Source organism: Labrus bergylta, chromosome 20 (assembly GCF_963930695.1).
Source record: "Labrus bergylta chromosome 20, fLabBer1.1, whole genome shotgun sequence".
NCBI classification, from domain to species: Eukaryota; Metazoa; Chordata; class Actinopteri; order Labriformes; family Labridae; genus Labrus; species Labrus bergylta.
Genome location: NC_089214.1, coordinates 23,892,775 through 23,943,676, shown reverse-complemented (window position 1 = coordinate 23,943,676; position 50,902 = coordinate 23,892,775). Strand labels below are relative to the sequence as shown.

The following is a 50,902-nucleotide window of genomic DNA, read 5'->3' as shown; positions in this document are numbered from 1 at the left end:
TATCATCGGTGAAAAAAACTTTTTTATGAATTACCTTGATCTACAGTAACATATATCCCTGCTGTTCCCTCGTTTACTTCATCCTGGTTTAATGACACACACACACACACACACACACACACACACACATCCATCTTCTTAATACTTCTATCGCTGTCTTCATCATGTCGTCGTTTTCCTTCTGTTCCCTCTGACCTCTGATTTGTTGTCCCCCTACAGGACGGAGACACTCAGCTGTAGGTATGATCAGATGTTTGTCTTTATAAAGAAGGTTCACAGTTTTTATCACCCTGTGTTTCTGCAGACACATGGATAGCCAGTAATCACTCTGTGTTTGTGCTGCAGCCTCTTTAACCCAATCATCTGCAGAGCAAAGACCAGAAATGCTTATCCCTCCATCGTTTGTTTACTGCCAGCCGTAAATATTGATCACAGGTTCAAACCAATCAGAATAATGGAACAGAGAGCTGGCAGCCAAACAGGCCTGGCTCTTGATTCAGTTTTTAGAATAAAGACGGTGGAAAGCTTACAGAGTTAAAGAGCTCCAGTGTCTGACCGCAATAAGCCTTTAATACATCTTACGGAAGATAAGTACATTATACACCACCAGCTACACCCTGAGCATGGAAATCTGCTGCCAACTCCCAACAGAAGATCTGTTGCCAACGCTCTACAGAAGATCTGCTGCCAACGCCCTACAGAAGATCTGCTGCCAACGCTCTACAGAAGATCTGCTGCCAATGCTCTACAGAAGATCTGCTGCCAACGCCCTACAGAAGATCTGCTGCCAACGCTCGACAGAGGATCTGCTGCCAACGCCCTACAGAAGATCGGCTGCCAACGCACTACAGAAGATCTGCTGCCAACGCCCTACAGAAGATCTGCTGCCAACGCCCTACAGAAAATCTGCTGCCAACGCTCTACAGAAGATCTGCTGCCAACGCTCTACAGAAGATCTACTGCCAACGCTCTACAGAAGATCTGCTGCCAACGCCCTACAGAAGATCAACATTTGCCTCTATACATGGGGCGCAGGATCTTCCCACCAGGTTGTTGATAAATTAAAAGAGTAAGGTCTTTTACCTGCTTTTTGTAAAGTGTCTCGAGATGACCAGAAATATTTTGCTACTTAACTCAGACGAGACTGAAGTTATTGTGCTAGGTCCTAAAAACCTCAGAGAGACTTTTTCTAGTGATTTGACTGTCCTTAATGACATCAGCCTGGCATCTAGCACCACTGTAAGGAATCTAGGAGTTCTATTTGATCAGGATATGTCCTTTAGCTCTCACATCAGGCAAATTTCAGGAACAGCCTAGTTTCACCTTTGTAATATATCCAAGATCAGGAATATCCTGTCGCAAAATGATACAGAAAAACTAGTTCATGCATTTGTCAACTCCAGATTGGATTATTGTAATTCTGTTTTGTCGGGGTGCTATGGTGGGTCTCTAAAGACTCTTCAACTGGTCCAGAACGCTGCAGCTCGTGTACTGACTAGAACTAGGAAAAGGGACCACATCACTCCTGTCTTGGCTTCTCTGCACTGGCTCCCTATACAGTCTAGAATAGAATTCAAGATTCTTCTTCTCACTTACAAAGCTTTACGTAAAGCCTTCAGTTATCAGGCTCCTCTCCTCTGGAATCGTCTTCCAGCCGGGGTCCGGGAGGCAGACACAGTCTGTATCTTTAACAATAGACTTAAAACTTTCCTTTTTGATAAATCTTAAAGTTAGGGCTGGTGCTGGTGTAGACCAGCTCCTAGTTATGCTGCTATAGGCTTAGACTACCGGGGGAACTGGCACCCTGAGCTCCTCTCTCTCTCTCTCTCTCTCGCTCTCTCTCTCTCTCTCTCTCTGTGCATATACAGTACATCATATTACTGCATGTATCTATCTGTAAATCTCAGTCACTAACCACCTACTTTCCTGGGAGCTCTTGAGCTCTCTTAGGCTCCTCCCGATCGTTGGTTGACGGCCTGCCAGAACAACCCCCCCTCCCCACCGGATTGTTGATGGATGGCTTGCCTCCCCCCACCCCCTTGCTCCCTATCCTTCTTCCTGCATCTTATCCCATCTCTCCCCCTATCCCTTTCCAAGCCCGGCGCAGTCTAGGCCTGTGAAGGCTGTTTCGTTATGAGCCGGGGGATCCAGCCGAAGATTTCTGCCTTTTAATAAGGCAGTTTTTTCTTACCAATGTAACTTTTGCTGCTTTGTTAAAGTGCTCATGATGGATAGGCCGGATCTTTGTAATATAGCAATAAGTATAGTCTTTTACCTGCTCTTTTGTAATGTTAAAAGACAAAGAGTAAGGTATTTTACCTGCTTTTTGTAAAGTGTCTCGAGATAACACTTGTTATGAGTTGATGCTATACAAATAAAAATTGATTGATTGATTGAACACTTGTTATGAGTTGACACTATACAAATAAAAATTGATTGATTGATTGATTGATATCTCAGAGAGCAGTTTGGCTTCAGCATGCTGGGGGCGTGTCCAGGGAAGAGCCTGCATCTGATTGGCTCTTTCAGGTGTTGAGTGTAGAGGAGGAGGAGCATGTTTGGAGGAACAGATGACAGGTGTGTACACTGTGACTCCTGCAGAAACGTAAAGAACTAAAAGAGATATGCTGATTATTTCAGGAGGAAAAGAAGGAGAGAGAGAGACGAGACGATGAGGGTCATCTGATCAGGCCCCCCCCCCTCAACCAACACACACACACATCCACACATACCTCCGCTATGCCTGATGAGTCAGGGTCAGAGCAGAAGGTGGACTTCCTGTGATGTCATTGTGTGTGTGTGTGTGTGTGTGTGTGTGTGTGTGTGTGTGTGTGTGTGTGTGTGTGTGTTTCTTTGAGGACCATCTGTCTCTTTAAACAGATTCTCTTTATAATAAGCAATTGTGATTAATGAATTCATCTTTATTTTCTGAACTCTGACAGAATTGTTTTGATTTGTTTTTATTTTTTAAGACACATGATGGAGACAGGTCTGAGCTACAGGTGAGTCCTACCTGCTGACTCTGATTCTGGTTATTTAGGAATCAGTTGACATGCAAAGAACAAACTGTCATGTTCAGCTGTCACTAAGGTTACAGGTGAGACTGAGCTGCAGGTAACTCTGAGCTGCAGGTGAGTGTAACCTACAGGTGAGTCTGAGCTGCACGTGAGTGTGAGCTACAGTTGAACCTGAGCTACAGGTGAGTGTGACCTACAATTCTACAATTCACTTAGCAGACGCTTTTATCCAAAGCGACGTACATCAGAGAGTAAGTACAACACAAGAAAGGATCTAGAAAAAAGGGAACAATGTCAGTAAGTGAGTCTGATTGGACACACAGGTGCTGACAGGAAGTGACCAGAGGCAAAGCACAACATTGACGGCAGTTCTTGAGACAGCTCTAATCAGTATAGAAACCATCTTATAAGTCGTCATTATCAAACAAAAACCATCGTCATTACCATCATCATCAACAATAATATCGAGACCATCATCATTAAGTTAGTGGGTATTCATGAAAGAGCTGGGTCTTTAGCTTTTTTCTTAAAGATGCAGAGGGACTCTGCAGATCGAATGGAGTTTGGAAGTTCATTCCACCACCGGGTGGCGACAGAGGAGAAGAGTCTAGTCAGAGTCTAGTTAGAGCCATTTTTGTCACTGTTTTGTAAGCGAGCAGCAGAGTTTTAAATTTGATGCGAGCAGTAACTGGGAGCCAGTGTAAGGAGATGAACAGCGGAGTGACATGTGCTCTTTTAGGAAGGTTGAAGACCAGTTGTGCTGCTGCATTTTGTATCATTTGCAGAGGTTTGATAGTGCATGTAGGAAGACCTGCCAGTAGAGAGTTGCAATAGTCAATGTGTGATATCACAAGAACCTGTACCAGGAGCTGTGTAGCATGTTCTGACAGGTAAGGTCTGATCTTCCTGATGTTGTACAGGGCAAATCGACATGACCAGGCAATCGAGGCTACTTGAACCTTAAAAATTAGCTGGTCATCAATCATGACACCCAGGTTCCGGGCAGACTTTGTTTGCATGAGTTTGGTTGTTCCAAGCTGGATATTGATCTGTGGTTGCATAGAGGGACTGGCTGGGATGACAAGGAGCTCAGTCTTTGAAAGATTGAGTTGAAGGTGGCATTCATTCATCCATTTGGAGATATCAGCAAGGCATGACAAGATTCTTGCAGAGACTGTAACATCGTCTGGCGGGAATGACAGGAAGAGCTGGGTATCGTCAGCATAGCAGTGGTATGAGAAGCCATGAGAGCGGATTATTAAACCAAGTGAGCTTGTGTATATGGAGAAGAGAAGGGGACCAAGTACTGACCCTTGATGTACCCCTGTGGATAAGCTGTGCGCTTTGGACACTTCTCCCTTCCACGACACTCCAAAGGATCTCCCAGAGAGGTCGGACACGAACCAGCAGAGGGCAGATCCTGATATGCCAAGTTCAGAGAGTGTGGAAAGGAGGATTTGATGGTTGACTGTGTCAAAGGCAGCAGACAGGTCTAGCAGTGATAGAACTGAGGACTGACCCGCAGCTCTGGCAGCTCGTAGCGATTCTGTTACTGACAGTAGTGCAGTTTCAGTAGAGTGGCCCTGCTTAAAGCCTGACTGATTTGGGTCAAACAGATTGTTTCTGGACAGGAACTCAGAGACTTGCTTAAAGACTGTGCGCTCAAGTACTTTTGACAGAAAGGGCAGAAGAGAAACCGGTCTGTAGTTTTCAACCTGGGCTGGGTATAGTGTGGGCTTTTTGAGCAGAGGGAGCTTGCTGGAATGCGGTGAGGAACACACCCGTTGACAGAGAGGAGTTGATGATATGCTTAAGTGCAGCATTAAGTCACATACAGGTGCGTCTGAGCTGCAGGTGAGTGTGAGCTACAGGTATGTGTGAGCTACAGGTGAGTGTGAGCTACAGATGAGTGTGAGCTGCAGGTGAGTGTCAGTTGCAGTTGAGTGTGAGCTACAAGTGAGTGTGAGCTGCTCTCTCTCCCTCTCTCTCTCACACCCTCTCTCTCCCTCTCCCTCTCTTTTCTCTCTCTCTGTTTTTATGAAGATAATTGAGATTAATCTGTGTGTTCAGCTGATTTATCTGACAGATCATTTCAATCTTAGAATCAGTTTTTTATACTGCGGGTGTGTGTGTGTGTGTGTGTGTGTGTGTGTAGGTGTGAGTGCGTGTGTGTGTGTGTGCGTGTGTGTGTGTGTGTGCGTGTGTGTGTAGGTGTGAGTGCGTGTGTGTGTGAGTGTGTGTGTGTGTGTGTGCGTGTGTGTGTGTGTGTGTGTGTGTGTAGGTGTGAGTGCGTGTGTGTGTGTGTGTGTGTGTGTGTGTGTGTGCGTGTGTGTGTGTGTGTGTCATCATCATCTACAGGAAACGGAGATTTCTGGGTAATACAACAAACACCGAGCTCGTTGTCGCCCTCTGTTGGACAACAAAGAATCACAAGTAGAAAACAAACAGAGCTTAAGTGACGCAGATTTCTATCATCATAAATAATATGAAAATAATATGATAGTATAAATATAAAGAAGGTTGAAGTCAATATGAGGACACGGTGTGATCTAAAGAGTGTTTAGAGACTCAGTCTGTCACCTCTGACATATAAATATACAAATATAATATGTCATATAATAAGTGTTTAAAGATCAACATGATGACATATGACTCGCTCTCCCTCGGTCTGTTTGTAGGTCAAAGGTTAATGTTTATGTGAGGCTATTTATACATTATATTTATTTCATTTGACAGAATATTCAAATAAAGCGCAAGCCCCGCCCCCTCTCTGTCTGTCTCTGCTCCTATTGGTCAGTTTGTTGTTTCTTAGTTTATTATTGTTTATTGATTATTTTATAGTATATTCAAATCAAATAAAAACACTCAGTTTTTAAGGGACATGCCCCGCCCCCTCCATGTCTGTCTCTGCTCTTATTGGTCAGTTTGCATAAAGAAGGACGGGGCGCTCTTGCCAGTCCGCACATGCGCACTTAGTGGGAAACACGATAGAAAACGGGCAGCTATGCCGCGCGCTGCAGAACTCGAGCTGGATGTGACTAACGGCCGGAGTATCGGAGGACCGACACGCGGACCGGGAGGCTGCTGAGAGCCGTTAACGGACACTTTCTTCCCGGGGATCGACTCCTCCTTAGGCCGACGAGCCGCTCCTCCTACTCCTCTTCCTCCTCCTCAGAGAGACTCCTCACAGTGCCATGGACACCGTGTAGGATCTGTCCGGTGTCCGTTAGTCGGTGGAGACTGAATCAGTGAGCGGGGGCCGCGGAGGGGGGGGTCAGGATGGTGGTGTTGTGGCCCCGTAGAGGAGGCTCGGCCCCGGACAGCTGTTTGCTTCGGACCGCCTGTCTGCAGCTGCTCCTCTGGATCTTATGTTCCGTTAACGGAGAGGAGCAACCGTTCAGTGTGGAGGTAAGAACCGGAGCACGACGACGGTCTGCACCGGAGGAGACCGAGCGGAGTCTGCTCACAGCGGCTTTATAATGATCTGTTGTGGGTTGTTACCGTGTTTAACCAGGGTTTAACCCGGGTTTAACCTGGGTCAGACTGTGTTCATAACAACAGAGTCTTTGTGAGCGCAGCTGCAGCTCCATCCTCCTCCTCCTCCTCCTCAGTGTTTAAAGAAACACGGTCATCTTGTGGTTTAGTTGGAACATTTAATGTGATTTCTGGAGTTAAGTTTGGAGCTGTGGGCTCAGAATGAGAAACAAAAGACTCTGAATGTTGATAAAGAGAAAAATTAAACTGTATGTATGTTTGTAAACTCTGACGCTTTAGTTCGAGGCTCGTCGGGATCCTAGAAGGATTATGGTTTTATTCAGTCTGTAAAAAAGGGGTCGGTTATATTCACATTTATTAAAGGGGACATATTCTGAAAAGTCCTTTTTTTCAGTGTTTTTGAATATATATTTAGGTAACCTGAGTGTCCCACAAAATGTGAAATCAACTCATCCAGTCCTTTGTTTGTGGTCTGCATAAGTCTTACAACAGAGAGACAAATGCTCTGTTTCAAATGTGCTCTCCTTGTGATGTCACGGTGGGATTCTGGTAAAAAAAAAAATCACCTCCCCTGGTATCTCCACCCATGGACTCCACCCAAGCGTATAACAAAACCTGTGCACGTGTCCACCATTTTTATTCTCCCTACAGAGGAGTGATGTCTACGGGGAAAACTCAGGGGGGGCTCATTACATTTAAAGAGACACACACACCAAAACGGAGTGTTCTGAGAGAGCTGGTTTATACAGGGTCACAAACCTCCTTTGGTGCTAGATTCATGTTATATTTTGACCAAAGCACAGCACAGATGTTTCATTTAGACCACAGGGGACTGTTTGAAAAGGTGGAAAAGGAGGATGATATGTCCTCTTTAGTGTGTGTTCTTAGGAGTTAATGATTCACCATGATTAGGTTCCTGAATGATCTGGATTTATTTGGACCAGAGAAGGTAGGCGGTTTTAAGGCACACCCCCACACGGCCATTTTGGACGCCCCTCGGTTTGTCAGATATGAGAGCAGTTATCAGGTCAAACCAACAGGTCCTCAGCAATGGAAGCGGTCAAGAGAAGTGGTTCAGATAGAAGTGATTGTACCCGACCTAAAAAGCCTTTGCATGTTTCTAATAAGCTCCACAAGCAGAAACGTGCTCAAACTAGGATCAATATTGGAGATGCTTTTGAGAAATGGAGAGGTTAGAACACAGAAAGGTTTACAGACCCATGCAGAGCTGGATAAACACTGAGTCCACCACTTGGCAACCTTTTGTGAGCATCGACTCTAGAGAGGTGGGGGGGGGGGACAGCAGGTCTAGCAGGTCATCTTTGAGCAGCACTATCTACAATTCTACAATTCACTTAGCAGACGCTTTTATCCAAAGTGACGTACATCAGAGAGTAAGTACAACACAAGCAAGGATCTAGAAAAAAGGGAACAATGTCAGTAAGAGCAAACGATCAGCTTTGAGTCTGATTGGACACGCAGGTGCTGACAGGAAGTGACCAGAGGCAAAGCACAACATTGACAGCAGTTCTTGAGACAGCTCTCTACAATGTTTTAAATTTGGACTGCAGTACCCATTTTAAACACTAGGGGTCAGAGTTACATATTGCTCCTTTAAAATCAACAACTGTGAATACATAGAATACTTTGTGGTCCCAGAGAACAACAACAAACAACACAACTACAATCACAACAGCAACAAACAACACGACAACAACAAACAACATGACAACAAAAACGACAACACAACAACAAACACGACAACAGCAACAAACACAACAACAACACAACTACAAACACAACAACAACCATGACAACAAACACGACAACAGCAACAAACACAACAACAACACAACTACAAACACAACAACAACCATGACAACAAACACGACAACATCAACAAACACAACAACAACAACAACAAACAACACAGCAACAAACACGACAACAAAAACAAACAACACAAAAACAACAACAAACACAACAACAACAAACACAACAGCAACAACAACCACAGCATCACAGGGTGATGAGCGTCGCCATAGTTACACTCATTGATCAGTCATCATGTCCTGTCTCATCAGCCAATCAGATGATGGAAGCTGTGTCAGCTGGTGTACAGACGTACCTGTGTCAGCAGGTGATGTCAGAGTGTGTCTCACATTATTGGACAGATTGTGACCTCAGGTCATCTTCCTATTAAAGGTCAGCTCTACCTGGACAGGTAATCTGATAACAAACACTCTGATCTCACCTGTGTGAGAACCCCTCTGATCATAATGAGTCCTTGTTCCCAGAGACCAGAGCAGTGTGTGTCTGTGTGTGTGTCCACTCGTTTTCATGTCGTTTTTCTCTCCATTTACACTAAGTAATCATATGGAATACACACACACACACAGTGGTCCTGACGTCAGTTGGCGGTGTGTTCAGAGAGCAGATTTCTGAGGCAGCAGGGTTTCTGTGTCAGTGTCATCCGATCCTACACAAACAAACAACAACACTTCAACTACATGACACACACACACACACACACACACACACACACACACACACACACACACACACACACACACACACACACACACACACACACACACACACACACACACTGACATCAAGCTGTGACACTCAGAGACGTGTGTGTGTGTGTTAGGGCTCTCACTTTATTCGAGGTTCAAACTTTCATTCAAATCAGGTCAATTTGAAAATGTACAAAGTTTCCAGTTTGATCCAGCAGAGACAAGAGAGACTTGTCTCTCTGCATGCAGCAGCGCACTGATTGGTGGGGGGACTCAGGGTCACTACACACCTGCAACTCTCCAAAGGTCAGGGACACACACACACATACACACACAAACGATGTTGGCTGCTGTGTGTGTGTCTGAGCCAGGATGGCCTTGGTTGCTGTGGTGACTCTGCAGACTCACCTGTGGTGACCCTGCAGACTCACCTGTGGTTCAGTGTTTATGATGAATAATGGAGGTGGGTCAGAGGCAGCCGTTCATCCAGGTGAAGCGATCATGTTCCCATGATGCACCTGATATAAATTTAAAGAGACAGTACAAGTGTTTTGTGCTCTTCATGACAGGGTTTTGTAGCCTCAGTAACCCCTGAGTAATGCACAGTTTTCCTTCATTGAAATGTTTAGTCAGAACAAGTCGGTCTGATTGTGAAACTTAAAAGGGGGGGGGGGGGTAGACTATCCCTGTCGGGGGGGACGGACGATGTAATTCTCAGACTGTTTTTGATGAAGCATGGCTAGCGTCCTTTCAGTCTCTCACCTCTCAGAAGGTTTGTTACATACAGCTGCTTGCAGCCATTAAGGACTCTAGTGGTGTCAGCTCTTTGATTGTAGAAGGAGAATGCATCATTAGGGCTCTGCCCCTGTTCTGGGGACTTTTTGAAGAGGAACTATCCACTAGGGACGACTCAACATGGGGGCTTTTTTATGTCAGACAGAACAGACAGAAACCTGGATCAGAACCAGAATCATGTTGAACAGACAGAAACCTGGAGCAGAACCAGACTCATGATGAACAGACAGAAACCTGGAGCAGAACCAGAATCATGTTGAACAGACAGAAACCTGGATCAGAACCAGACTCATGTTGAACAGACAGAAACCTGGAACAGAACCAGACTCATGATGAACAGACAGAAACCTGGAGCAGAACCAGACTCATGTTGAACAGACAGAAACCTGGAACAGAACCAGACTCATGTTGAACAGACAAAAACCTGGAGCAGAACCAGACTCATGATGAACAGACAGAAACCTGGAGCAGAACCAGACTCATGTTGAACAGACAGAAACCTGGTACAGAACCAGACTCATGATGAACAGACAGAAACCTGGATCAGAACCATACTCATGTTGAACAGACAGAAACCTGGAGCAGAACCAGAATCATGTTGAACAGATAGAAACCTGGATCAGAACCAGACTCATGTTGAACAGACAGAAACCTGGAACAGAACCAGACTCATGATGAACAGACAGAAACCTGGAGCAGAACCAGACTCATGTTGAACAGACAGAAACCTGGAACAGAACCAGAGTCATGTTGAACAGACAGAAACCTGGAGCAGAACCAGAATCATGATGAACAGACAGAAACCTGGAGCAGAACCAGACTCATGTTGAACAGACAGAAACCTGGAGCTTGTGTGTTTTATTAGCAGTAATAAGAAAATATGATACAAAATTAATCATTCTAATAAACATTAATACATTTTAGACTTTATGGTAATTATAGCAGTTAAAGTGTATCCTCTCTTTTGACTTAAGCTCTCATGTACAGTGATGCTCATGTAACCTGAGGTGACCCCATCAGCTGTTCAGCCTCAAAAAGTAACATCAGCATGTCATGTAAGCGTTGCCATGGCAACAGCCTCTTCTCATCAATAATAGTGAGTGATTCACCGTCCTACAGGCTGGCCTTTTGAAGGAGGCTGCAACCAATTAAACCACCGTCTGCTTCTCAGGAAGCACCTGAGAGGGTTGTGGAAAGGTAGTTCTGCAGGTAGATGGCTGAGAGGTGTTCTAAGGACATGGAGAGGTGGTCCTAGCTCACACAGTGGTGGTGGTCTGAGGACATGGAGAGGTGGTCTGAGGAAACAGAGGGGTGGTCTGAGGACATGGAGAGGTGGTCTGAGGACATGAAGAGGTGGTCTGAGGACATATCTTTTAGAAAGAACCTTTGCGGTCACCATCGGTAACTACTCCTCCTCTACCTCTAACATTACCTGTGGTGTACCGCAAGGTTTAGTTTTAGGTCCCATTTTATTCTCCATTTATATGCTGCCTTTTGGCCAAATAATTGAACGCCACAAAGTCTCCTTTCACTGCTATGCAGATGACACACAGATATACCTTCCTCCGCCAGAAATCTAGGAATAACATTTGATTGCAATCTCACCTTTGAATCCCACATTAAAACAGTTGTCTGATCATAGTTCTTCCATCTACGCACCATTTCCAAAATTAAAACAATACTAACCCAACCAGACCTTGAAAAGATCCTCCACCCCTATCATTTTCTCCCGACTTGACTACTGTAACTCCCTTTTTTCCGGAATCACAAATAAGTCACTGTCTCACCTCCAGCTAGTCCAAAATGCAGTAGCTAGGCTTCTTACTGGTTGTAACAGACGACATCACATCACTCCAATTTTAGCTTCATTACATTGGCTTCCTGTAAGTTTTAGAATCGATTTTAAGATTTTACTCATTACTTTACTTTTAAAGCACGGACAGGGCTGGCTCCAAGCTAACAGAGCTACTGACACCATATTAGCCCGCAGTCTTAGATCCTCAGGTGGGGACCGGGCCTTTTCAGTCAGGGCCCCTCGACTTTGGAATGACCTCCCTGAGGAGATAAGACTGGCAGATTCCCTCAATTCTTTTAAATCCTTTTTTAAAACGTACTTTTATAGACTTGCTTGCTTTATGTGATGTCGTCTTCTTAATTTCTTTTCTTACTGGTTTTACTATTTTTATCTTCTTTTACTTCTTACTGTCCTTTTATTTATGCTCTTTATTTATGCTCTTATCTCGTATTTATGCTCTTATCTTAACTCCTTATGTTTTAACTTGGTAATTTCTTATCTTACCTACTTTGTCTATTTATGTTTTATATTTATATTTACTTTTTATTTTTATTAATATTATAGTTTTTGTTTTTTTGATCCTTTAACCACTTGTTTCTATTTCTTTTACTGCTCTTACCTTCTTATTGCTGTTATCTTTTTATTTTGCTTTTAGCTCTTTTACTTTCTTACATCTTTTTAAATCTTTGGTCCTCTTGGTCTCAGCTCGTGTTGTTGGGTTCTTGTTTTGCCTGGGTTCTTATGATGGTTCTTGTGATGGTCGGGTTATGTCTGTTGGGTATCGTGAACTTTGGGTTCTTTTCTGTTGAATTGTATTTAATTATTTTTAGTATTTTGCATTTGTTATGTTCTTGCTGTTGTTTATGTTCTTATGTGTTTAGTTTAGTTTGCTTTGTTCTTGTTTTTGATGTTTGTCAAATCACTTTGTAAACCTGTGTTTTTAAAAGGTGCTATATAAATAAAGTTATTATTATTATGGAGAGAGAAAGAGAGGTGGTCTGAGGCAACAGAGGGGTGGTCTGAGGACACAGAGAGGTCGTCTGAGGATGCTGGAGATGTGGTTCTACAATGTGGCCGTATTGGTCCAGAGACATGGATTGTTGATTTGGTGTGATGTCATGGAAAATTAAGGTGTGGAATAAGGACACAGACGGATTAACTTAGTGAAGAGGTACCTCGATGGAGAGCTAGTGGTCACTAATATCACCCGCTTCTGCAGTGCCCAAGTGTTTTGACAGTTGGGGGACAGTGATGCTGTGGTACTGATTTGAGGGTGTGGATGAAGGATTGCAGGTTGGGGGACAGTGATGCTGTGGTACTGATTTGAGGCTGTGGATGAAGGATTGTAGGTTGGGGGACAGGGATGCTGTGGATCTGATTTGAGGGTGTGGATGAAGGATTGTAGGTTGGGGGAAAGGGATGCTGTGGATCTGATCTGAGGGTGCGGATAAGGATTGTAGGTTGGGGGACAGGGATGCTGTGGATCTGATTTGAGGGTGTGGATAAAGGATTGTAGGTTGGGGGACATGGATGCTGTGGATCTGATTTGAGGGTGTGGATGTTAGAGAGTAGGTTGGGGGACATGGATGTTATTATGGATGTGGATGATTGAAGTGGTCCAGAGACAGTGATGATGGACTGCTCGTCAAAGGACACAGAGGATGGAGAGCTCATTCAAGGTCATACAAACTGTCAGAAGATTAAAGAAGTTCAAACAAACTATATTTTATCAGCTTTGATTTTTTGTTTATTAGAGGTATAGAGAGACTGCTTTTACATGGTGAAGAGTTAAAGTCCCTGTAAACCAAAAAAAAAAAAAAAATTTATACAAAGGAAGAATGTATTATTAACCACCAGGCCAAATTTCAGCAATGAAAAAAACCTATAAGTTTATAAAATTAAGCTTCAAAATCATGAAAAATGTAGCTGTTCTCTCTCCTCTGGGAGGCTGTGGGCGTGTCCATGGAATGTGCCGAAGCCACGTCCACTCGCGGAGAGACGTTCCCTTCTTAACTGTCAAAAATGTAAATGACCTGACTATGGAGGCCTCAGCTCCTCTAACAGACCTGTCTGTCACAGAATGGTATTCTTTTTTCTCCATCATTTTGGTTTAGTCTATCAATGTGTAATGGAAGCCTGTTTCTCAATAGCATAGCTAGCCAAATGAAATAAGTTTAGCTAACCACTACAAAAAAAAATATGTAACTTTACCACTTTTTGCTTTGCATTTATTTATTAACCAGGCAGCCATCCTCACACTATAATTGCCTTTGATTTTTATTACTATTTGGTCAAGTTTAACATTTTTGTGATCAATAATAAGGGAAAACTAGTGCTCCATTTACAGCCTTCTGTACACAATAAAGGTAAAATAACCCCACTGTTATCAATATCACCTAGCTAAAAATTCTATTGTCAGTTTTATCTACATACTGTACCTGCAGGTCCTCAAGCTTGATGTGTGAACCGCTGATTTTCATAATTACAACACAAAAGCTACGCAACAGGATATACTCAGTAGTATTGAGATAAATGTAGTTTAACACATAATATTTCCGATATCTTAGTCACTGTTAATTAAACCATATTTGAACAGGTGCACCTGTGGAGAGTGCAGGATGATGCCCACAGAGATGGAAAGTGTGTGCTGCAAGCAGCTTAATGCCGTATGTAAAGAAAATTTATATATAGTTTCCCTATACAAAATGATCATTCAAAATATGAATACACAAGATGAATACTGGACCGTCAGAACTGAAACACCTAACACATACTCCAACAGGTTCAGAATAAATGTCTGGAGCCTCCAGAGGAGCCACACTGCATGACTCTTCATCCAGGCCTTGAGCCTGTCTGCCTGAACCCCTACTCCCTGCAGAATGCTCTGAATATTTATCAGACAGACCATGGACCACTGGAGATGAAAGAGAGAGCTGTGTAAGTCTGAAAAAAACATTTTTATTTAGGAATGTCAAAATAACAGTTATGTTAGTCAAATTGAATGCATTTCTTAAAGTTTTAGAGCTTTAGGAAATACAGAATTGGTTTAGTGTTAGTTTAACTCAGGTTTGGTATTGTCAGGATCAATGCACAGCCAAACAATTAGAATGTAAAGTGTCTCTGAGCTATAAATAAAAAGCCTGCACTCATGTGGTGCCTACAGACAAATGTAAATAATCAAAAATAATGTTTTACATTAACAAAAGTTCTAGACAGTACAAACACAAGTTAGTGAACATCCAAAAATGACTAGAGAATATACTCAGTAGAGAGCAGTCATCCACCTAGGCCAAATAAATCAGAAAAAAGTGGTGTCCCCCCCCCCAGTATGACATCTCATCATCCCGAGCTACAGCTCCACTCATGTTAAAAATGAAGTCCAGCTGATGCTGATGCTTAATTTAGACCTGATAATATCCACACATCATGTATTAAAATCATTTGACTTTAACATTTTGTGATAACGCTTCACTACAACTGGATTATTAGTCAAAACTAAACATGTATGGTTGTGGATAATTAATGTAACTTAAAGCAAACAAAGAAAAAAAACAGATGTCCAGGCCAATCCATACAGCCAAATAGATTTCAGACACGCTGCAGGTTGATCCATCTTTCATCTTATAGGGATCACGATGTGCTGTGTAAGACAGAGAAAATTAGAAAACAAGACTATAAGACCACTTAGACCAAAATAAATCTTGAAGAATATATAATCACATTACTTTTTTACGATTGTCATTATAGGCATGCTCGCTACCTGGCATCCTTCGTTTTCTGGTGCTGGGGATACCTGGGAAAACACAACCGGGTAGTGATACCTTCCTGCGTTGTTGTCTGTATCCACTAGGAGTACCCTGATGAAGAGGAAGAGTACACCGGTTTTAGGCCTCCAATTTAAATTATTTCCAAGTTAATTTATTGTTATGTTTGGACATGTGTTTTATATAAAGTTATTTAATAAACTTTGAATACGTTCCTCCATTCCCTCTCTTTCTGTACAAATCCATTCCCACACATGTATGTTACTAACTTGGCTTCCTCCGTTCCTCATAGTTCTGGGTTCTCTAGTTGGTGTCCTCTCCCCTCCTCTCACTCTCAGCAGGTGTTATCAGGGCTGTGGACTCTTGAGGAAGAGACACGTGTAGAGGCACTTCTGGGTTACAGAGAGGAATGTTCCTTTAACAAACGTGTCAACTTCACAGAGTCTGGAGCAGGTGGGGCAGATTTTAAAAAGCTCCAGGAGGCAGTCCTCATACACCAAGTACTTCAGCATGTCCTGCACTGCCTTGGCTCTGTCTGTTCATACTTCAATTACATGGCAGAGAAATTTCAGTCATGACAGGCAAATTAAAAAATGACGAGGAATAAATTAACCCATTAGTTCTTTTTTCCAATATCTACAAATATCTAACAAACAAAGTGAACTAACTGTTCAGTGGTGGTGTCAACAAGTTCAAAAATACTGGGGAGGTAGGTGGTGTCATCAGGATTTGCAAAGTTGGAACTGTTGTGACGGAAACGCCAAGAGGGCGTTTTGTAGGTGGGCTGTCAGGTGGTGCAGTTTTTCGCTTGAGTGGAGTAGATGAGAAGAGCGGGAGAACTTGGGATACTGTGCTTCCCACAGCAACGCTCCTGTTGGCTACCTGGAGAATACATGTGCAAATAATAGTACAATTGTTTCTGTGCATTGTATACAGAGTTACAGCTATGTAGTTAGAAAATAAATCTTAACATTTTTAGAAGCACTTTGACCATCAATGTTGCAAGATTTTGTACAGCCCGTATGGTCTTCTCTCTTGCATGAAAACATTAGTAAACTGTATGTCAGTAAAATGTGTAAAATACTGTATTCATTCAGTCACAATTTTTACGTTTTTACCACAGCAGTAACATCAGCAGGGGGCTTATAAAATAACTGTGTCAGACTCAACATGATGAATATTACAGATAATTTCTTCCTGTGTTGTACTCATTCAAATCTTTGAAGAATATAATTTAAGCAGTGTTTTCTTTGATGTACATATAGTGCATATCTAGAAAGTTTGCCTTAAAGTCATAGACATTCACAAAGAGCAAATAAGACCTTTATATCTCAACATAACTGTAGTTTTTCTGTTGCCTAGTGTTCTCCAAGACAATTGTGTGGCCACTGTCCTCTTGCCCACAGAGAGGTCTGTCCTCTCTGGTGACTTTCTGTGTGTTGTCTCACTGGCACCCCGTCTCTTGTTGTTGGAGGAGACTATGTGAAAACAGATAATAGTTTAATTTGCTTGCTAATGAAAAATACTGACACGTATAATAATCTCTAAACTGCAGTAAAATAACGTGCAGTACTCGGTCAGAGAACTGCGCAAAGGCGGTCAGGGACTGGTGTGGTGGCGGTCGCAGACGTGCCGTTTCAAGCCGTCTCCGTCTGGTTATTTAGACAAAGAAGGCATCATTTACAACAACAACAATAGCCATGCTACTAGCGGAGATTTAGAAAAACCCTGGCTGTTGCAGCGCGGTCATTTATTTTCCTCCAAAATAACATTACCCGTTGATATGACCGATTATTATTATCTTACACACATCTGTCATATTTGATTAGAGCTGGATGCTAACTTTAATCTTACACTACACATTCCCTCTCTCTCTCCCAACCAAAAAATGGGAGGCATCCCTTCACCTAATAATCATAAACTTGACCACCTTAGATATGAAAGTCATGCTAGGCTACACAATAAAATCACGTTATATTAGTTCACTTGCCAACAAAAACTTTGATATAGATTAACTATTAACATACAGCAAAAAAGGGCAACTTACACTGACATGCAGGCATCCACTGTCCGTGAAGGAGCCAGGTGTCTCCGAGGCGGGCATGTGACGGTCAGTGGGGGAGACAGATGTTTCGGCCCCACTAAACAGCCAAAGGCGGTTAACCAAAAAACGTGGGCACTGCAGAGGCGGGTGATATTAGTGAACAATAGCTCTCCATCGTGGTACCTCTTCACAAAGTTAATCCACCTGTTCTTCATCTCTTCATCCGGGGAATTTGAACAAACAGACCGAGCTGTCCCTGACATCCAGGGAAGATACACTTGCTGCCGATGGCATAGCTAGCTAGAAGATGCTACAGCACTCATTGTTTTTAGCATGGAACGTTGAGATGAAGGGCCAATCTACGTAGATAGGCCCCGATTTAGCTCTGCCCATTAAAACCTAGAACTGAAACTTGAGAAAACCGTAAATCATTCAAACATATTTCTCACTCTTTGCACATGTTTAAAGCTGTCTTCTTGCAACATATGTAGCGTGCTTGAAGAGGTATTGCTGATTTTACTTTACAGGGATTTTAACACTGCTGATAAATGTCATGATATGTTTTTGTAGACGTCCAGGTTGAGCTCTGTACCTGGTCGAAAGTGTTTGGTCTCTTCAAACCATAACTGGGAAGTTTCTTGTGTCTTTGCAATGCAGTGGACAAAGTTAACTACTTTGTTTGTAAACATGAGCATTGCAGATATTACAGGAAATTGTTGGTTTAAAAATAATTCCAAACTGCTTAGCCTTTGTTGTTAGCCCCCTCCATGCTACATTGGTTCCTCCAGGCCTACCAGCACTCTGCTGACAGTTACTTAGTCTACGCAGGTGCGTGATGTAAACACACAATGACATAGAACTAAACTGCATAGATCAATTCCTCATGCACAGATACCTGAGCTAGCTATTTGAGTCGGTCAGGATCTGACCGCTGCATCTCAACTGTAAACATGTCTCTTTGTGTATTACCTTTTTTTCCAGACATTATCCCCTCTCACCTGTATTATCTCACGTGTTGCCTCCTCCTCCCTTCCTATGTCCCTCCAGGCGTGGCTGCAGAGGTACGGTTACCTGCCTTCTGCAGACCCTCGGATGTCTGTGCTGCGTTCTGCTCAGGTCATGCAGTCTGCTATCGCTGCCATGCAGCGCCGCTACGGCCTCAATGTGACAGGGCACCTGGACAGGAACACAATAGAGTGAGTCACAACACACCTGTTCAGGTAACACAGAGTCATAACACACCTCTACAGCTAACACACAGTCACATTAAACCTCTACAGGTAACAGAGTCATAACACACCTGTACAGGTGACACAGAGTCATAATACACCTGTACAGGTAACACATAGTCATAACACACCTCTACAGGTAACACAGAGTCATGACACACCTGTACAGGTAACACAGAGTCACAATACACCTCTACATGTAACAGAGTCATAACACACCTGTACAGGTAACAGAGTCATAACACACCTGTACAGGTAACACAGAGTCACGACACACCTCTACAGGTAACACAGAGTCACAATACACCTCTACAGGTAACACAGAGTCATAACACACTTCTATAGGTAACTCTGTAGAGGTACTCTGTACCTGTTCTCTCTATGTTACCTGTACCTGTTCTCTCTATTTCTTGTTACCTGTTTTCTCTCTTACCTGTTACCTGTCACACTGACACCTCAGATCTACACACAGCCTGATGTCTCTGCTGTCTGTGTGATGATCACAGGTGTCAGTAACACCTGTCTGTCTCTCTGTCCCCTCTGCTGCGCTGTGACGCAGTGACAACACGATAAGGTAAGGCAGCTGTCTGTCTGTGAATGACTTTGATTTTACACTAGGAGACACATGTTCACGGAACCCTACCTGTAGAGCGTTCAGGTGTCACAAAGTCTGTACTCTTTAAGTCAGGTACCTGAGACCAGAGCAGCAGTCCTCCTGACTCTCATTATGAATCTGTCTGTAGTAAATTATATGATCTCAGCATTCGGCTCCTCAGGAACACAGTCAGCTTCCACGTTTAACAATGATGAATGTCCTTGCCCGTCCACAGGGCTGAAGAGAGAAAGTTCTTCTTCAACAGTTTATAAAACGTTCTGTCCTTGTTAACCAATCAGACACACTCGTTAATGACCAATCTGTGAGCAGAGAACTCTGTCCATGAAGACTACACATTCATTGTTCTTCATCACTTTATGAATGCTGCTAATACAAGCTCACCTGTGTCCTCCTCGGCTCCGCCCCTCAGGTGGATGAAGAGGCCCAGGTGTGGAGTCCCTGACCTGATAGGAGGATCGTCGAGGTTCAACGTGAGGAAACGACGGTACGCTCTGACTGGACAAAGGTGGCAGCACAAACACATCACATACAGGTGAGTCTGTTGTATCACAAAAACATTCCAGACATGTTGGCTTTTTTAGCCGCACAATAACAATCACAACGTCTGTACAAGAGGAGGAGGAGAGAGGAGGAGGAGGAGGAGGAGGAGAGAGTAGGAAGAGAGAGGAGATAGACGAGAGGAGGAGGAGAGAGGAGGTGGAGGAGGAGAGAGGAGGAGCTGAGAGAAGGGAGGGGAGAGACGAGGAGGAAGGAGAGAGGAGACAGACGAGAGGAGGAGGGGAGAGAGGAGGAGCTAAGAGGAGTGAGGAGGAGAGACGAGGAGGAAAGAGTAGGAAAGATGAGTGTGTGTTGGATGGTGTAAATCACCTCTGTTTGGGTCTTTTCTTCACATCTTGGCTCATTCATATAAAAATGCTGTTCAAAAATAGCACTCATATTTTATGAATGTTCATGAAAGTGTTTAGAATCATTTCTGCCTGAATGAACTCCTCGTCTTCTTCACTCTCTGTTTGTTTATGAGCTCACATCAGGTCTGAATCTGCTCAAACACGTGACTGTCTGCTGCAGCTAAAGACACCAGACGAGTTAGATTGTCCCCTCTGTCTCTCTGCAGCATAAATAACATCTGACTCCTCCCCCTCTGTCTCTCTGCAGTATAAATAACATCTGACTCCTCCCCCTATGTGATGCAGCATAAATAACATGTGACCTCTGTCTCTCTGCAGCATAAATAACATCTGACTCCTCCCCTATGTCTTTCTGCAGGATAACATCTGACTCCTCCCCCTCTGTCTCTCTGCAGTATAAATAACATCTGACTCCTCCCCCTATGTGATGCAGCATAAATAACATGTGACCTCTGTCTCTCTGCAGCATAAATAACATCTGACTCCTCCCCCTATGTCTTTCTGCAGCATAACATCTGACTCCTCCCCCTCTGTCTCTCTGCAGTATAAATAACATCTGACTCCTCCCCCTCTGTCTCTCTGCAGTATAAATAACATCTGACTCCTCCCCCTCTGTCTCTCTGCAGCATAAAAAATGTGACGCCTAAAGTCGGGGCGGAGGAGACACACGACGCCATCAGACGAGCATTTGACGTTTGGCAGAATGTGACACCGCTGCGTTTCGAGGCGTTGCCGTACAGCGAGCTGGAGAGGACAAAAAAAGACGTGGACATAACCATCATATTCGCCTCAGGTTTCCATGGTGACAGCTCGCCGTTTGATGGCGAGGGAGGCTTCCTGGCCCACGCCTACTTCCCAGGACCAGGGATTGGAGGAGACACACACTTTGACTCAGACGAGCCGTGGACACTCGGAAACCCGAACCATGACGGTGAGCAGCGCTTCTTTTCTTTTTTATGAGAATAATTTAAACGTGTTTATTGTTCTGACTGCAGCGCACGCCATCATAAAGACATTGTATCACAAAGTACAACACGGGCGAGGCTACATCTAATAAGCAGGGCCACATGTGAGGGGCGGGGCTACGTGCGTGCGTGCGTGCGTGCGTGCGTGCGTGCGTGCGTGCGTGCGTGCGTGCGTGCGTGCGTGCGTGCGTGCGTGCGTGCGTGCGTGCGTGCGTGTGTGTGTGGACTTTAGCACTGAGGCTAACAATGCTAATTGATTGATTTTATTTGACCAAAAACAATGATGGACGATCAGCTGTGAGAATCAATCAGGGAGGAGAGTAGAGTCAGAGCAGGCTGTGATGATCTATCCTCCATCTTTAGAGATGAATAGATAAACACTCTCTGAGTTAAACCTTAAAGCCTTCATTGGACACAGTGCACTGAAACACTCTAACAAACTATTTAAGAATAAATATTTAACTTCAATGAAAAGTATCAAAAAAGCTCCTGCACCTTACATCTCCCCCCCTCAGCCATCTGACAATAAAAACATCAAAAACAGTTAAACAGTGTGACATCAGTACCTGAGCGTCATAGAGAACACTAACCATACCTTTCTTCAGCTCCAGACACTAGCCGGCTGGATATTAGCTCCCTCCTTTTTCACTGATGTCTGTTTGATAAGCGTGAGCAGCACGGTTATATAAGAGTGACTTTGGCGACGGGACTGACAGTGTATTCACTTCATTAAGCAGGAATGTGTTCTTCTTTACAACATGAACACACCACTCAGAACCTCCGCTGCTCATCTGTGATTGGTCCTTGTAGCGGGGGGTGGTATGGCCCACATATCCCATCATGCTTTACTGGACTTCATATTTTGTTAATTTTTTCAGAACGCATTAAAATGAATTCAAAATGTAACTGGCATTCATTTGATTGTTCTGTCAGAAAAAGATGGTTTATGTAGGAAATATTTATTTTTTGTGCTTATCTAAAGTCAACCGAAGGTCAAAGGCGACTTCAATTTATTCACTTCAGCTGTGGTCGAGCAATCAGAGATAAAATGGGCACGTGCAGGTATCATACCACAACAAGTTGTAAAACACAGCACACTTTTCAGCTGCAGCCGGATCAAGGAGATCAGTGACTAATTCTTATTAGAGCGAGAGTCAGAACCAGAGAGTCAGAATGAGAGAATCAGAGAGTCAGAGAATGAGAGAGTCAGAATCAGAGTCAGAGAATCAGAGTCAGAGAATCAGAGTCAGAGAGTCCGAATCAGAGAGTCCGAATCAGAGAATCAGAATGAGAGAGTCAGAGTCAGAATGAGAGGGGGACAAATAGAGAAAGAGAGGGAGCACTGAGGTATCAGCGTTGTTCTGCTCACCAGGCTGACTCCACAAATAAACCACCGCCAGCTGACAGCAGCATCCACCTCCACGTGGGCGCAGCATTCTCTTCCGCCCACACACACACTCTGAAGCATACATACATACAAACACGTACATTTTGAAGCACACTCACACACACACTCCAAAGAACACACATACACACAGAGTGCACCTGGGGGGACTCTGGCCTCCCACCAGTCAGTCAGATGGTCTCATTACCTCGTACCCATAATCCTCAGCTCACAGAGTAAACAGATCATGAGTGTGTGTTCACTGAAGAGTGTGTGTGTAAAAACTAGATCATCTCTCTGTTCTTGTGTGTGTGTGTGTGTGTGTGTGTGTGTGTGTGTGTGTGTGTGTGTGTGTGTGTGTGTGGACTTTAGCACTGAGGCTAACAATGCTAATTGATTGATTTTATTTGACCAAAAAGAATGTGACTGAGGTTGAGAACCTGTTGAAGAACAGAGTCCGCCGCGTTATCAACGTTACAGACAGACACAATCAAACACAGATCCTGACTAACAGAGCAGAGAGTCATCCAAGCATCTACCTCGCCCAGTAAACTGGACAAACGCCCCCTACTCTGAAAACAGAGACTTTACGCACATGCTCAGTACGCCTCCAGTCCTAGCTGTGAGTGAGTAGATGGACTACAACAACAATGGCCGACTCCTGCGTTCTGTTTGTGTAAATGTCGTCTGTCATGTCTCTCAGTTGACGTTTCTTCTAAATGTTCTCTCTTTGTAGTTCAAGGTCACACGGAGTAACAACCACGTCATCGTCCGTCCACACGTTCATGTGTTAGTCATATGTTTACACCTCGCCGCTCTGTAGAGGAAAGAGGATGTGAGCATGGGCGTTTTGTTTCATTACAAAGACATAGCGCCAACTACTGGTATGGCTTGTGTACTACAGAGTGTTTGTTTCTGTGGATGTGCACAGAGTTTGTTAATAAAACGTTGTCTGAACACAGAGCTCTTTACAGAGGTTTTTAAAAGATTGTTCTGGTGGAGGCGTGGCCTCACCTGTCTTCAGAGGCGTTAATGAAAACAGAAAGTCGTCTGGAGGATTATGAACATGTTTGAATTTAATGTTTGTTTTATAATAGAAGATTGCTTTGCTGTATTTTTATATCAATTTCTGTTATGGAGGTCCATAAGTGCTTAAGTAAAAACCCTGCTCTCTTTTTAATTTGAAGATTTGAAATTAATATCTAATGAGACGCTTTCATTCAGAGAACCATGTTTTAGAGGCAGAATTATACAAACTCTGAAATAATGAGATGTGCTTTAAACATCATGAAAACAGTCAAAGTTCCTCTTCAGTATAAATCTACACACAGGCAGCGTGCTTAGAAGACGTTCTGTAGTGATCGCTCATGTTTTGAAGGTCACCTGAGTCTAAGACTTCACAAACACTTTGACAGATATTTCAGGAATGTTATCCTAACAGTTCACATCTCTTAAGTATTTCCTCACTGCTCACCAGTGTTTCTGTGAGAGGTTCAGGTTCAGCTCCTACTCTCACAGAGCTGAAGCATGGAGAACAACGGAGTGATTCATGTTGGCTCAGACTCAGAGTGGAAAACAAAAACAAGCTAACGGCTAACAGTGAGAGCTGTGTTCCTACAGAGCGTGGGTCACTTAAACAACGTGTGCCTCTGTGCAGTCAGATGTTTGTTGTTCACTTTTCAGACTTTATTTTGTTCACGTTGACATCTTGTGGACAGACAGACAGAAAACATTGATCCTTCATAAAACATAGAGAGGGATTATAAAAATGTGAGGGCTGTTAAAGCAGCCTGCAGACGTCTGCTGCTTAGCGTGTATGGCTCGCACAGGTCTGCAGTTCACCGTGCACAGCCTGCAGACGTCTTCTGCTTAGCGTGTCTGCTGCTTAGCATGTACGGCCTGCACACGTCTGCTGCTCAGCGTGTATGGCCTGCAGACGTCTGCTGCTTAGCGTACAAGGCTTGCAGACGTCTACAGTTCAGCGTGCACGGCCTGCAGATGTCTTCTGCTTAGCGTGTATGCTGCTCAGCGTGTATGGCCTGCAGACGTCAGCAGCAGTTCCGCATTTAGCGTGTACGGCCTACAGACATTCAGCGTGTATGGCTTGCAGACGTCTGCTGCTTAGCGTGTATGGCTTGCAGACGTCTTCTGCTTAGCGTGTCTGCTGCTTAGCGTGCACGGCCTACACACGTCTGCTGCTCAGCATGTATGGCCTGCAGACGCCAGCAGCAGTTCAGCATTTACGGCCTGCCGACGTCTGCTGCTTAGCGTGTACAACCTGCAGACGTCTGCTGCTTAGCGTTTACGGCCTGCAGACGTCTGCTGCTTAGCGTGTACGGCCTGCAGATGTCAGCAGCAGTTCAGCGTTTACGGCCTGCAGACGTCTGCTGCTTAGCGTGTACGACCTGCAGACGTCAGCAGCAGTTCAGCGTGTACGGCCTGCAGACGTCTGCTGCTTAGCGTGTACGGCCTGCAGATGTCAGCAGCAGTTCAGCGTTTACGGCCTGCAGACGTCTGCTGCTTAGCGTGTACGACCTGCAGACGTCAGCAGCAGTTCAGCGTGTACGGCCTGCAGACGTCTGCTGCTTAGCGTTTACGGCCTGCAGACGTCTGCTGCTTAGTGTGTATGGCCTGCAGTCTGAGTTGTATTGTTTCCTCGTCTCCCACCTTTTCCTCGTCTCCCCTCCCATCTTTCCTCACCTTCAAATTATCTCCTCCTCTTCAATCTTCACCTCCTCCTCCTCTGTTTCTCCCTCCCAATCTGTTTCCTCTCACCTCGTCTCCCTCCTCCTCCTTACCCGGTGTAAACTTTCCCCTCATGTTACCTCTCTTTCTTTCTCTCATTCTTGACTTTCTGCATCATCGCCTCCTCCTCCTCCTCCTCCTCCTCATATTGTCTCTGTATATCTTTCAGCTGATCATCAGTCAAGCGTACAAACTGGCTCAGTGTTTGTGGTCGCACGTCCAGAAGGACGTCCTGGTTTACCACAGAGAGACAAACATCAGACAATAAACTACCAAACAACAGCACTGGCCTTAGGGAGAGAGAGAGACAGACAGACAGACTCGTTTCATTCGCCCTGACACACATCTCTCTCTCTCTAACTGTCTGTAGGTAACGACCTGTTCCTGGTGGCGGTCCACGAGCTCGGACACGCTCTGGGACTGGAACACTCGAACGACCCGACAGCCATCATGGCTCCGTTCTATCAGTACATGGACACGGAGAACTTCAGACTGCCCATGGACGATCTGCTGGGGATCCAGAAGATCTATGGTGAGCTGTGTGTGTGTGTGTGTGTGTGTGTGTGTGTGTGTGTGTGTGTGTGTGTGTGTGTGTGTGTGTGTGTGTGTGTGTGTGTGTGTGTGTGTGTGTGTGTGTGTGTGTGTGTGTGTGTGTGTGTGTGTGTGTGTGTGTGTGTGTGTGTGTGTGTGTGTGTGTGTGTGTGTGTGTGTGTGTGTGTGTCAGAGCTCTCCCTCAGTGATGATGTCAGAGCTCTCCCTCAGTGATGATGTCAGAGCTCTCCCTCAGTGATGATGTCAGAGCTCTCCCTCAGTGATGATGTCAGAGCTCTCCCTCAGTGATGATGTCAGAGCTCTCCCTCAGTGATGATGTCAGAGCTCTCCCTCAGTGATGATGTCAGAGCTCTCCCTCAGTGATGATGTCAGAGCTCTCCCTCAGTGATGAAGTCAGAGCTCTCCCTCAGTGATGATGTCAGAGCTCTCCCTCAGTGATGATGTCAGAGCTCTCCCTCAGTGATGATGTCAGAGCTCTCCCTCAGTGATGATGTCAGAGCTATCCCTCAGTGATGTCACCATGATGGCGATGGAGATCATGGTGACATCAGGTTTCAGTATTAACCACGTTCACTTCTGTGTTCTCCTGCAGGTCCTCCTGATAAACTCCCACAACCCACCAAACCTCTGCCCACAGCCCCTCCTCCTCGCTCCCTCCCCCCCTCAGACCCCCGTAAACCAGACAGACAGACGAGACCCCCCCGGCTGCCCCCAGGAGACAGACCGTCCCACCCCAACGCCAAACCCAACATCTGTGAGGGGGGCTTCAACACACTCGCCATCCTGAGGAGGGAGATGTTCGTCTTCAAGGTGAGTCTGTGTTAACAAACTTTATACCTTTAGACAAATATATAAATGTATACAGTATATAAACATACTATGGTATTTATATGCTCCTTGTTCAGTGTGTAGGTGCTGTGAGAACGTCTCACTTTAATGTCATACCAACGATCTTCGTGGTTTGTGTTAAAGTGAAGTCTGTCCCTCTGTTACAGTGAAGCTGTGTTACAGTGAAGTCTGTCCCTCTGTTACAGTGAAGATGTGTTACAGTGAAGTCTGTCCCTCTGTTACAGTGAAGATGTGTTACAGTGAAGTCTGTTACAGTGAAGTCTGTCCCTCTTTTACAGTGAAGCTGTGTTACAGTGAAGCCTGTCCCGCTGTTACAGTGAAGCTGTGTTACAGTGAAGTCTGTCCCTCTGTTACAGTGAAGATGTGTTACAGTGAAGTCTGTCCCTCTTTTACAGTGAAGCTGTGTTACAGTGATGCCTGTCCCTCTGTTACAGTGAAGCTGTGTTACAGTGAAGTCTGTCCCTCTGTTACAGTGAAGCTGTGTTACAGTGAAGTCTGTCCCTCTGTTACAGTGAAGATGTGTTACAGTGAAGTCTGTTACAGTGAAGTCTGTCCCTCTGTTACAGTGAAGCTGTGTTACTGTGAAGCTGTGTTACAGTGAAGTCTGTCCCTCTTTTACAGTGAAGCTGTGTTACAGTGAAGCCTGTCCCTCTGTTACAGTGAAGCTGTGTTACAGTGAAGTCTGTCCCTCTGTTACAGTGAAGCTGTGTTACAGTGAAGTCTGTCCCTCTGTTACAGTGAAGATGTGTTACAGTGACGTCTGTCCCTCTGTTACAGTGAAGATGTGTTACAGTGAAGTCTGTTACAGTGAAGTCTGTCCCTCTGTTACAGTGAAGCTGTGTTACTGTGAAGCTATGTTACAGTGAAGCCTGTCCCTCTGTTACAGTGAAGTCTGTCCCTCTGTTACAGTGAAGTCTGTCCCTCTGTTACAGTGAAGCTGTGTTACAGTGAAGTCTGTCCCTCTGTTACAGTGAAGGTGTGTTACAGTGAAGTCTGTCCCTCTGTTACAGTGAAGCTGTGTAACAGTGAAGTCTGTCCCTCTGTTACAGTGAAGTCTGTCCCTCTGTTACAGTGAAGGTGTGTTACAGTGAAGTCTGTCCCTCTGTTACAGTGAAGCTGTGTTTCAGTGAAGTCTGTCCCTCTGTTACAGTGAAGCTGTGTTTCAGTGAAGTCTGTCCCTCTGTTACAGTGAAGCTGTGTTACAGTGTCTCCAGTTAAAGAGCTGTGGAGTGTAGGAGGAGCTGAGTCAGGTCACTGAGGGACTGTCAGACAGGGATCTGCACTAAATGGTGTTCGAGTCAGAGCAGGGTTTTCTCTCTCTACGTGTTATCCTCTCACAGTGGAGGGGGAGAGAGAGAGAGCGAGAGCGTTTCTGTGTTTCGATATAAATAGAATGTATTCACCGTTAAATAAGTGGACTGTGGATCCAGCAGGGAAACCCCATCCTCTCTGAACCCACTGAACTACGGTTACCTCATTACCAGAATGTAAACTGTGATTTGATTCTTGTAAAAATCAAACAATGTTCATACCTGTTTGTTCCCACGCTATCAAACATAAAAGTCTTACACATCATATATTTCGTAATTTATTTTTGTTATTCTTGAAAACTGCAGACAACCTCCTGCACACTGTCTAAATTGCACAAATGCATACATGAGGATTTATGTTCAGAAAGATGACAAAAACAAGACACTGCTGGGTCTTCATGTTAGATCTTCATGTTAGCCTGACTGTTGGTTCTTCCTGTTAGTTCTTCATGTTAGCCTGACTGCTGAGTCTACATGTTAGCCTGATTGCTGGGTCTACATGTTAGCTCTCCATGTTTGCTCTCCATGCTAGCTATACATGCTAGCTCTCCATGTTAGCCTGACTGCTGGGTCTCCATGTTAGCTTTCCTTGCTTGTTATACATGTTAGCTCTCAATGTTGGCCTGACTGGTGGGTCTCCATGTTAGCCTGACTGCTGGGTCTCCATGTTAGCCTGTCCGCTGGGTCTTGGGGTTAGCTAGTCCGCTGGGTCTCCATGTTAGCCTGACCGCTGATTCTCCATGTTAGCCTGACTGCTGGGTCTCCATGTTAGCCTGGCCACTGTGTCTCAGGGTTAGCCTGACTGCTGGTCCTTCATGTTAGCCTTACAGTTAGCTCTACATGTTAGCTCTCCATGTTAGCCTGACTGCTGGGTCTTCATGTTAGCCTTACTGTTGGCTCTCTATGTTAGCTCTACATTTTAGCTCTCCATATTAGCCTGACTGCTGGGTCTTCATGTTAGCTCTCCATGTTAGCCTGACTGCTGGGTCTTCATGTTAGCCTTACTGTTGGCTCTCTATGTTAGCTCTACATGTTAGCTCTCCATATTAGCCTGACTGCTGGTTCTTCTTCTTCATGTTATTTCATCATGTTAGCCTGACTGCTGGGTCTTCATGCTAGCTCTTCATGTTATCCTGACTGCTGGCTCTTGATGTTAGCCTGACTGCTGGGTCTTCATGTTAGCTCTCCATGTTAGCCTTACTGTTTGCTCTCTATGTTAGCTCTCCATGTTGGCCCGACTGCTGTATCTCCATGTTTGCCTGACTGCTGGGTCTCCATGTTAGCTCACCATGTTAGCCTGACGCTTGCGACCCCGACTCACGTGCTGCTGCTTTCTGCCTGTCTGAGTTGTTTTATGGGTTTTATGTTGTCTTGTTTTGCATTGCTATGTGCCTTTCTGTTAACATGTGGATGTGTTTTTCTATTCATTTATTGATTCTAGTTGAAGCAGTTGAATGTTTGGCAGCACTTTGAGCCCAAGACAATTATCCTCAAGGGGACAATAAATTGTATCATAAAGACTGTATCGTATGTTAGCCTGACTGCTGGCTCTCCACATTCGCCTGAATGCAAGTTAAAACAAAGACTTGCAGTGTGTCTGTTTCAGGTCAGTTTGTGGAGAGTTTTTCTCTTAGTGTGCTTCCTGCTGCACATCAGTTTTTCCTCCTCTCAGTTAGGCTTCTCTCTGTCTTCTCCTGATTGTTTTGGGAGACTGGAATCGAGGCAATGCCAAGTCATTAAGTGAGATTTGAGCAGCCCTGAGGCCCACAGGTGGTCTAGAGAGAGAGAGAGAGAGAGAAAGAGGAGGGGGTTCACAGAGGGAGGGTTTATACTGTAACACATATTTCTCTGTGACTGGGAATCAGACAGCATGTTCTTATTACGTATCAGACTTGAACAACACCAAGAGCAAACATCTGTCAGCATTTTAGCTCCGTTCAGATTCACGAGAGGCGAACCTGTTGGTCTCTAAAGGACATAATAAATCATAGTGATAAAGACAGAATATATCAGTAAATCTTTCTGTTGGTGGGATAAAGTTGTGATAGTCTCACGTTGGATATTGTAACGGTCACCTGTAATCCTCCCTGGAGATTGAACCCTGCCAGCCGACGTCTCGTCATTCAGCTCCGTGTGATCTGTAGACATCCTTGTCCCTCCTCCATTCTCGTTCAGAACCTGTTTGAGACTTTAAACCTCAGATTCATCCTCACGTTTCACCTTAATGACTTAAAACAACAGCTCAGTGTACAGCAAAGTCACACTCAGGAAAAACTGTGAAACAGGAGCTGTTCTCCTTTATGTTCATTCACATATACAGGAGGTCAGAGGTCAGCAGTGTGTAGTTACACAGAGGCTGTGTACTCTGATGTATGAGATGCTTTTTAAAAACCTGGTCAGGATCCTTCAGGGTCAGGTGGAGGTCTCTGACGGTGTGTCACTCTGTGATCACAGGTCAGAGTTCAACTGAGAACACACAGACTCTCAGCATATAGATTCATAGATCAGTGTTTATCTCAGACAGAGCGTTCCCTGTACCCAGTTCACTGACCTCCATCACCTCTGACCTCCATCACCTCTGACCTCCATCACCTCTGACATCTGACCTCCATCACCTCTGACATTCAATTTTCAAGTCAATTCAATTTTATTTGTATAGCGTCAACTCATAACAAGTGTTATCTCAAGACACTTTACAAAAAGCAGTGTTCTGGCAGGCCGTCAACCAACAATCCGGTGGGGGTGGGGATGGGGTTGTTCTGGCAGGCCGTCAACCAACGATCTTGAGGAGCCTAAGAGAGCTCAAGAGCTCTCAGGAAAGTAGGTGGTTAGTGACTGAGATTTACAGATAGATACATGCAGTAATATGATGTACTGTATATGCACAGAGAGAGAGAGAGGTGCCAGTTCCCCCGGTAGTCTAAGCCTATAGCAGCATAACTAAGACCTGGTCTACACCAGCACTAACTATAAGATTTATCAAAAAGGAAAGTCTTAAGTCTATTCTTAAAAATAAAGACTGTGTCTGCCTCCCGGACCCCGGCTGGAAGGCGGTTCCAGAGGAGAGGAGCCCGATAACTGAAGGCTTTACCCCCCATAGTACACTTAGAGACTGTAGGTACCACCAGCAGGCCTGCACTCCGGGACCGCAACACTTTCGAGGGACAGTACGGCACTAGTAGCTCCTTCAGGTAAGATGGTGCCTGGCCATTTAGCGCTTTGTAGGTGAGATAAAGGATCTTGAATTCTATTCTAGACTGTATAGGGAGCCAGTGCAGAGAAGCCAGGACAGGAGTGATGTGGTCCCATTTCCTGGTTCTGGTCAGTACACGAGCTGCAGCATTCTGGACCAGTTGAAGAGTCTTTAGAGACTTGCCAGAGCACCCCGACAAAAGAGAGTTACAATAATCCAGTCTGGAGGTAACAGATGCATGAACTAGTTTTTCTGCATCATTTTGCGACAGGATATTCCTGATCTTGGATATATTACGAAGGTGAAAATAGGCTGTTCTTGAAACTTGACTGATGTGAGAGCTAAAAGACATATCTTGATCAAAAAGAACTCCTAGATTCCTAACAGTGGTGCTAGATGTCAGTCTGATGTCACTAAGGACAGTCAAATCACTAGAAAAAGTCTCTCTGAGGTTGTTAGGGCCTAGCACAATAACTTCAGTCTTGTCTGAGTTAAGTAGCAAAAAAATTCTGGTCATCCAGGTCCTAACATCCTTAAGGCACGTTTCTAGCTGACATAACTGACTGGTGCCATCGGGCTTCATTGATACATACAGCTGAGTATCATCTGCATAACAATGAAACTGTATGGAGTGTTTCCTCATAATATTTCCCAGAGGAAGCATATATAATGTAAAGAGAATTGGTCCAAGCACTGAACCTTGTGGGACTCCATGGCAAACTTTGGTGTGCATAGAGGACTCATCATTAACATGTACAAACTGAGATCGGTCTGATAAGTAGGATTCAAACCAACTTAAAGCAGTCCCTGTAATTCCAAGCAAATGCTCCAGTCTGTACAACAGGATCCGATGGTCAATGGTGTCAGAGGCAGCACTAAGATCTAACAAGACGAGCACAGAGAGAAGTCCCCTGTCTGAAGCTAGAAGTAGATCGTTTGTAACTCTAACTAGTGCAGTCTCAGTGCTATGGTGGACTCTAAATCCTGACTGAAACACCTCAAATAAACTGCTGTCATGGAGAAAGTCACACAGCTGTTTAGCTACCACCTTCTCCAGGATCTTCGAGAAAAAATGAAGGTTGGATATAGGCCTGTAGTTAGCCAGAGTTCCTGAATCCAGAGTAGGCTTTTTAAGTAGAGGTTTGATTACCGCTACTTTAAATACCTGGGGTACATAGCCTGCCAGTAAAGATGAATTGATCATAACTAATATAGAGTTGCTAACTAAGGGAAAAACTTCCTTAAACAGCTTGGTTGGGATTGGGTCCAAAAGACAGGTTGACGGTTTTGACGCAGAAAAAATGGAATATAGCTCTGAAAGGTCGATTGGAGAAAAACAGTCAAGACTAATATCTGGTCCTGGAACTGTCTCTGCTGTATCAGATGTATCCGCACCAGGTAAGGGCAGGAGGTTACCAATTTTGTCTCTGATGTCTAGAATTTTGTTGTTGAAAAAGCTCAGGAAGTCATTACTGCTGAGGGCTAGAGGAATACAAGGCTCAATGGAGCCATGACTCTCTGTCAGCCTGGCTACAGTGCTGAAAAGGTATCTAGGATTGCCTTTGTTTTCCTCGATTAGAGAGGAGTAGTAGGCAGCTCGAGCGTGACGTAGAGCCTTCATATATCTTCTATGACTATCCTGCCAGAAAAAACGAGATTCTACGGTTTTGTTCGAGCGCCATATTATTTCAAAATTCCACGACGATTGTTTTAGAGTACAGGTTTCTGAGTTGAACCATGGAGCCACTCTCCGCCGCTTGACAACTCTCTGTTCCAGGGGAGCAATCGAATCCAGAGTAACTCTCAGCAAATCCACTGCACTATCAACAAACTGATCTAGCTGAGAGGGACTAAAGCTATTATAAGAGTTTCCAACTGGGTTGAAACACAGTACTGAATCAAAAACAGCTGAAATAGCTTCCTTAAATCTATCCACAACACTATCCGACAAACTTCTAGAGAGCACACCTCTTCCAAGCAGAGGTAATTCTGGTAGGACAAAGTCGAATGTAATAAAAAAATGGTCTGATAGAAGAGGATTTTCTAGGAAAACTGTAAGGTTATGGATTTCAATGCCATAAGCTAAAACAAGATTCAGGGTGTGGTTGAAATGATGAGTAGGTTCATTTACACCCTGGGTGAAACCAATAGAGTCTAATAGTGACATGAAAGCTGTGCTCAGGCTATCATTATCAACATCCACATGGATATTGAAGTCACCTACAACAATTATTCTATCACTGCTAAGGACTAAATCTGATAAAAATTCTGCAAATTCAGATAGAAACTCAGAATTTGGGCCAGGAGGACGGTAAACTACAACAACTAGAACTGGCTGAAAGGTTCTTGAGACTGGATGTGAAAAACTAAGAACAAGGCTTTCAAAAGAAGAAAAATTCAGCTTTGGTCGAGGGTTAACTGGAAGTCCAGAATTAAAAATAGCTGCTACTCCACCACCTCGTCCGTTTTCTCGAGGTATATGAGTACAAAAATGACTGGGAGGAGTGGATTCATTCAAACTAACATATTCATCTTGACACAGCCAGGTTTCAGTCAAAAAAAGTAAATCAGTATGCTGATCTGATATCAGATCATTCACTAAAAGAGATTTGGATGCTAAGGACCTAATGTTCAAAAGTCTGCAGTGAATCTTCTGGTTTTTTAGCAAAATCGTATTCGTAGTCTTAATTCTGATGAGATTTTGACGATTTACGCCGTTTGGATGACTTATAAAAACGGGTCTGGGCCGGGGGACAGACACAGTACCTATAGTATAACTACAGTTCGATTCAGAATTACAGCTATAGTGACTGGGAGACAGATCTAAGGGAGGCGCAGAGAAGCGTGTAAGACTGCAGCTCTGCCTCCTGGTCTGAACTCTGTCTTGTTGTCAAGGTTTTGGACTAATAACCTTTGCTATGTTTCTAGATAATAAAGCTGCACCGTCCAAAGTGGGATGGATGCCGTCTCTAGCTCGCAGACTGCCAGTTATCTATGAAGCCCACATCATGTGCTGGACACCACCTCGACAGCGAGCGGTTGAGTGATGACATGCGGCTATACATGTCATCACTGGTCTGATTTGGGAGGGGTCCTACGGAGTCTGACATCGTCTTAGCAAAAGTACACACCGACTCACCATTAACCTGAGTGACTTCCGACTGGTGTAGTCGGGAGTCATTAGTGCCGACATGAATTACGATTGTATCAAATCTACCTTTAGTCTTTGTCAGCAACTTTAAATGAGATGCGATGTCGCCCGCTCTGGCCCCGGGTATATACCTAACTATGCCCGCTGACTTCGCTAGCTTCACGTTTTGAACTATGCAGTCTCCAGTTATCAGAGTTTTATTCTCAGCAGGTGTGTCACTGAGTGGGGAAAATTTGTTTGAAACGTGAAGTGGTTGGTGGGGAACCGTGTGCTTCGATTTTCGACTATGCTTCCCTCGGACAGTAACCCAGCCACTGCCTCCCGGCTGCTCGGGAGCTACCGGGGGGAAGCCAAGCTATGTTGGCCCGCACCGGCTACAGGTGGCTGGCTAACTACTGCTGCATACGATGGCTCTGACATCTGCCTCCATCACCTCTGACATCTGACCTCCATCACCTCTGACATCTGACCTCCATCACCTCTGACGTCTGACTTCATCCCCTTTGATGTCTGACCTCCATCACCTCTGCCCTCTGATCTTCATCACCTCGACCTCCATCACCTCTGACCTCCATCCCCTTTGATGTTTGACCTCCATCACCTCTGACCTCCATCCTGTTTGATGTCTGACCTCCATCACCTCTGACCTCCATCCCCTTTGATGTTTGACCTCCATCACCTCTGACCTCCACCCCCTCTGTCGTCTGACCTCAATCACCTCTGACCTCTACCCCCTCTGTCGTCTGACCTCCATCACCTCGCGTTCACACCTCCCCAAACCAAAACAAACTATTGGATAAGGAGACCAGAGTTTGATTTAAACGGACTACACAGCTCAGGTGTGAATGCAGCCTTAGTTGTTCTGAACCCCTGTTGTCTGGTTTTGACTCATTGCCAGTCTCTTCTGGATTTTGGTCTTTTATCGTCTCTTCTCATGGCTGTGCTCTGGGGGTATACTGTATGCCTCTATAAAGAGTTTTTTCCTCCCTCTGTGGAAACTCTACGCCTCTGTTAACGTGTATTATTTCTTTATTGTCAGTTTAAACATACGATAGTTTGAACTCCTGCTGAGTCGACACTTGTTGTGATTGTTCTGTAAGTTTTTGTGATTACAGCTCAAGTTTTGTTTGAGTTCAGTCTGCTCAAAGCTTTATTTTCAAAGAAGGAGTGGACCAAGAACTTTTTCTTTTCTTAAAGTCAGACGGATTGAAAACGGTCAGATTTCACTGTTTGGTCTGTTTTCATTTACTGAGCAGAGCCTTGTCCAAAGGAGAACCCTGGAACAGAAAAATCTGCAGGGAGAGGGGAGAGGAGGGGAGAGGAGGAGAGAGGAGAGGAGAGGAGAGGAGAGGAGAGGAGAGGAGAGGAGAGGAGAGGAGAGGAGAGGAGAGGAGAGGAGTTCTCTCACGTTGTCCTGTCCCGTCTCTTTCTTAGGATCACTGGTTCTGGAGGGTGAGAGATAACTCCGTGATGCCAGGGTACCCGATGCTCATAAACGTGTTCTGGAGAGGTCTGCCCCCGAAGATCGACGCCGCCTACGAGAACAGCGAGGGAAAGTTTGTCTTCTTCAAAGGTGAGGTTGTGTTCTCCCCCCCTCCTCCCAACTGTGTGTGTGTGTGTGTGTGTGTGTGTGTGTGTGTGTGTGTGTGTGTGTGTGTGTGTGTGTGTGTGTGTGTGTGTGTGTGTGTGTGTGTGTGTGTGTGTGTGTGTGTGTGTGTGTGTGTGTGTGTGTGTGTGTGTGTGTGTGTGTGTGTGTGTGTGTGTGTGTGTGTGTGTGTGTGTGTGTGTGTGTGTGTGTGTGTGTGTGTGTGTGTGTGTGTGTGTGTGTGTGTGTGTGTAAATGAAGCAGCTCTGTAAATGAAATGACAGGCATTTCCTCTCCAGAGAGAGGCCGCTCACATCCAGCCAGAAGACTCCTCCTCTCTCTCCTATTCCTCCTCCTCTTTGTTCTCTGCTCCTCCACCCTCTTCCTCCTGCTCCACCCTTCATCTTCCTTGTGATGAGGACAAACCCTTCCTGAGGTCATTGTGTCAGAAATGTTTAACCTTAGAACTGAACAAGAAGCACAGACTCCACGTGTAAAAGATGTTGTGTTTAACCTGGAGCATGCTGATGTCTTAGATAGGTTGTTGTTGTCTCAGAGGAAGGAGCCGCTTCCTCTTCCTCCTCCTCCTCTTCCTCCTCATTGATCCTCCTTCTCGTTGATCCTTCTCTTCCTCCTCCTCCTCATTGATCCTCCTTCTCCTCCCCTCCTCTTCCTCCTCCTCATCCTCATTGATCCTCCTCCTTCTCCCCTCCTCCTCCTCCTCCTCATTGATCCTCCCCCTCCTCCTCCTCATTGATCCTCCTCTTCTTCTTCCTCTTCCTCCTCCTCCTCTTCTCTCCTCCTCCTCCTCCTCATGGATCCTCCTCCTCCTCCTCCTCATCTTCCTCCTCCTCCTCATTGATCCCCTTCCTGCTCCTCCCCCTCCTTCTCTTCCTCCTCATTGATCCTCCTCCTGCTCCTCCTCCTCGTCCTCATTGATCCTTCTCCTCATCCTCTCTCCTCCTCTTCCTCCTTATTGATCCTCCTCCTCCTCTTCCTCCTCCTCCTCCTCCTCATTGATCCTCCCCTCCTCTTCCACCTCCTCCTCCCCTCCTCTTCCTCCTCCTCCTCCTCCTCCTTCCCCTCCCCCTCTTCCTTCTCATTGATCCTCCTCCTCCCCCTCCTCCTCTTCCTCCTCATTGATCCTCCTCCTCCTCCTCTTCCTCCTCCTCCTCATTGATCCTCCTCCTCTGATGTGCAGGGAAACAGTTCTGGGTGTTTAAAGACACCGTGCTGCTGTCGGGGTACCCAAAGGACATCTCTCAGTTTGGACCCGGCATGCCAGCTCAGAGCATCGAGACGGCCCTGTGGTGGGAGGACGTGTCCAAGACCTACTTCTTTAAAGGAGACAGGTAAGTCCAAGGATCCTACAGAGATTTTTTTATAGGACCAGATTTATTAAACGTCTGTGCTCGTGATGTGTCAGCTCCGTCTGTGAGACACACACGCACACACACACACACTCGGGCACAATGGTCATTTTTTTAATAGAGTTTGGTAAAACAGTTTCTGATTGGCTCTCATGTCACAGCTTCTTCCATATTTCTGATTTTGGTCGGAAAGGTTCAGATGCCATAAACAAACTGACCTTTGTAGCGTAATTAAATTGTTAAGATGTTATTTCTTTATTTAACCTCAGATTAAGAAAGGGGGCACCACTTCCTGTTAAAGGAAGAAAATAACTTTAATGGTATAAGTTAATTAATTAATCAGTCAGTTTCATAACTTGAAAGAAGTAAGTTCTGGAAATCAAAAACAAGAAAACACACAGACAAAGTCCTGAATTTTTTGTGTACAATTTAATATAAAAGGGATAAAGATAGATAAAGAATATGATTATTATGATCGGGATAATGCAATTATAATGTATGGTGACATTATATATTTAGTAATGAGATAAGACACGGTATTGTTTGAATGACTTAATCAGAAAATGGTCAAAAAGGAAAAGGTGATAAACACATTTTGGGATTCTATTTGGATTTAAAGGAGGGCTCTGAATAGACACGACTCAAGACTTAATCTTCCAACACCCCTTGCCACCAGCAGTCTTACTGTGAGATGTGTTTGATTGAACTCCGCCGGCTGGTCCCGCGTTTCAGTCTCTGGCAAGCGGTTCGTTTTAGGCCCAGAGAGGTCCACGGGCCAGATTAGATGCCTTAACAACTTGGTCGGAGTGTGCAGCTGGGATGGAGATTGTGTCGGTTCAGCCGTCGTCTCAGAAGCTCCAAGAGGATCCAACAGGAAAAAAAAAAGGAAAAAATAAATGAAAATAACTTGATTTTACAAGCTTTGAGCATTACAAAGTTAAAGCACATCATTGCACAACATTGGTTTGTGCTATGGCTCAATAAAAAGGTCAGTTCTTAAGGGGGCTAATATTTTTGACCCTGGTAGTTTTTGTTTTTTGTGAAATAATTTTGTCTCTGTGTGCAAAGTAAAATAATGTAAGCATCCAAAATAAAACTAGGATGTTTGAAAAAGCTGTGTTAAAAATTCTTTGCTCTGTTTAATAGCACTTGGGAAATACTTTTAAAAAAATGAAATTTTCATAGGGGGGCTAATAATTTCGTCCTCATGTATACCTGACCATACATTCATTTTGATATTATTTCTATCAGATCCACATTGATGTAGGTTCACGTCATATATTTAGACAAACATTTCTATCAGATTCATGTTGAGATGAAAATCACACCATCTGGGAACATCCTCAGTTAATCCCAGCCTGTAGGTGAACAAAACCATGTTATACAGTCAGCATTCTTAATAAGACATCTTAATAAAGTAGATATAATAACACCTATAGCTAATATCAAAGAGTATGCTTTATAACACGTCTAAATGTATAATTATGAAGGTTACGTATTCATGGATATTCTAACACTAGATGGCAATAGCGCTCCACGTCAAATTCCTATTAAAACTAATATAACTCTTATTCCTATTCTGAAAATCAGATTTTGAGTTTAAAAAGATGATTATAATACATTCAGTGTGACAATTACAAATATCTAGATGAAGAAAGACATGAATGTTCATTTGATGCAGAATTGAACGCTGTGGTTTAATTCAGCTCTTCAGCAGTCCTTCAACAGATGGTCAATTTTACGACTTTGCAGAGACTGGTTTCGGTCATAGTTCATGTCTTTGGGGTCAGTTCGTAGATAGCAGAGTGTTCTGTTTCCGCTTGGTTGTTTATTCTAGGCGTTGTAAAACTTTATAATATCCTGTCCTCCAGAGCCTGTCTGAGAGGGAGACTTAAATCATTGATCAGTTCTTTTGTTTCTTGGTAAAAAGTAACCAACATGTTAATCCACAGTCCTGAGTCCTGCAGGAAGAGAGGTTGTAAAACGTGGCTGCTGATAACGGCTACACCTTTAACCTTTCAACTTTCCAGCCAATGAAAATGTCTGAATGAGGTGGTGGAGGTTAAATGGACATTAAAGGTGAACTGGTTCTGTGACATTCTAAATGAAGCATTAGCTGTGACATGGATCTGCAGGTCAGAGTCTCCGTATGAATCCCGGATCATTCAACTGATGAATGCAGAGAAGGTTTTTATCACCTGGTTACGCCTCCTCTGTGACCTCCTCTCATCACTGTTACCTGTGCAGGTACTGGCGTTATAACGAGGAGATGAGCACCATGGACCCCGGCTACCCCAAACCCATCTCCGTGTGGAGAGGCGTGCCCGACTCACCGCAGGGCGCCTTCGTGGACAAAGCTAACGGTACGCTGTGTCCAGATCCACACACACACACACACACACACACACACACACACACACACACACACACACACACACACACACACACACACACACTCTCTTTGAGTGATCATGTGGGTCATGTTATGAGTGTGCCAGACACACACAGACACACACCCCTCCCCCTCTGTTATCACCCCCTCTCTTCCTGTTCCACCTGGCCTCTCCAGTGGCCCCGCCCTCCTCAGGTCTGGCAGCCTATCCTGTCACAGATGGTCGAGTGCTCAGCAACACCTGCTCTGATTTTTCCTACAGCTCACTGCCAACACCAGCACAAACACACCTGACAGGAATCAGCCAATCAGGAGAGAGAGAATCTGTGTCTGTGTGTCTCTGTGTCTTTGTGTCTGTGTGTATGTCTGTGCAGGGATTAAAGTTCTCAGACGCTACAACGGATTTCCATCAATTCGAAAATTGTAATATTTTTTGTCAGTGTCAGTCAGACAAAAAAAAGTCGAGCAGAATGTGGGTTAATGACAAACGTGCAAAATGCTGTCTTTAATGTCAGGCATTTATCTGAATCCTGTAACACAAGTGTAGTTTTGTGTCTGTGTGGCATTACAATGTAGTCAGTACTTTTATCTGCTACATGAAGTCCGCTCTGTGTAGGAGGCTTTTATTGTGGTAGTGAACATCAGCATGCACTGCCTGTCATGTCCGGACTTTTTAAATTTAGGCTCCGGTGCTCAATTTATTTATCAGACCAAAGAAAAAAATACCAGGCAACTAACAATCCGTAACATGACAGACTATACTGTTATAGTATTATTATGTGCAGGAAGAGCAGACAGTCGCCGAGTGTTCCGCTGCCACTGTAGGTACCAGATGTGCTCGGGTGTTCAGATCGACTCGGGGTCCTACTAGTGACGTCATACAATATGAAGTTTTATTCGCGATATCAGGGCATAGTACTTCCCAGGATCATAGAGTGTTTCTGATTGGTTAAGCCTGCTGTTACCATGACAATGTTTCCCGCCCCTCAGCGCCGTATGCGAACAGATAAGTTCCCGCTCGCTAGTTAGTTAGTTAGCTAACAGGAAATGTACTAGCCTAATAACCTTGTCATGCCGCAGTGAGTGTAGTTTATATTTTCCACAACACAAACTACAAGATAGTACAACACTTTTATTAACACTATAAAAAACTATAACAACAACCACATTGTTTTTTATGTTACGTTTTCTAATGTCGTTTTTGGTGCTGAATTAAAAAAAAATATAAATTATATTCTGTAAAAGGTACATTTTTACTTTGTAACTTGTTTGAGGGGATGTCTGTGTTGTTACTTTAGGCTGCTTATGGTTAAGAACGGAGTAGGCTTCTTATTTAGTAAGGTCCTCATTTATCATGATCTCATGAATTGCTAGATTTTTCCTCTGGGGAGAATCCCCCCCGACCCCCCTAACTTAATTTACTTTTCATACTTTCATTTAAAGTTTTGTATAGAACACCTGCTGCACCTGTTAATCTATATAGGCATAAAATTCACCTGGCTATAGGTCAAATTTGTTAAAAAGAAGCAAGCTCATATCTGTCAGCATAGGTCTTTAATGTGAAAATGTGTCAGTTTTATTCCTTAGATAGAACCTGTGCTCTCAGGTAGATAAAGTTAACTCTTTACACCCCCCCCCCCCCCCCCCCCCCCCCCCCCCCCCCCAGGGTTCACGTACTTCTATAAGGGCGGGGAGTACTGGAAGTTTAACAACAATCTCCTGAGGGTAGAGCCTGGTTACCCCCGCTCCATCCTCAAAGACTTCATGGGCTGCGACCTGATCTCCCATCGACCCGGGCCGGCCCCCGACAGACGATGGCACGTCAGACGTGGTGATCGAGCTGGAGGACGAGGCGGGTACGGTGAAGGCGGTGGCCATCGTGATCCCGTGCGTTCTGTCTCTCTGTCTGCTGGTGCTAATCTACACTGTGGTGCAGTTCAAGAGGAAGGGCACGCCGCGACACATACTCTACTGCAAACGCTCCATGCAGGAGTGGGTCTGAGAGGGGGGTTGGGGGGGCTCTGCACAGACCCACCTCCTCCTGCAGGTGGTACCTCAGCCTGTGCCCAACCCCCAGGACTCACACCAGACCCTGCTGACCCTCCAGCATATGGTTAGCTCCATTAACGGGGGGGGGAGTACTTTTATGACTTAAATTGGACTTCTTGCCCCCCCACCCTTTGACTCTGCTCTTAATCAGGATGGGACCTTACGGGGGGCCCCCTCCCCCACAGGGCACAGCATCCTCATTAGTCATATCAGGTTGTTGACAAATCAGCAGTTTCATATTTTATGACCTCCCCCCCCAATGGAGGATAAACAGGACCAACCGAAACGTTTGATAGAGGAGCTCCTCACTGATCCCTTTAACACAAACACTGACACACAATAACACACACACTGACACACAATAACACACACACATGATAACACATACACACACAATTACATGCACACACAAAAACAAACCAAATAAAACTCTCTCCAAAGAGGACCGCTTTGATTTCTACTTTGATTTCCCCATCCACTCCTGTTAGAGGGGCGGAGTTCTGACCATTTGAGGTGGAGCTCTGTCCGTTAAAGAGACAGGGCTCTGACCATTGGAGGCGGGGCTCTGGATGTTGGAGGAGGAGCTTTGTCCGTTAAAAAAAGGCGGGGCTCTGGCCATTGGAGGAGGAGCTTTGTCCGTAAAAAAGGTGGGGCTCTGTCACCTAAAGAGGCGAGGCCATTGACCACTGAAAAGCATAGATCTAACTGTTGGAGGCGGAGCTGTGACTGTTTTGGTGGTCTGTGTGAGACACGGGGCCAAAAGATTTTGCTATAATGTAACTCGCCTTAATTCTACATCTTACTTCATGTGCGCCGAGGTGTTTCTGTTTCTTTACTGCTCTTTTTCTTTGTTCATAAAAGAAGCTGTGTGTGTGTGTGTGTGTGTGTGTGTGTGTGTGTGTGTGTGTGTGTGTGTGTGTGTGTGTGTGTGTGTGTGTGTGTGTGTGTGTGTGTGTGTGTGTGTGTGTGTGTGTGTGTGTGTGTGTGTGTGTGTGTGTGTGTGTGTGTGTGTGTGTGTGTGTGTGTGTGTGTGTGTGTGTGTGTGTGTGTGTGTGTGTGTGTGTGTGCTGTTTTTATTTTCTGTCCGCGGCCCATAATCCTTCACTCTGAGTGTTTTTTTTTAATCTGTGAATGAACTGTTACAGGAGACCTGTTGACTGCCTTGTTTTAAAAAGAGCCTACAGTTCCCAGAATGCTCTGTGTGTCCTGACTGATGACCCACACAGTGGAGTCCAGATCAGTGCCTGTCTCAACGTGCATGTAAGCATCTTCTGAACGTAGATGCTTCTGCTCCGCCTGGCTCTGAAGATTTCTCTGAAAAAGTACTGTTTGCATTCGTTTTAATACATTTTTACTAACCCCCCCCCCACCCCCAGCTAACCAAACTCCACCCACTGGCCCCCCTTATTCTTACCTGCAAGTGTAGAGAAACTTTAAAGGTTCAGGTGGTACATGTTCAAATCTGTCAGATTTAATCTGCCTCTGAAGAAAAAAACATCTGTCTCTGAATGTGTCTGTTTCCATGACAACATACTGCTTTTTTATTAATATTTTCCCGTTTTTGGTCCAAAGAAAGATTGCTGTCTCACATGACTTGTGTGTGAGGGTTGGATGACAGGTCATTGTGTCCTGACATAATGAATAAAATGAGGATTAGATTTAAAGCTGTGTCAGTTTCTTCTTCATTGTTGGTGTTCAGTGTGAGAGCTTTCCACCTGTGATTATGACGCAGCTCCTCTGTCCTCATCTGTCCTTCTCTGTCCTTCTCTGTCCTCATCTGTCCTTCTCTGTCCTTCTCTGTCATCCTCTGTCCTTCTCTGTCTTCCTCTGTCCTCGTCTATCCTCCTCTGTCCTTCTCTGTCCTCCTAACTTCAGCTTCCCCTGTCCGTTTTTGTCCTCCTCTGTCCTTGTCTGTCCTCCTCTGTCCCTTTTGCCTCCCTCTGTCCTTCTCCATGTCCCTGTCCTCCATGTCCTCGTCTCTGTGTCTCTGCAGGACTGTCATTAGAGAACTCTCTGCTCTCTCACACTGATAGGTAATGATCCACAGAGAGCAGGTAAAATTGGCTCCTTTAGTCACTTCATTGATTGGTCATCAGCAAGATGCTCCGCCCCCTTCCTGACCATCTCTCAGGGAGTTCTAACTATAACTGATGTGTTTGGAGCTTTGGAGGAAAAGTCTGTCCTGTTTTTGGAGGGACAGTCAATATCTGTCTGCAGCTGGATGAAGAATCAAGCTTTGGAACTTCCTCCATCTCCTGCTCCTCATCGATTCTCCTGTTTCTCAGACATTATCTACTGTTCTCATCGGAAGAGATGCAGCTTCTCTGTGATTGGTTCACAACCCCTGTGAGAGTCAGACAGACACCTGTGATAATATATATATATAATATATTATATTTCATATATAATGAATCTGATCATAATCATGTTATAAAGATGAGCAGAGTGCCTTGATCTGATGTTCTCCTGAAAGGAGTCCGATGTTATGACACTTTTTAACATCATGTAGCTGCGTGTGATCCTGGTTAGGGTCTGCACCTCCTCCCTGAATGTCAGGATGTATTCAGGAGTCTGATGTGTGTGAAAGGGGCTCTAGACTCTCTGGTCATTAAGGTGTAACAGGAGAAGTTAACACGGAGTATGAGGCGGCAGATTTACTGACATTACACCAGCATGGGGGAGGGGGGAGGAGTCATTTGTACCCACGGCGGTGCACTGCAGAGGCTTGATTACATTCAGCCTGTAATGAGTCAGAGTGAAAGTCGATGGTACAGAGCAAGACATATTGATCTCTTGGGCAGATACAGGGTCATTTAACTGTAATGTATAAAAGCAGTTATTGAGCACCAGCTCAGGGAGATGATCTGTGTGCTCATGATCTGGATTTACAGACTGTGCAAACATGATCTAGGAGAGCAGCACCAGGTTTGTGGAATGACGTTGTTCCTGAAAGCTGCAGGAGTGAAGGGATCATTCATTTCTCCTCCAGCTTTGTTTGAAATATTCCAGGGATGAAAAAAACACACTTTGAGTCTTCCAGAAGCTGAATGTGAAGCTATGAGCTGTGAGACCTCTTCTTAGGGATGAAGACGTCCTCGGGTGCCGACCTCCTACGTAGGATGCAGACCTCCTCCTGAAGATGCAGACCTCCTCCTGAGGATTGAGACTTCCTACTGAAGATGTAGACCTCCTCCTGAGCATTGAGACCTCCTACTGAGGAGTGAGACTTCCTACTGAAGATGTAGACCTCCTCCTGAGCATTGAGACCTCCTACTGAGGAGTGAGACTTCCTACTGAAGATGTAGACCTCCTCCTGAGCATTGAGACCTCCTACTGAGGAGTGAGACTTCCTACTGAAGATGTAGACCTCCTCCTGAGCATTGAGACCTCCTACTGAAGATGCAGACCTCCTCCTGAGGGTGTAGACCTCCTCCTGAGCATTGAGACATCCTACTGAAGATGCAGACCTCCTCCTGAAGGTGGAGACCTCCTCCTGAGCATTGAGACCTCCTCCTGAGGATGGAGACTTCCTACTGAAGATGCAGACCTCCTCCTGAGGGTGGAGACCTCCTCCTGAGCATTGAGACCTCCTCCTGAGGGTGGAGACCTCCTACTAAGATGCAGACCTCCTCATGAGGGTGGAAACCTCCTCCTGAGCATTGAGACCTCCTCCTGAGCATTGAGACATCCTACTGAGGATGCAGACCTCCTCCTGAGCATTGAGACCTCCTACTGAAGATGCAGACCTCCTCCTCCTAAGCATTGAGACCTCCTCCTGAGGGTGGAGACCTCCCCCTGCGCATTGAGACGTCCTACTGAGGACGCAGACCACCTCCTGAGCATTGAGACCTCCTCCTGAGCATTGAGACCACCTCCTGAGGATTGAGACTTCGTACTGAAGATGCAGTCCTCCTGAGCATTGAGACCTCCTCCTGAGGATGGAGACCTCCTACCTCTCCTCCATGATGTCTCTCTTCCAGCGCTCATTCAGCCTCCATCAGGCAGCCAGTCCTCTCCTCTGTTTTCCTCCCTCTCTCCTCTCTGTGGCTCTGTGTGTCTGATCGTCTCAAGAGGCTCATCAGCAGGCGCTCGTACAGCCAGATGTCTTTATTACAAAAACACATTTCAGTAGAATTGGTTTTCAGGCGACCGTGCAGGACGAGTCTGAGCTGAACAGTCTGAGTCTGAGTGTTTTTGTAACAGCAGCTGCTCCTCGTTTAGCCGCCCATCTGTCCCCAGGTGCAGCTCCATCACTGAGCTGTCAGAGCTCCGTGAGGGTGGTGGAGAGTGACAACTGGAGGGCTCTACAGAGAGGCTTTAAATTAATCAGAACACACACAGACACCATCAGCAGGGACCAAACTGCACATTCACGAGGTGAAATGATCTCTGACACGTGTTGATTACAGTTTGAAGATCGAGGGCCAGAGCTTCCACCTGACGCCTTTAAACTCCCTAAACCTTTTCAGAACTGAGTTTTCTGTTAGCTGCACAAGGATATATAACTCACTCCTGAGCTCAGCTACATCTGAAAGAGAAGTGTCAAATAGCCGTGCAGATTGAAGCCGTGCATTTTGGGATATATTTCTGTCTCCCTGCAGAAAGCAGCGTTCCTCTCAGGATGGAGGATTCCTGCAGACAGCGGTGTAATGTTCTGGAACAATCTCCTCTCAGGCTGAAAGCAGCACATTTAGTCTGCTCGATGCCACATCACAGAGCGACAAACAGATTTATGAGAGAAATACAGAAAACCATCATCACCATCGGAGGAAACAACTGGAGTGAGAGGAGGACGAATGTACTGATTCACTTCAATGTTTCCCCTTATTTGTTGTGTTGTTAATTATTTAATCTGTAAAATTAAAGAGAAACCAGAGGGTTCATTAGTATCACTTTAAATACAACTTCATTATCATTGATTGAAAAAATCTTTCGCACATATTAAAGAGACATTCTTCGTTAAAGTAAAGATGTTAATCTGTTCAACAGACAGATATCTGATATTAAAGGTCCCATATTATACTTTCTCTGGTTTTATATGCCCTTTAGTGTGTTTTCCAAGTGTCCTGTGCATGTTCAGGCACATCTATGTGCAAAAATTCAAAGTCCGCGGAAACACGGCTTCTCCTACGTCCTCCTGTTAGCTGTAGCCGCATGTAACGCTCGGTTCTAGCCCCCCTCGATAAAAATGTGTCAGTCCGGCGTCATTGTCAGTGTGAGATCACTGATCTAAGCCCATTGGCTCGTTGTGGCAAGCTCTGCAGCTCATGTTGAAATTTCCGAGACACGTGCTGAGCAACTGACCAATAACGACAGAGCTGATCGGCAGACAAATCAGAGCAGACTTGGCCCACGTGGGGTCTAGCAGTGGGGGCTCAGCAGAGCGTAGCTGACGGACTCAGAGCGGAGAGGGAGCAAGGAGGAGCAGTACATGAAAACAGACACTTTTTTCGGACTTTAGCTATTGTGAACGTACAAAAGTAAGTACATAGATTAAATATACCAACCCCAAAAAGGGCATAATATGGGCCCTTTAAACTGCTGTAGAGACTTGAGGTCAGCAAGGGGCGTCACATCAAGTTGATGACTGTTCAGGTAAAGATCTCCAGAAACCTGACGGGTCATCAGTGAGACTGTTTACCTGATGCAGACGTTACAGTCTGTTTACCTGCTGCAGACGTTACAGCCTGTTTACCTGCTGCAGACGTTAGTCTGTTTCCCTGCTGCAGACGTTACAGTCTGTTTACCTGCTGCAGACGTTACAGCCTGTTTACCTGCTGCAGACTTTAGTCTGTTTCCCTGCTGCAGACGTTACAGTCTGTTTACCTGCTGCAGACGTTACAGTCTGTTTACCTGCAGCAGCTCCTAAGTGAAGTAGAAGTTTCAACAGTGTGATTTGCTGCTCTGTGTTACAGATGAAGTGACATCAAACTGAAGGCTGTATGAACGCGCTCCCCCTGTGTCTCTGTGTCTCTGTGTGTGCGTGCTGCAGTGTCTCATATCTCTATCTGCCCTCAGAACCATCATTAAGACACAAAGACGAGCCGAGGAAGAAACACAACACAGAGGACGGACAAACTCTGAGTTTGACAGCAGAATGAAGTGACAGAGCCTCAGGACGACGACAGATCATCGAGAGAACGAGTGTCACGCTCATGAACACAGGACGTATCACACAGGATGGAGGGGGGGGGTGTGTACACTGATGAGAGAGAAAGAGAGAGAGCGAGACCTTTTTCCTTGGTTCTATTAGAAGTGTTTGCTTTCTGTGGGGAAAGTTGCCATTGTTGCATCAGAGTAGCAGGTTTGTAAGTATTATTGATCAACAAATTGGAGATAAATTTGTTTGAAGGAGGTCTTAGGTTATTGCCCAGAGTGACGAGTAACCACATCTGACCTGCAGGGAGGACAGACGGCTGGAGGTGCTTGCTCCGCTAACGTTAGCGACACTTGGCAAACCTACAGCAAAGTTTAGCCATGTAAATGAAGTGGAAGCAGCCTGTCTCACACAGATCACATTTGAACTTGAATTCAATCTTCACTTCTGTTTGTTCTCGGATCAGCAGGTTGTCTCCAAACTAGTTTTCTGTGTCCAATGGTAGTCGTGCATCCTTATAATACTGTTATTTATTTCCACACAAAAGCCTTGAATTTGATGCATTAAAATAAGTGGTAAATGCCGCACCAAAGAATCAGCTTCAAGTTTCTGAGGATGCTAACAGAAGGGTTAGGGTTAGGGAACCAACCTACAGTCTCACTCTCAGAAGCTGAGTCAGCTCAGAGATCCAAGTTTCACCAGCTTTAATATCTTCCTGTCCTGAAATCAGCAGAAACAGCAGCTCTCAGACAATGGTCCAGTCCTTGACCTCTCCTCCTCTTCTTGTTCTTCAGATCGTCATCACCTGTATGAGTTATTAACCTCTGACTTCCGACTGCAGAGCCCCCAGTGTTCAGGTCGTAAGAGTCACTGTGTCTCTGATGAGGTTTAAAGGGCTGTGATTCTCTGCATAGAGGAAACATCACAGTCTGCAGGTCATCATCTCTCCCTCTCACCCTGCTGTGAGGATTCTTTATGAACTGTTTCTATGAGCATTCAACAAACTCTACAGACGCTGACATTCAGACCTGCCTCTGGACAGCTCTGTGTGATACCAGGATCTCTGTCCTGTGTAAGTATTTCATGATTCATCAGCTGAGCTCCTTTTGTGTACATCATGATGCTGACAGTAAGTAAGCTGCTCTGGGATCAGTCTGATCATGGAAACAGATCAGAAAGCTGTGTCCTAATGTTTGGAGCTCCGCTTTTTTGCCTCCCTTGCAGCTTCCTCTCTGAGATTCTTACAATGCTTTTTACTTCCTGTTTCCTCTTTGCTGTTCAAATGACTTTCACATTCATTAACCTCGTTACCTCCGGCACACCCTCACACTCCAAACACATGACCTTTCTCCTTCACTGGCCATGACACTGTGCAGTCAGTGCAGAACCTCACTGCTCCTTCCTGCAGGACGTCTCGCCCCTCACAGCTGTGTGTGTTGGTTTGGATGATCGACGCAGAAACCGTTTGTTTCTAGCATCTGCTTTTATTTACTTTCCTTCCCCCGAGAACACTAGAGAGAGAGAGAGAGAGAGAGAGAGAGGATGAGCAAACGGAGCAGAGATCGGACAGGTATCTGCCGGCGCTCAGAGCATCATGTCCTCACTGCGACCTGTTCACCTCGAGCCACCTGATGTTAGAGGAGTTCATCTCTAGTCTGAGAGACTCGGAGCCGCTGAGATGTTTCTGGGTCTGCAGTCTGAGTGATATCATCCACTTTGTTTCAGAGAGAAACCTGTCTGTGTGGTTAAAAAAGAGGAAGAAGGCATCAACAATGCAGTCCTTTATGAACCCACCAGTCGTCTGATGATGCCGCTCTTTTTTCATCTCCATGGTCAGAGATCTGCATCCGAGTGCAGCTCAACATCCGCTCTAAGACGTCGTCTCTCAGCTCCAAATGTTCCTCAGACAGTAAACAAAGGCAACACGATGAGATCCCCCCCCCCCCCACACACACACACACCTGCCTCGCTGATGAGTCCTGAAAATCTGTAGTCTTTCTCTTTGGGGTGTTGTGTATTTGTAGTCTTTCTCTTCAGGATGTTGTGTATTTGTAGTCTTTCTCTTCAGGGTGTTGTGTATTTGTAGTCTTTCTCTTCAGGATGTTGTGTATTTGTAGTCTTTCTCTTCAGGGTGTTGTGTATTTGTAGTCTTTCTCTTCAGGATGTTGTGTATTTGTAGTCTTTCTCTTCAGGGTGTTGTGTATTTGTAGTCTTTCTCTTCAGGGTGTTGTGTATTTGTAGTCTTTCTCTTCAGGGTGTTGTGTATTTGTAGTCTTTCTTTCAATATTTGTGTGTGAGTTGAGTGTGTGTCTTTCTGCACCAATGTCATCAGGACAAACCGTGTCACTTTGTCGTGAACAAAGAGATTGTTGGAGGGATTCATGACTGAAACAGCAGCGACAGCACACACTCATATCTCTACGTTTGTGACTTCTGCAGCTGCTGACGTGGTCTCTCCTTCCTCCATCTGTGCTGACAGGAAGGTTTGCAGTCTCTGCAGGAACACGTCGGGATGACTGAAGCACCAATTACCTGATGGATCTGATATGTAACATATTAACCTGAAATCAACCCAAAACTCACAGGACATGAATGAAAACCCCCACTCTTCCTGTTTACTGATAACAAAAGCCATTCATGTGATTAACTGTGAAAGACACTTTACATCGGAATGTAAAGAACAGGACGTCATAAAAAAACAATAAGCCTTTAATCCTAGTTGGGGAACCAAACCACTTGGGTACGTGCAAACGAATCTCTGAATAAACAAACCCAGGAAGACAGCCGTCTGCCGAGTTAATCAACATGGCAGGGGAGGCCTTTGATGTGATCTGGATTATCTCAAATGGACTTAATAGCTTAATTTAGACCCATTGAACAAACTGCCTTAACCAACATAATCCATTTCTGTTATAAAAGAATTTCGGTTCAATCCCTGAATTGGATATAGGTATCCATGACATCGAGACTAACACTTTCATGCAAGTTAGATTCCGCTACGACCATTTATGACAAACTTAGATATTGGAAAACTAAATCACATTACCTGATGAACTCTACGTGAATCTTATGTGGAGC

The 50,902-nt window shown here is 44.9% G+C and overlaps 1 protein-coding gene across 1 annotated transcript; it reads left to right on the top strand.

The window, feature by feature from the left end:
- The first annotated feature begins 5,977 nt into the window (after positions 1 to 5,977).
- Positions 5,978 to 43,391, top strand: LOC110000413 (matrix metalloproteinase-16). Its single transcript, XM_020655680.3, is given in 12 exon segments — positions 5,978 to 6,425; positions 18,477 to 18,625; positions 19,218 to 19,232; positions 19,684 to 19,806; positions 20,809 to 21,113; positions 25,647 to 25,808; positions 26,421 to 26,638; positions 35,766 to 35,904; positions 37,118 to 37,268; positions 39,534 to 39,649; positions 41,345 to 41,460; positions 41,462 to 43,391. Coding segments are annotated over 12 exon segments (1,842 nt in total). The 5' UTR covers positions 5,978 to 6,296; the 3' UTR covers positions 41,681 to 43,391.
- Positions 43,392 to 50,902: the final 7,511 nt, after the last annotated feature.